At 44.7% G+C, this 71,469-nt stretch overlaps 1 protein-coding gene across 4 annotated transcripts; it reads left to right on the top strand.

Moving 5' to 3' along the window:
- Positions 1-1,754: 1,754 nt before the first annotated feature.
- EIF4E3 (eukaryotic translation initiation factor 4E family member 3) lies at positions 1,755-46,988 on the top strand. Of its 4 annotated transcripts, XM_007192444.3 has the most exons (8): positions 1,755-1,925; positions 2,375-2,522; positions 20,287-20,359; positions 28,800-28,894; positions 30,499-30,559; positions 33,185-33,251; positions 36,982-37,137; positions 41,905-43,912. In XM_007192444.3, exons 4-8 carry the CDS (start codon positions 28,869-28,871, stop codon positions 41,949-41,951), a joined length of 357 nt encoding a protein of 118 aa, XP_007192506.1. In that variant the 5' UTR covers positions 1,755-1,925; positions 2,375-2,522; positions 20,287-20,359; positions 28,800-28,868; the 3' UTR covers positions 41,952-43,912. The 4 variants fall into 4 exon arrangements, with proteins under 4 accessions (XP_007192506.1, XP_057411173.1, XP_057411172.1 ...); XM_057555190.1 differs by lacking the exon at positions 1,755-1,925 and having other exon boundaries at positions 2,372-2,522; XM_057555189.1 differs by lacking the exons at positions 1,755-1,925; positions 2,375-2,522; positions 41,905-43,912 and adding exons at positions 5,548-5,780; positions 46,574-46,988.
- Positions 46,989-71,469: the final 24,481 nt, after the last annotated feature.

Here is a 71,469-nt window from a genome sequence, read left to right on the forward strand (position 1 = left end):
GCCACCGGAAAGAGTCTGAGCTTTCTCCCAAGAGCTGTAAGAAGCCAGTGGAGCCCTTTAGACATGGGCAGATGGGTGTTTGGGGACAATTGCTCAGGCTGCTGTCCCACAGCGGGTTGGAGGGGGGCTGGTGCCGGAAGCAGGGAGACTAGTGTGCTTGGCTGGACCTCAGCAGGTGAGGCCCAGGAGCGGGTGCTACCCCTGGGAGTAAAGAGGAAGACCAGTGCACGGGCAGGAAGAACAGGGCAAGGACTCTGGGGCTGATGGGTGGACAGGGAGGTGGAAGGTGGGACAGCCAAACCTCAATGCCACAATTTCCAAGCCCAGTGACAGGGAGGACCGCCATCTCCTCATCACAAGGGCTTTAATAAGTGCTCTTTCCCTTACCCCTCTCTCTTCCACTTTCAACCCTGAACCAGACCTTCAGGGGTCTTTTAGATTCTGTAACATTGCTTGAGCTTTTTCGATGTGCAGCTTGCAAGGTGTCTTAGACATGTTTTCTCATGCATGCCTCAAAGCAGCAACAAGAGGGAGCTCTTGTTATTTTTGTTCCACAGGAGAAATCTGGAGCTCAGCAAGGTGAATAAAACTTCCCCGGGTCACACAGCTTACCTGGGGCAAGGTCTTGGTTAAGGCAGGATTCAGTCTCACTAAAGCAATCACTCTTACACCACACTACAGTCTCCCCTTACACCCCCAGTGTCCCAGAGGCATTTCTAGTCTCCCCCACCCCTCCTAGCCTTGCCCTGGGACGGACCAACTGCAGCCCTTGCCTTTGCTGGAAATGTCTGTCAGGGTCTGTGCCCCTGGCCCGTGCCTCCAGGCCCAGTATCTGGGGAGACAGGTCTGCCATCTAGTGGCCACTGCCTGCCTTTTTCCTCCGAGCTTTTAAAAGAAAGGAAAACGACGGGAGTTTCCACATACAAGACAGGCCTGCATATTTATAGCATCACACCCTGTAAACAGGAAACTTCTCAGTCTTAGAGAAGGAGCCCAGGAACATAAACATAGCATATTGCCAATGAGTTTCTCCACCCATTCAACAAACACTTAAATAGATATATGTATTGTGTGTGTGTGTGTGTGTATCAAATATTCATTCCACTGGAAAGTGTGCTTCCTGAAATAGGGATTTCTTTTGTCTGTATTGCTCGCTAATGAATCTCAAGAGCCTAGAACAGTGGCATTTACATAGCAGACATGCAACAAATATTTACTGAAAGTGCAATAAATGACTACTTAACATTTACTACATCCATCTTTACTGTATACCAGGCACTTGATGTGTACGTTTTCTCATTTAATCCTAATGACATCTCGAGAGGGAGGGACTATCAGGATGCCCATTTCTTAGATGTGGAGACAGAGGTGCAGAGGGATAAGAAGCTTTCCAGGTTTGGGGAGAAGTGGCTTTTGACTCAGGTGTTCTGACTTTAGAGACCCTGTGTTTCATAGTGTGCGGAGTGCCCCTTGTGCGCCAGGCCTCGTGTGCAGAATTGCCACCGTTTAGACAAGCGGTAGAAATACCTCCTGGGGACCACGTGCCATTCCCCTGCCACGTTTTGTCTTTACTGAGTGTAGCTTCCCTTTCCACAGTGCTGTGACAGCAATAAATGGAGTGAATTCAGGAAAGACTGGCTGACCAACGAGTCCCTGTCACTAGCTAGCTCTGTGTCTGTGTCACCTTGTACAGTGGGGCCCCGAACCTCAGTCAAAGGAGGAGACTGAGTTCGGATCCCTGCCTTCCCTTCCAGCTCCAACATTCTACTGTTCCTGTGACTCCCAGGGAGCCGGATGTGAGTGGAAGACAGAGGACCACTTGTTACTAGGCAACCAGTACCCACCTCACCCATGTTGCCATGGTGATGATGAAAGTCGGGCCGATGGGATTACCAGCTCCTGTTAATTGCATATGAAAGCTGAAGGTCTCTGTCTCTTTCTTGCTTGCTCTCTCCATCTTACTTTCTTGTTCTTCTAGGAACTGTGGAGAGATCTCCTCTCCTCCATCTACAGTGTCCCTGAGGCAGCCATAGTGCAATGGAAAGCAACTAGAAATGGAGACTGGCTGTGCCTCTGAGTAGCTGTGTGACCTTGGGCAGGTTACTCGGCTTCTCTGGGCCTCCATTTACCCACTTGGAAAATGAAGGTGTTGGAGTAGTGGTCCCTGTCTAAGGCTCTTCCCGGCTCTCAAATCCTTTTTGATGCCTAGGGAGCATGTCAGGGGAGCAGACCACACTGTTACTAGGCAACCAGCAGGCACCCTGCCCAAGTTGCCTTGGTGACTGGATGCTGGAAGGGAGGGGAGTAGCTGCTGCAGCTAATTGCTTAATTATTTATGAGTGCCTCAAGTCTTTTCTGTTGCTTTCATTGCTAGGGGCTGTGGGGTCACCTTCTCTTCCTCCCTCCTGCCGCCCCAAGCTGTCTGAGTTGCGTGTTATGCAGTGGGAGAGCACATTGGCCTGGATCTCAAGCTACCCACGTTCTAGTCCTGCCTGTGTTATTTCCTAGAGCTGTGGCCTCGGGTAAGTCACCTCACCTCTCTGGGCCTCAGTTTCTCCATTTGTAGTATGATGGGTGTGCGTAGGTAATCTCCAAGTTCCCTTTCTACCCTGAAATTATCGGAATTCCTGCTGCCCAGTTGCAAAGTGGGAAAGATGAGGGGAATTTTCCTCATTTATTACCGTCTAAGGATGATTCTGAAGAGTGATAACACGAGTGAAGTCTCTTACACGTTTCAAACGGGAAGGGAACGAAAATAATGCCCATTGTTCCCTCCTTGCTTCTCACCTTAGTCATGTTGCCTGACTTCTTTTATTAATCTTAAGGTAATTTAAATTTTATATTGTTTGTATATCACCTGCTTCCAAAATAGATTTGAGGGGTTCGCGGTATAAGATGCACACGTGCAATTGGATCATTAACATAAAAATAGAAATATATTAACATAAAAATAGTGATGCTTCTTCATTGGTTAATATTGATGTTGTGATTGAACAGCAGATGTAATTTCGAGCATCCTGGAAGCCAAAGCAAAAAGAGAGGGAGGTACATAATTGATATTCAATAAAGACAAATTGCCAGACTGTTCCTAGTTCTAAATTCTGAAAGTAATTTATCATGTGGTGCATACTCTCTTTTAGAAACTGCAGCTAAAACTTTTAAAATATCCCTTTCTTGCTGAGAGTATTGTCACAGAACATAAGGAAGAAGCTAAACTTGACAGTTTGACTAGTTCTAATCAATAGAAAGCAAAAACTCCCTTTCTACCAATGCCTTAGAATTTTATATAAAGATTAAAGATGTCACTAAGTAAATATAAAATTTCAGAATCAGCCATTATTTATAAATCAATTATATATAAATGTATGTAACCATTTGCATGGTAATTTAGCAATGTAATTTAGCAATTTTAGATAGACACAGGCAAAAATTCTTCTTCTCCAAACTTATTCTGAAATAAACTTGTGCAGATGAGGAAAGACATTAAATATAAAAATGCTTATGGTAGCATTATTTATCAAAGAAAATGACTGCAAACCAAATAAATCTTGAGGGTTATTGAATTAAATTACATTACTTCTTTAGAATGGATTACTTTGCAGTCCTTAAAATGAAGTAGATTTATATGTTTTGATATGAAAGTCTTCAAATATATAATGTCAGTTAAGATAAGGAGGTGCAGCAATGGTATAAAATGCTTCTATTTCCTTATAAAAGATACAGGTAGGTATACAATTTATATATGTAGATATATGCCTTTACAGGCATACTTGCATTTTTCCGGAAGGAAACTGTTAACAGTGTTTTCCTCTGGGCAAGAAGATTGATAGCCTTGGGAGGGAAGGAGACTTACTATTCATTCTCTTACTTATACTATGTGGACCTGTTAGTTTTCCAGTTAGAGAGGCAGTAGAGACTGGCAGTTAGAAGCCTAGACTCTGGAGCCTGAATACGTATGTTCAGATCCTGGCTCTCTCACTAACTGGGTGACCTTGGGGTTAATTTAACTTCTCCACTTCTCATCTATTAAATGTGCTAATAATAGTATCTTCCTCATTGGATTTTGTGAGGATTAAATGAGTTAATAAGGATAAAGTGCTCAGAATAGCTTGAACACTGCCATATATGCATTTTCTGGAAAAAATAAAAGGAGAAATTAACCAACCCCCAAAATGCATCTAACCGAAAAGAAAGCACCCCTTGTACCTCAGAGGTGGAAGGGCTTTTAAATATGTCACTGCTTCCAGCATCATACGTTGTATAAAAATTATGTTCGAAGCAGGGATAGCAAAGCAGCGGTTGTGTTTTCATTGTGGTCATTTTATCTGAACTTGAATACCTTTTAGGGAAGGCACCTACCCTGGGATTCATAACAGGTGTTTACCATGCCTGTGAAACCCCCGAACCCATCTAGTTTTGTAGCTCCTCTTCTAGTCCATCCCAGAGATGCTCAGGCTAAGAGCGGAATGTATGCTAGGCCACGGAGAAAATCTTTGAGGAGACAGAACTCTACATCCACAGCTGGTAAAGGCCAGAGAGGCACTATTCAGAAATTCAAGTTTAAGGAGGGTGTCCATGTCCATGCCATGTGTGTTCACATGCCCTCATGCGTCTCCTTTTCTTTTGAAAGAGAGAATGATGGACACTTGCCAAGGGGTGGTGCTAGGAGGCTCAGGAATCTTAATGGCCCTAGGGGCTTCCTCTGTATTCAAAGGTGCAGAAAGCGGAGGGCTGGGGTCCTGATGCCCAGTTTCCTCCTCCTTCCTTGTGGGTGCTTTGGGGCAAGTGTGGAGACCTTGGGCTGATTTTGGGCAGCCTCATTTAAAGTTGGTCATACTCTGGGCACCTGCTGGCTCCTTCAAATCAGCTGAGTTAGGAAACATGCAAAACTGACCTGTAACAACTTCATCCCCCGGTCAGTGGTCCTGGTTGTCTGTCTGACCCTTTCTTTCTGCACTCTTGGGCACTGCAGTCTCTATTCATTTGGCCAGCGGTTCCCCGGGCATCTGTCTCTCACATCCAACTGTGCTTCCATCTGCCCTTCCATCCCTCCACCCCTCCTCCAACCATCTGCCAGCTTTCCCACCCATCCATCAGACTGCTGGTATGTCTATCCACCCCTCCTCCCCTCCCACCATGTGGGTCTGAGACTCCATCCACTGGACCATCCATCCATCCATCCCTCCATCTTTCTGTAGCCACCCATACATCTTGCTCACCTCCTGTCTGGCTGCAGAACCCACCGCTTGACCCTTCTTCTGTTCCCCCCACCCTTGTACCCTGGAATCCGTCCCCGCCGCTGCTCTGCCCTCCCCCTGACCCGCGAGTCCGTCAGTTCCCGCACGCTGGGTCGGTGCCTGCGCCGAATCGGTCCCCCACTCGCGTGGGCCGTGCTTTTTGTTCGGCTGCCCCAGGCGGGCCGGGCCCGGGCGGCCCGGCGGCGCGGCTCCCAGGCCGGGCGGGCGAAGGGCCGGGCCGGGGCGGGGCGCGCGCGGGGCGGGGCGGGGCGGCCGCGGCGGGGCGGGCGGGGGCCTGGGTGACTCAGCCGCTCCTCGCCCCGCGGTCCGCGCGTCCGCCGGCCTCGCAGGCGGGGCGGAGAAAATGGCGTTGCCCCCGGCCGCCGCGCCCCCCGCCGGGGCCCGGGCACCGCCGGGGCCCCGCGCCGCCGCCGCTGCCGCCACCGCCACTGCGCCGCCGCTGGGCCTGCAGCAGCTCTCGGAGCTGCGGCCCGAGCCGGGCGGGGTCCCGCTGCACTCGCCCTGGACCTTCTGGCTCGACAGGTGAGGGGAGCGCGGGGCTCGCCGCCGCCACCGCCGCCGTGCGCCCGCCGGGCCTGCGCCGCCGCTTTGTCTCGGGGCCCGCCTCCCCCGCCCCGGGCCGGGTGCGCTTGGGCGGCCCGACCCCCAGCCCCGGGCCCCGGGCGCCGGCCCCGCCGCGCGAGCTCGCGCAGAGCCGGCTTGGAAGCCGAGGGTTTCGGGCCGGCGCGAGCGGCTGTCAGGCGGCCTCGCCTCACGGCCGGGAGAGAAAACACGCAGTCCCCAAAGTTTCGGCAGCACTTTTCCTCTTTCTTTCCTTCCGAAGAAGAAACGCCGGCGGGCGGGTATCCTGGCTGGGCAGTGGGAGATGCCGGGCCTGGCGGGGGTGATCGGTCCTCGCTGTAAAGTGGGGCGAGTGATGCTGTCCTGGTCACCCCCCCCACGGGGCTCTGGGGGAACTCGGGACACGACCCTCGCTGTGACAGCGCTCGGGAAAGTCGACCAATCCCCTGGGAAGTGTGCGGAGGTGGTATTACTGTGGCACAGCGGGCGCCTACCCCCGCCCACCGATGCTGCCTTTGAATTCTTTCTCATCCACTGGGCAGCTATTTCTTGAGCACTTACTGTGGACCCACACGCCTGCTAGGCGCTGGGGATTCAGTGGTGAGCCTTGCCTCACCTTGTTGGTCAAGTGGGCACAATTATAGCTTTCTCAGGGGACAGCTCAGGTACCTTCTCAGAAATGCTTACATGACTGCCGCGTCTAAATTAGCACCCCTCCTCCCTCCCATCACGCATGTCCTCCCTGTTTTTCTTCATAAAGTTTATAATGCTACCGAGTTGTGTTGTGTAGAAAACTGTTTATTTTTCCTTCTGTCTCAATCCCTCAACATTACCCCCTCTGTCACGGGCCAGTGAGCAGGAACTTTGTGCCTGGCACCTAGTAGGAGCGCAAGAAATTTTTGACAAATGAATAAATGGATGAATTGCAAAGTCCCTTCGTAGTATCTGTCACCCAGCCGGTGCCCAAGGATGACACTTCAAGGTTGTCCCAAGAGCTTATGGAAGTTTTGATGACACTGTATCTCTATGGTTAAGTGTTAGGGAGGCATGGATGTGTCAGTTTTCTGTGAAATTTACTCAGTAGACGCCAGTCTGGTTTTTAAAAGCCTTGCGTAAAATACCTGCAAGATTTTTAAAAAGTGATATTCATCTTTTCTTAGGGAGACAAGCTCATTCCTTTCTTCCTGTTGGAATTAGCACCCATCTACAAGAATTGACACTTGGAGTCATTGTCTTTTCCGGGGACACAGAGAAGTTGGGGGGTGGGGAAGATACAGTGAGTCTCGTTTTTTGTTTTTTGTTTTTTTAATATTTTCACTTTCGTTATGGGATGCTGAGAGAGCGTTTTACTGTCAAAACAAGAATGGTTTTGGCACATTGTAGCAGAATGAAATCACGTGTGTCTTTGTTTTCAAAGGTGTGTTGTAATTGCTGTTACCTGGTATCTGTTTTCAAGGCGTTAAATCTGGACCTCTGGACCATTGGCTACCGGTGGGCTGCTGGAAACAGTATCAAGGGAGTGTGTTTATAAACAGGTCAAAGATTAGTCTCCTTACAGGCACAACATTTTTAAGAATGGCCTAAGATACTAATACTATATAGCAACACAACTTTTAAAGAATATCTGGTATGGTTTTTTTTTGGAAGCATAGTTGATATACAATATTATGTAAGTTACACAGTGTACAATATAGTGATTCATAACTTTTAAAGGTTATACTCTATTTATAGTTACTATAAAATATTGACTCTATTCCCTGTGTTGTAAATATATCTTTGTAGCTTAACACAACTTTTAAAGAATATCTAATATCTTTTAAGTTAAGACCATGGTAACTCCAACGAAGACAGACTATAGCTTTTCTACTGTGTGTTTGCACATTTTTGTCCTCTGAAAGCCAGTAATCAAATGAAACATGTTACTGCCACCACGTCCAAATCTTCAACAGAAGTGGCTGTATTAATTTAGAGATAATATTTAGTTCCAGCATTGCACATACGAATTCATTTTGCCTGATCAGTCATCTCATCACTACTATTGAACTTGCTCCACTTCTCTGGAGATGCAGGGTGCCCCTCTTTCCCTCAGGGTTGTGAACACATTGTGTTCTAGAGGTTCCCTTGTATCTTTTTTTCCCCCAGACAAACAAGATTGTAGAGAGGGTGGTAAGGCTCTCAGGAGAGCCCTCCAAGGGCAGCCTTCACCTCAGGTAGCTGATGTCTGCCGCCGATGACATCAGTCTCGAGAACCACACCATCCAAAGGTCTCCTGCTACTTGAAAGTCTTTGGCACCTACCTCTTGGCCTGTCCTACCTTCCAGCCTACTCTCTGTGATGATGAACAAATGATCTAGCCTCACTAGGCCTCACTTGCATGGTTTGTGAAATGGGGATAAATAATCATAGGATATTCTGAGGGCTACATGAGTGCTATGAATGTAAAACACCAACGAGTGTCCTAGCATAGAATACGTGTACAGTAAATGCTAACTACTAAAATTATTATTCAGTGCTCCCTAATTACCACCCATTCGCCCATCAGTGGTTCCCCAGAGCAACTTGTCTGAATTTAGTGTTAGGAAGCCAGCATCCTAATTTATTCCCGTCATGGATGAATTTGAGAGTCCCCCCAGTAGAGTTATTTGCAGTTTCAGTAGTAAACTCCAGTAAGTCTTTTATTTGTTTTGTTTTGTTTTTTTAAATAAATTTATTTATTTATTTATTTATTTTTGGCTGTGTTGGGTCTTCGTTTCTGTGTGAGGGCTTTCTCTAGTTGCGGCAAGCGGGGGCCACTCTTCATCGCGGTGCGCGGGCCTCTCACTGTCGCGGCCTCTCTTGTTGTGGAGCACAGGCTCCAGACGCGCAGGCTCAGTAGTTGTGGCTCACGGGCCCAGTTGCTCCGCGGCACGTGGGATCTTCCCAGACCAGGGCTCGAACCCCTGTCCCCTGCACCGGCAGGCAGACTCTCAACCACTGCGCCACCAGGGAAGCCCCTGTTTTTTTGTTTTTTAATTAGACTTTATGGCTAAGGATTCAAACATTTGGGGGATAATTTTGGCTGGGGGTATAGGGTGAAGAGTTTTCCTCCGCTTTTCTGGGTATGTAAAACTCGGACCTGTCTTGATTCTTGGAGGCCACTCTTGGTTGTGTGCCTCTGACTGCTTTGTTATCATCGCATGGTGACCCCCCTCTCCTCTAGGTTTTATACATGGGCTCAGTGCTCAGGCCTCTTCTCTTGTTCCCATCCACACCAGTGATCTCATCCAGTCACAAGGCTTTCAGCTCCATCTGTGCACTGGTGATTCCCAAAACCTTACACTCATGCATCCAACTCCTCCCCTCCGTCTCCATGTGGATGTTTAATACACATCCTTACTCAACACGTGCCAAACCGCTTCCTCGGCTGCCCTCCCCATCTTGTCTCCTTCGTCTGTGTCATCTCAGACCAGAGCAGTTAACAGCAACCCCATCCTTCCAGTTGTTCGTCGCCCCCCTCTCCAAATCTTGGAGTCATCTGTGATTCTCCTTCTCTTCCTCTTTACCTCCCCCCCTTTTCTATCCCCTTCCCCACCCTTCTTCCTCCTGCTACATCCGTTAACAACAGGTGCTATTGATTCTACCCTCAAAATGCATCTAGAATCCAGTGTATTCTCACCACCCGCATCCCAGACCCTGGACCACACCACATCTGTCACCTGGATGAAGGCAAGAGCATCCTAACTGCTCTCCCTGCTTCTGCTCTTGCCCCATACAGTTCATTCCCATCACAGCAGCCAAAGCGGTCCCTTTAAATACCACAGTTAAAACATGTCACTTCTCTGCTCCCGGGTCCTCTCCGAGCAAAAGCCAGAGTGCTTATCATGGCCCTTGAGACTCTGCAGCATTTCCTGGCCCCGCCTGGTACACCTTTCTCCTGCTGTCTCTCTGTCATTCTCTCTACTGCACGTGCCCTTCTAGCTTGCTGGACCCCTGGCTGTTTCTCCATCATCCTAAACATGGGCCTTTGCCACTGGGGGTCCTTCCTCCTGGGATGCTCTTCCCTCGATCATCTGCTGGGTCTGCGCTTCCCTTACTTCCAGTCTCTGCTCGAATGTCATCTTCTCAGCGAGGCCTTCCCTGACCACTGGTACAAAATGACCCGCATCTCCTGACACACTCCCCGAGGCCCTGCTCCTGCTTTATTGTCTCTGTAGGGTTAGCACTGTTTGTGTGTCTGCTCTTCACCAGAATGGACACTTCCCAGGGTTCTTTTCCCCACCACTCTGTCCTCAGCTCCTAGATCAGAGCCTAGGACGGCTCAGCCCACACTGAATATTTAGGGGGCTGTTGAATTCTACCCACAGTGACTTTCCCTTCTCCTGTGGCGGCTGATTTTACTCTAATTATCAGTTGCAAATCTGCATCCTAGCCCTGACCTCTCTCCTGTGTTCTGGACACACACGGCCTACCCTGTTATGGTCAACACCACCACCGTCCTACCTGGAATCCCCTTCTCTCTCACATACCCTTCCCCGTCCAGTTCTGTACTTGACGTTGCTCCAAGGCTAAGCCGTCCCGTCCTCTCCGTGTCCCTCCCTCTGCACATCCTGGGCCCCTCCAGCCCCAGTCACACGCTATAGCCTCCTGCTCCCAAGCTTGTCCCTCCCCAAGCCTCCCTGACCTGGGCTCACAGGTTAGCCTTCTAAACTACGCCTGGTCTCGTCGTTCCAAAACTCCCCTGCCCCTCTCCTCTGCCACGGCAGTGGATTTTGACTCTGTGTCTCTCACCACCTAAGGGTGCCTCTGTTGTGGGGTTGTGTGCTCCAGCCAGGTGGAATTGTGGGTCTGCACCCCTACCTTTACCAGCAGCTCTGATTGACTTTTGTGGTGCACACTTCTGTATTGTTCTTTTTAATGTGAAACCCACCTCCTTTTCAGCTTCATCACCTGTGTCTCCCCAACTCCATTATACCGCTCAGTCTGCCCATTCTCTCTGGTAACAACAGCAAACGCCTGGCCCTTCTGCTGGATAAACCATGGACTTGCCAGCCTCTGAGATTTGTCTTGTGAAGTTCCTTCTGCTTGGGTTGCCCTCCTCCCCTTTGTCTACCACACATCCTTTGAGGCCTTCCTGAGTTGCCACCTCTATAATTGTCCTTAAAAGGACTTGGCCCAGGCATGATTAAGCCCACCTCCTTTGTGGTCCTACCGCATGTTTATAGCCTGTATTTGTATTAAGGATCATTACTTCCTCCTCCGTCCCTCCCTCTTGACCATGAGACACATAACTGCCTCGTGTCTGCTCCCGGAAGTGCACCTTAGAGTGTGCATAGTAGGTACCTAGTGAGTGTTTGTGTTCTTGTGGTTTGAATCGCAAAGGTGGGCCCTCACTACATCGCCCACCAACCCCACCCCATCAGGATTTAGCTCCACCCACAGTGTTAAAAGATACAGGCTCCCAACCCTGCCCCAGACCTGCTCCATCAGACCTCTGGGGTAGAATGTGCATTTGTAACAAATGCCTCAGGTGCCAAAACTTCACAGTTACTGCTCTGTTGATGAGATTAACTGAATATATTAGTCGCCAGTCACTGTTGTAGGTGCTGAGAATGCAAAGATGACAACATGGGCCTGGGCCTCCCAGGAGGTTACACACCATCTGCTTCAGTGCCATCAGTGAAGAGTTCAGCCAGGTACTGAACTCTAGAGGGACCCGTCTTCCAGCGTGGAGTACATTCAAGGGTGTTCCAATGGTGTCTCCATAAGAACACGTCTCATGGAGGCGGGGTGGGACCAGGCTTGACAGAGGATCCGCAAATTATCCTTGTTCATCCCAGAGCGGCCTGCTGGGTGTAGGTGAGGGCAGGGGGCTGCATGGAAGGCCGTAGGTGACAGGGAGAAAGTGGCTGGAGTGTCGACTTTTCCTGTCCTTTTTCCCCATTCTTGCCTTTCTGAACCCACAAGTTCTCTTAATGGCCAGGATTTTATTTTCTGTAAGAGGCACAGGGGTTCTGGGTACTTAAAGCAGGGAAAGGCCCTGACCTAGGGGATCCCAGCTTGTCCAACTGTGGGTCAGTAGCTGCTTCCTACAGACAGGCCTGAAGGCCCTAAACGTCCTCACTCAGAAAGCTTACTAGTCCTTACCTGGTACTAGCTTCTCGAAAATATATTTTCCTGTTTTCAGGATTACAGATGCCATTTCCTTATTTCCAAACCTAAGACAGCTGGCAGGACTTCAGTGACCTGGCCCTTCTTAGTTCCGTTGTCAGCTCTGTAACACTGTTACACTTCTCTTTCATCCAGCCTCAGTGTACTAAAGGATTAATTAGATATGGAGATGAAAAGAGTCCCAGTTGCTACTGGCAAGGAGCTCATAGACCAGGAGTGACAAGAGAAGGGGAAAAAATCAAAATCAAATAAACCTGCAAAAATAAAGCATTTAGATTATATAGATAGTTTCAATAGATGCACTATTAAATGTTATTAGTAGGCCCTGGCCCATTTTTGCAGGTGACTCTTTCTCAAACAGGAAGCTGGTGTAGCCACAAGCCACAGATCTATTGAAAAGTGATTACAATGAAATCATCTTTAATGGAGTGAATGATATACACGGGATCCCTTTCATCAAGTACCTGGGCTTGTGCAGATTGTCTCTCTGGCAGCTGAGCCTGATGTTAGTAAATTCAACAAGACGACGGGCTTTTAGGAGACATATCCCTGGCTTTGAAATTTTCCCCGTTTAGGTTATTCTCTTGGCTGAAATGAACTGATCTCTCATATAAGGTGAAGTCATCATTCGTTTTTTTCACCAAACGTTTATTGTGTGCATGTGCCCTGGGCATGTCTATCCATAACTTGGCTATCCTGTAACATATGTAAAGTTTTAAACATTTTTTTTTTCACTTTAACCTATTAATGTTCACAACTGTTTACTTCAGGGCACTGGGCACTAGACTGGAGCTGTACATAATTATCCACAGAATCCTCACAATACTGAAGTAGGCTGTACCAGCAACATTTTACACATGAGACAGCTGAGGTGCGGACAAGTAACTTGCCTGAGGTCACACAGCTAACGTAGAACAGAAGCAGGATTTGGGGTAAGGACTGTGTGACCCCAAGCACTGGCATCCCTCACCCCACTGAGCACTGCTTCCCTGTGCGTATGAACAGTGAATGGGACACAGTTCTCCCGTATTTCATATCCTCAGATATGGGAGCTGGGCAGGACTTGAGAGGTCATCTGGACCTGCCACTGAATTTCTCAAATAAGGAAACTAGGGGCCAGTGTCACAGGAGATAATTAAGCCAAGGACTCCCTGCTTTAAAATTGGCAGAGAACAAGAAGAGGGCCCCACCTAAAACCCATATTTAAGTGCCTTTATAGGATTGTCCTTCACATTTAATGATAACCCCGTCTTAATCATCTCTTTGGGTGATGAAGAAAATGCATCTGTGAAAAAAGATGATTTTTTTTTACATTTTTCCGATGATGCTGTCTGTATTCCATTAGCTTTTATTTCCCATTTATGGTGATTTGCTTTACATGATATAAGTCAACAAACCTCAAACTTTAATGTATAGACAGATCACCTGGGATTCAGCAGGTGTCAGGTGCGGCCTGGAGACTCTGCAGCTCTAACAAGCTCCCAGGTAATGCTGCTGGTTGATGGACTATATAAGTGGCATGGATGTGGGCAGGGTTTGGGGAAACCTTTTCAGCTTCTTTCCTTTGTAGGAAGCATCTCCAGAAATCCAGGTCCCTGGTAAGTGGTACTGTGGTCTGCTGAGAGCTAGCCAAGGAATGGTTAAGATAATTTCTGAGGCACTGACAAAGGCATCTGTCCCCATGAATTTTATTCCTGAGCTTAGCCTGCAGCAACCAGGTGGGGTTTAATGGAGAAGGCACGTTTGGACTGCTGGAAAGTCAGGGTTGAGGGTTGCAAGGTGCAGGAGAGTTGAGGATGTATTTGGTGCGGCGTTGTGTTCGCAGCACCAAGCAGAGTAGGGGGTCATGCTGGAAGTGATTAGTTTAGGCTCCTGACAAAGAGCCAGGTTGCCAGGGACCCTTGGTTCAAGTACCAACTCTCCTATTAGCCAACTGTGAGCCTTTGGGCAAGTCGCCACCCTCAGACTTAGTTTGCTTATCTGCAGAGTGGGGTTGCAACCGTTATTTACCTCATGGTGTTTAATTAATAATGCATGCATGTAGCATACAATGTGTGATCTTTTCACCTACTGGGAGCACAGTAAACATCTCTTGAATAAGAGGGAGTATAAAAATGCTTTGAAGCATCTCAGACTCAAATTGAGCTAAATGAGTTCTGTCTTGTGAAGATTCTCAGGAACCTGCTTTAATGAATTGATAAAGATGATTTGTAAATAACACATTGAATTATTGCACGTAAATGGTGGTTATGTGCCTGGAAACCATTTAAGTTGAATAGTTGGTCCAACTTATTGAACTTCCTGCCTTCTCCTAATTCCCCAAATGAAAAGTGATTTTAACCAGTTTTACATAGAGAATCTTAAGATGCATTTGCTCTAATTCCGTGATTAAGTTGAAGACACACAAGGGCAATATAAAGCTGGACTTGGGGATTTTGTAACATTAAGAGTTCCCCTGACATCTTACACTAATCGTCTACTTGGCAGACCTAGGAGGATCCCTTCCCACTCCTGCCTTAACCATAACAGCTTCTGGATTCGCCAGGTCCAAGTGGAAGCAGCTCCTCGAAGCTGTGGCCTTAAGCCCAGAGAGACCGGCACCGGATGGGCTTTCTTTCCTGAGGATGGACCCAGGAGTTTCTCAGCTCTGTGTCACTCTCACAGACTTCTTGGGATTTTTGCCCTCGGTCCCACAGATTAGAAAATGTGCTCGGTGTCTCTTAGTTGTGATGGGTTCCCCCTCTGTTCCTCTTCCGCTCTTGCTGCTGCTGCTGATGACGACAGCAACTGTTGCTTGTTAGATGCCAGTTGCTGTGTAAATACTTCATGCGCCTTAGCTCTTGCAGTCTAAGTAGCAGTCTAAGTAGGGGTAGAGACCATTCTCAGAAAGGGGAAGCGAGGGTCAGGAGAGTCAGGCTTGTCACACAGCGGGTGGCTGGCAGAGCTGGAACTCAGTTCTGTCGATTTCAAAGACCATCCTCTCAAGCCCTCTGCTTTCCTGCCTTCCTGCCACAGCCCAGCTTAGCTTTTGTTTGGTAAATTATCTTCCTCTCATGTCCAGCCTCCGAAAATGATGACCTGTAAATGCGTTCTTCCCGAATTGTGTTCCTTGTATCACGTTTTGGGGTATCGTTATTGCCAAGGGTTCTGGTGGCGTCTCTGCTTCTCCCCACTCCCCAGCCCCTACCCCCCAGCAGTGTGGCTAAATGGGTAGTGGTGGAGGAGGGAGTGAGTGGCAAGGGCAGTGGGTGGGCCCAAGGATGGAGGAGATAACGTAAGAAGGGCTGAGAGGGGGATTTGGCGGAAGATGTGCTGTCTGTGACCACCCATGCTGACGGTGACTGCTTGGTGTTTTAGTGAGAAGCGTCCTCTTCCAAGAGGAAGATCGTGGGCCTCAGAGCCAGAGAGACCAGGAAAAGAACCCGGATCTGCTCCTCAAAAACAGGCTCACTGAGTTTGTTTCCTAATCTGTAAATGGAGATAATGATACCAACCTGGCAAGCTTGCTGTAAGGATTGGAGATCTATATGCAAACCCCTCTCATATAGTACGTGCTCAGTAAAAGGAAGCCATTATTATATTACTGTCATTAAATTAAAGGGGAAACTCCTAGTGGAACAATTCAAACTCCTTAACCTGATCCATCCAGGAGGCATTTCTTGTTCCATTGCTGTGTTCTCAGCTCCAGCTGTATACTGTGAGAGGGTGACATAGTATTCAAAGAATGTGAAAGTAGGTCCTGATTCCTTGGTTCTGCGATTGTCCACATTCAACGTTATATTACTGGTATATTCCTCCCTCAACTTTTTCTCACACTTCCTGTCTCCCAGGCCAACAAAGAGGAACCTAAACATTGTTTCTTTGCCTTTAGCAATCAGGGAAATTCAGAGAGGCAGGGGTGCCAGTTCTAGAGCATACACTTCATGAGGACAAGGGCTTCATCTCGAATGAGCACTGCTGTGTCCTCGTCAGCTAAAAGAGGTGTGCAATGAATCTTTGGTGGTTAAATAAATTATAGGTCTTCTTAGGCTGTTTGTTGCACGTACACGGCAGGGTTTCTGAGCGTGGACTCTTGCCATTTTGGACCTGATCACCCTTTGTTGCGGGTGCTGTCCTGTCCAGCCCTGGCTTTGCCCACTCGATGCCAGCGGCACCCCTCCAGTGGTGATAACCGGAAATGTCTCTGGATATTGCCAGATGTCTTCTCCTCAGAGGCCCCATCACCTCTACCTAGATGAGCGCCCTTGGTCTGCAGAGAGAGGGTTTGGTTAGGGTTCTGTTGAGAGGTTTGGGTTTGTAACATGAAGGAAGTCAAAAGATTTTTTTAAAGATGTGAGAATGTACTGTATGTATGATACCAGTAAAAAAAAAAAAAAAAAGTTTCTTTCATTGAAATCCACTACACACACTTCCCTTCCAGTTGCCGCAACTTTCTGTTAGAGGAAAAGGGAAGAGAGGGTTGCCGGCTGCCTGCTGCCGGGGTTGCAGCTTTGCCAGCAGCTGCCCGCACTGCTACTTTAAGAAACAGTAACTGTAGATGGTACGGCTTCCAGTTCAACTTTGAATCAGCAAGTCCAGTACAGACTGACCTGTTTACAAGGCAGATCACTTACAAATCTCGGCTTGTTTTCCCTTTTAAAATTGATTTTGTGGATATGGGCCAGTTCTGTTTGCTAAAGATGGCTGAGGTTCAGGCACGAGGTATAGGCTTTTTAGTGTTTTCTAGTGACTGTCTGGATCAGATTTGGCTTGCAGGAGAATGGCTTTCCTCGCGCTGGCCAAGCCAGCCAACCATTCACTACTGTCAGAAGGTCCGACAGCATTTTTCTTATTTTGACACCTGGATATTCATAAAACTGTCCAGCATCTGGAAGGAACCTTGAAAATTAGAGAATCCAACCTCCTTCATTAAGAAATTAGGCAACTCATGGCACAGGGAGATCACCTCGGTGCTTTGCGACCACCTAGAGGGGTGGGATAAGGAGGGTGGGAGGGAGACGCAAGAGGGAGGAGATATGGGGATATATGTATATGTATAGCTGATTCATTTTGTTATACAGCAGAAACTAACACAACACTATAAAGCAATTATACTCCAATAAAGATGTTTAAAAAAAAAAAGACATTAGGCAAGTCATTTTCCATAGAAGCTGACACGTTTCCTTTCAAACACCAATACATCAGCATCCTAAGATGTTAAGCAGAATAGAGCTGTTGTTGAGCGTGATCCTGTTGGTTTTAGCGAGGACCTTCTCTACCTTGATCTGATGGAAAGACTATTCGAAGAACATAACATAGACACAATCTTGTATTAAAAGTAGGATTCAGCAAAACGGCAGCCTTGATGAGAACACACCAAGAGTCAATTATAAAACTCCGTTAAAAAATGTAAGTGTGTAGGGGCTTCCCTGGTGGCGCAGTGCTTAAGAATCCACCTGCCAACACAGGGGACACGGGTTCGAGTCCTGGTCCGGGAAGATCCCACATGCCGTGGAGTGACTAAGCCTGTGCGTCACAATTACTGAGCCTGCACTCTAGAGCCCGCGAGCCACAACTACTGAAGCCCGCGTGCCTAGAGCCTGTGCTCTGCAACAAGAGAAGCCACCGCAATGAGAAGCCCACACACTGCAACAAAGAGTAGACCCCCCACTCGCCGCAACTAGAGAAAGCCCGCACACAGCAACGAAGACCCTACGCAGCCAAAAATAAATGAATAAATAAATAAATTTATTTTTTAAAAAAAGTAAGTGTGTATATGGCTTGACTGGACAGTTTAGCAGTGAGGGGTAAAGAGCAGGAAGTCTCAGGTCACCTGTATGCAAATCAGGTTTCTGTGGCCTGAGGCACCTTATCAAACCTCTGTAGGCACCGGGCTGCTCAGCTGTAAAATGGTAAGAAATAATAATGACATCTGAATACGCAGGCTTGCGAGGATTCAGTGCTGTGATGAAGGTGACTTGCTGAGCACACAAGCAAGAATTCAGTCCATGCACGTCAGCCCCTGGCATTGTTGTCGTACGAAGCGCTGCCTCCTTGTTTCATGCTAGAGCCCTTCTTGGACTCTGGAGACTATAGAGGTTTCTTCAGAAACCTAGTGCAGTGAAACTGAACAGACCTAAATGACTTTGTATAATTGTCTCCTGCTAGAATATGAGTAAAAGACCAGAACGTGGAGACAGAGGCATTTAAAAAGAGGCATATAAAGCAAAGGTTTATCAGTGATTTTTTTTTCTGGGTGAAATGGTGGTATTCTCATGTTGTATTTGCTTAAGTTTGACATGTTGTATGAGGTGAACACTCAAATTATACTCATGCTAAACCATCATAAATTGAATGGTAGTTTTAAAAATTAATAAAAATTCAAAATACACAGTTTTAAAAATGAAAAAATGCAAAGGACATTCCCTACCTTTGGATCCTTATACCACCCCCTCCCCCAATCCCACTAGGGAAAGAACCCTGTATACATTCTGCTATATGCTTTGGGCAGCCAGGGGTATATCTTCCGGGCACATTTGGTGGAGAAGTCAGCTAAACTCTTCAAAGGAAGAAAAGTCAGTATTAGAATAAATGCCAGTAGATTTTCATAGAAAGGCAATAGATTGTTCATGTGAAAACCTACTCAGAAAAGGTTAAGGTTTTGGGGTTTTTTTTTTAGTTTTTTTCCCCAATCCTTTTGTAATTTAAACCCCAAACAGCATAAAACCTGTATCAAATAGCAAATTAGTATTTATCTAAGTCAATACAGTCGTACCCCGGGCAGTCCAGATAGAGCGACGGATGCATCGTGGGTCAGACGCCACCGTCGCAGGTGCTGATCCAGTGCCTTGCTCTTCATCACGTCCTGCAACGTAGCTATTTGAGGCTTCGGGTCTGGCGGCAGAATGCAGTCATGGTGGTTATCGTGGATTTGCGTTTGTCAAACAAACAACGTCCGGCACACTCATAATAACTAGAAAAGAGTTGTAAACCTGGTGCTTTGGGGAAGATTTATTTATCAGACTCCCCCGCTCAACAGGGTCCCTTGTTTGCCTCCACACTAGTCCGTAATTATGCTTCCTTGTGACCTCCAGGCTAGGGAGCTGTGTTCAGAAGTGCGTCTTTTATATCAGGTTCAACACGCAGGTCCATATGACTGGTCCATAGTTCCAGGACTGTAGTCTGCAGAGCTGTGCCCCTGGTGCCTGATGCTTGCCGCACACCTGGGCCTCGCCCTCTGCTCTGCCATCCCCTCCCCCTCTGAGCGGGCTCAGTTTTGTGCACGTGTCTTGCCAGGAAGTTCACCATCTTGAGGTCCCCTGGGAACTGTGTCTCGGAGGGTCAGTGGCTGGTAAGGAGCATTCCTTGTATAGATTCCAGATCCTGGTGGGTCAGCTGTGAGCTGGTGCTTGCTCCACACCACCAGCCTCTTAGTTCTTACAACCAGACATGGGGCTGTCAAGCATTACTTGAGGTTTTCAACCTTAGGCCTGATGTCACTGGACCCCAACATTCCTGAGCAAGACCTGCTAATTCAGTGTAGGGAGAAAGGAAAGGTAGCAAGGATAGAGAGGCTTCACTTCTGCAGATTGATGAGACCACGTCCTGTTACCCCCAAACCCAGGACATGGTGCTGGGTAAAGCTGGTCACAGTGGATGGTTCTTCTGGTGAATAAGCTGGTAGTATGTTGCCATCTAGTGGAACATATGGCAAACTAAAGATGAATGTTTTCTGACCGCAGAGTTCAGCAGAGCTAATTAAATCCGCCAGAGAAAATAACTGAAAGTATTTTCTAAGGCAGGTGTTTTGGAAACACGTGCAAATTCAAGTGAGGCGAAGGGTGACTTTTAGTAATCATGTTTTCTTAAAGTTGGCAAAAGGTCACCCAAGAGTTCATGAATATTTACCACCAAGGAACTAACAAATTTTTCAAACATATAACCAGGTCAGGACCCTGCACTGTCATTGTCATTGTCATCTATGCAACAGGCCCAGTTTCCTATCCAGAGTCCTAGGCCAAAAAGGCTTGGTTGCAACATGGTCATTTTTGTATTTTTTAAAATGTGATTTTAAGGTTTCCAATGTCTTTCTTACATTTCCAGTTTTCCTGTTAAACCTCCACAGGATAAATATGCTTATTTTTAGGAGACGCGGACACCTGACTTGACAAAGTAGGAGTTTCACATTTTAAATTCTAACCAGCATCCCAGAAGTGTCCGCGTCTGTGGTTTCAGACCTGATTTGTGGGAAGACCTGCAGATTTACATTACCCTGTGGAATGTTTCACGAACACTGAAACATTTTCCTTGTTTCTTTGCCCTTTTGCTTCTGTTTGCTTAGATCCCTCCCTGGTACCACGGCAGCTGAGTGCGCATCAAATCTGAAGAAAATCTACACGGTACAGACGGTACAGGTAAGGTCAAGAAACCTGCTGTACGTGGGACGGTTAATCACCCAACCTGAGACCTGTGCTGTGCTGGCAGCGCCCACCCGGGGCTGCGCCCTGACCTCAGCTCTCACGTCCACTCTGGCAGAGCAGCCCTCAGCCACGTCTACCCCAGAGGCCAGCTGAGCACGTGCCCGAGTGGCCTGCTCTTCTCTTGGTGACGTGTGGAACCTTATCGTCTCCCAGACCCTCGTGCCTCTGGTGTGGTTTTGACGATATCGCTCTGTGTCCTCAATTAAGCACCAGCTCAGCCGCTTCCTCTCTGGGCTCTATTTGCCATCAGGGAGAGGCCCTGGCACCCACCGGCAAGCTTACTGAAGGCCACAGGGCAGGATAGTGTTGAGCCTGAAAGTGGAAGGTCTCGGACCCGTGTCCTACTCCACGTTCCAATTACATCATCCTAAACTGGGCAGGGATCAGCCCTTTAATTTGTGTAAGACTGGTGTGATGGTAGCACCTGCCTCCATGGGTGGGTATGAGGACCGAACGAGATGATGTCTTTATCAGGCTTAGCAGGAGACCTGATACGTGGTAGGTTGTCAGCAAATGTAAGCTCTTAGATCTCTTAGTTCTTTCTCTACCCGACTCTTAGGATGAACGTTAAAAAAAACCAAAAAACAAAAAAACCACCTGGTTTATTTAGTTGATCACATTACTGTTTTCAAAGCAAATTCTATCAAGTTTCTCCCCCTCCTCTAGTTTAATACATTGTTGTACATAAGATAAGGCTTTTAAGGCTGCTTCATACTTGCATTGACTGTGTGTCCTGAATTTTCTAGAAGGGCCAGTTTTAAATTGTGTGTTCTGCCCTTAAATCTTTTAATGTCTTAGAAATTCCAATAGATCGGTGTCTCTTTGGCAGCCTCTCACTTGCACAGGAGTTGTGCAGAGATCTTTTTTCAGACACTTCTCCCAGTATCTGGTTCAGGAAATTTAGTACTCACGGTTATGCAGCCCCAGGAATCTGATTGTAAGGTGCCTCGTGTGGCCACAGAGGGCCCTAAGCCGGGTGTAAAGACGCGGTCCCTACCACAGGCTGTCTCTGAACTATTTGAGAAAATGACCTAAGCATGTGGAGAGCAGAATAACAGTGCTGTTGTAAATAAGCATTCAGTGCCAAGTACAAGCAGTGTCACAAGACAGCACGTGGGCCACCGTCCAGAGGGACAGATGCTCTCAGAGTCCTGGAAGGAGTCCCCTTCACTTCTCCCCGTGGTGACATTATGGACCTTGTTACCTCTTCCCAGCACCGCTGTGTAAACCTCAGAGCACTTGATTCTAAAGCCAGTCCTCATGTAGAAGTTCTTGGAGCCCACTGATTTTTTTTTTTTTTTGAGGTCCTCATTAGACTTTTCCCACGCTATTGTGACATTGGATCATCAGAACTGTGCCTGGGATTCCAGGAAGACATTGGTAAAGTTACACCGAGGGATTAGTTTGTTTCCCTGACCCTGTGTGATGACAACAGAGCATTGGTTGAGCCTTGGTATCTGGCAGCAAGCGACATAGGGTCATCAGGGACCAATTTAAAGTACCCAGGCCGGCACATACTAGGAAATACCTTCTTAAAAACTTGATTGGGATATAATTTATTCAGTAAATGCAGGTTTCTTAAGTGTAGAAGTTTGGTAAATTTTGACAAAGATGCGCAAACATGTAACTGTCACCCGGATCAAGATTAAAAAATTCCATCGTGTCGGGAAGTCTTTCTTCATGCCCTCTTCTTACCAGTCCTTCTTTTCCGGAAGCAACCACTATTCACATTTCTGTCACCGTGCATTGGTTTTGTCTTTTATTGAACCTCATATAAATGGAGTACTATATTGTGCCTGGTTCCTTTCACTCCATACATACTGAAGGATCCAATGAATGAATGAGAAATTAATAAATGAACCACTTTCCTGTCACAGCAGACTGCTCACATAACGATCTGTTAAGCTGTAACCACACATTCTCAATGGCGACAAAAATTGATGCTTGGTGTGGCCAAAAAAATCATGCTGTTTTTATGTAGAAAGCACAGATAGGCATACAGTACATAAAGAGATATATAGTGGTGGTATTAAAGTTTCACAAGAAAGTGATTAGGAAAAGGACTCCTTCAACATAGGGGGATGATAATGAAACACTGCCCCAAGGGGTCAGGAAGTTCTGTTGTGTCTCCGATGTGTCTGTCCTGCTCCGTTTCTCCATCTGTAAAACAGGTGGTAGCAGTTCCTCCTCCCTAGGGTTGAGCGAGGGTTAAATGAGATTGCGTAGTTCTTAGTAGCGCTTGGTACTTAGTAAGCCCTCAGCTGTTGGCAGCTTTTACAGAAGGTTGGATTCTACGCTTCAGCTTCATCGGTTAACCGGGGAGGTTGTGGGCCTGGGTGTAGGCTGGTCACACTGCCTGGGTTGGTGTCTCACATCTGCTACTTAGTAGCTCAGGCAAGTTGCTTAACTCCTCTGTATCTGTTTGCTCATCTCTAAGATGGGAATAATTGTGATACCAACTGCATCATGAGGTTGTGAGAATGAAATGGCACATGGACATAAAAATCACCTAGTAAGTGCTGGATAATAATAATGAATTCGTCTGCCATTATTGGCCTGCTTCTATTGGAACATCTTCTTGTACATTCCTCAATCATGTTTTAAATCACAAAACTGTGTACCACTACTTCTAGATGATTTATTTCAAGCAGTCATTCCCCAGATTATACCACTGCAAATACCTCTACTTATGAGAATGTATTTAACTTGTCGATGAGTTTGGGGATTTCAGCCTGTGTCCTTAATATCTGTGAATAGTATTTGAGAACTAGCCTGGGTGCTGATTTTAAAGTCATTTGAGGATATGCTTTTGCCCCACTGTCTTTTTATTTTGTGGTTAGATGTTGATTCCTGAACTCTTGCTCTGTCAGCACTAAAAAATTACATCCCTAATCATGCCTGTTTTTCCCTTATCTATGTTTAGATGCAGTGTAATTATCATGTGGTATTAATGATTGCTTTCCGTAAGGACATATTGAATAATATGTCTTTTTGTACTTTGAGGCCCTCAGCAAATCAGAGATGCTGATGGGGGTGGCAGAGGAATTGTTATCCCCCTTTGTTAGCTGGAGGGGCTGAGGCTGGGAGGCAAGTGGCCCGAAACGTGGTAGAAACAGCCAATCACGCTGTGCTCTGGGACTGGAACTCCCTCCTTTTCTAGGTCTGTCCTCTTGCTTTTGGTCCACCCTGACTGAGGAGTGAGGGAGGCCAGTGTCTCCAGCTGGCCCACTGACCCCTGCTGAGGGCTCTCTTCATCACAGCTGCCAGTAATGTCCTCTGCTTGGAGTTAAACTTATTCCCTCCTTACCTGCCTTTCTTGGAAAATCCCATGTTTCATCTAGATGTGTTTTCCAGGCACTTACTGATTTCTTTTACCCTTTTGTAAACATTTCCAAATTTTCCACATTTCTTCTGTGTTTTTATGTCCTAAATGCATGCAGTGCGGACTAGAACACAGCTTCTGAACAAGCCTGATTTTACCTGTGGGAGAAGGCAGTTACCGGCCAGATACGATTTGCAGGGGAGTGCCCCCTTGCTACCACAAGACCAAAATTCCAGCCCTGAAAACTCATTCCTGTGTAGCATTCTAACCCACCTCAGGTATCACCTTCAAGGTTTTGCCACACTGCGTCCTGTTGTTCTGTGTCCTACGCAGTGGTCCCATAAATTGACCGACTTTTTACTTAAATTTACGGAAAACAGAAGCTTCATATTTCTTCTGTAAATGGATATCCAGCATCATTTATCATAAACAGAAGGTCTTCAGAGAAATATAGATACAATCTCTTAAAATGAAGAGAATCTTCCTTCTATTACCTGTGTATGGCCGGTGATATCAAGGCATCATCCCTTATCAGAAGGTTGTGGAGCTGCTGTGCTCTCGCAGGTCATTAAGGTAGGACAGCAGATTGCTTTGCAAATCATTGGGAAAGGGGGGCTGTCCCTTTTGGGAGGAGAGGTTTTATAGGTCAGGACCGATAATGGAGAATGATAGAAAGATTGATTCAAAGTCCTCGCTGCCCTGGAACACAGCAGGGCAGCCCACGGTGGGTGGCATCCTGCAATAGAATGACATGCAGTGAACCATTGGGGCGAAGGGATAGGGTCGAGGGAAGAAAGAGAGAAATTCCCTCCTGAAAAAAGAGAGGGAAAGCCCTGCAGGCAGGTCTACTTCATAGTTCTGTTTAGTGAAGCTTAGTATTGAGAATAACAGGATTATGTAGCTGTCATTTAATTTATTCATGGGGTACGTGATGGGATCAACATTATAGTCACAACCCAGTTGTGCAGAAACAGAACTGAAGTCAAAGTACCTGGATCCTCTGTCTGCTGGCATGTTGGCAGTGGCAGCCGTTGTACAGGTGGGGTGGGGTGGGAGGTTAAATCTTGCAAAGTGAAAGTGATTCAGTCACTTCAGATGTAAAACTTGGTCTCTCAAGGGGGATCAGAATATGCCACCCCCAAAAATGTCACTTTAACTTAAGAATTACTTTGAACTGAAGGCAGCTGAAAAACAGCAGACCCAGGAGGAGCTCTCTGACCTCCTCTATCTGCCTGAAATCAGGGCATAAATTACCCTTTTAAAGGTGACATAAATTTACATTTGTAAAGGTATCCCTTTTTCTTACCACTTGAGTCTGCATAACAAACCTACTAAGCCAATGTATGTACCCTGTATTTCCTCAGCACAGTCACACCATATACCACCTCTAGGGACCCCAGACCCCCTTTCCTTTGTCTGGTCACTCTCCACAATTTATCATCCTTTGTTAAAATGGTGTATAAGCTTCTGAGTCCAATCACGTCTTTGGGTTTTCACCAAAGTGAAAGCCCTGTGCACTGAAAAATATTAACATCAATAAACATATACCTATGGGCCTTACCCAGGAAGCCGAATACACACTGCTCTGCTGTTTCCCCCAACTTTTCTCCTGTTCTCTCAATGTGTGAACCCCACTTAGCTCCCTAACTCGGACTTTGTTTTTCATTCATTGACTTAACCGCGTGGTGAGAAATTGCCCACTCCCCCATCAGTCCTCCAAACTTTGGTTCTCACTTGAAGTCAAGCCCTTTGGAATGCAAAGCAAAACCCATTTCTCTCTCCCAGGCTCTCCCAGGTCAGAAACACTTGGCTTTCAGCCTGTTGTGTCTGCTGTGAATTAAAAAACATCCATTAAGCTCTTCCTTGCTGTCCACACATGTTGACTGAATAAGTGATGCCTGACTTCCCTCCCTCTCCTCGGGTTGTCATTAAGGCTTTTGAAAAAAACACTTCATTATTAGTAATAAACATTGTGCTTAGTTTTACTGAAATCTACTGTTTGCAGACCACTTAGAATTAATTATAAGTCTAAGGGCTTTTGAAATCTGTTTGCAAGGTTCTATCTGTAGTAAAATTTAGATGCTTTAACAAACATAAAAGGATGTTACGGAGAATATGACCAGGAATTATCACGTTTCCAGTGAAACAACGCTTTCGCTTCCGCAGGGGAGGAAGGAGGTCTAAGGAGCTGTGTGATGCCGGGTTCCTTCCTTCAGCTCTTTTGCCATCCTACATGCTTGACGAGTATTCCACACACTGCGTGAGGTTTGCAATATGGAAACAGACTGACTTAGTGCCACGGACTTTCATGGGGCTCTTTTCAATGAGGTCACCGCATATTTCACTCTCATTTTGTGTTCATGCAGAAACATGCAAATATGCACTTGAATAAGTACGTTAAGGTCAGGGTGAAGTCTCTCACTGTATCTTCTTGGGCTGTAATCTCCTCCTCTCAGATTTGCCAAGACTAACAAAATCAGTTGTCTGTCTGTGTTTTCAAGAGAATCTTCTGAAGCTACACACTGTAGCACGATCCTTAGTGTGATTTTTCTCACCTTTGGAACGGGAGAAGCATTTTGTTGTGTTTTCCAAGGTGCTTCAAACACTGGGTGAAAAGTTAGGATTTGAGAACTTTGGCAAGGGTGTGAGGGCAGGTGCTCTGGCCTGGTATGCCTTTTAGGAGACTTGAAGTTTGCTGGCACCAACGTGCTCTTGGTGGAAGCAGGGATGTATATTCTAGCATAAGTGTGTCCATAAATTCTGCACAGGTCATTGCCACATCATTGCAGAAGTCCTAGGCTAGAGCTAAGGCAGTGGCATAGTCAGTGTGATGAAGGGCACGTGCTGGTGGGAAAACACCTTCAACAGGTGCCCCTCACTCTGTGACCTCGTCCATGACCTCGTGACCTGGTCCATGGCTTCTAGGACTGGAGAAAGATGTGCCTAAAATATGTAGTAATATCTGCAGAGGAAATAGCTTAGTGGTTAAGGCTGCAGGTTTTGGAATCCAACTGCCTGGCCTCAAATTCCAGCTCTGCCTATTCACGCCCACACCACAGGCTATTACTGAAATATTGGAGTAATCTTATTATTTGCACTGATAGCAAACCATTTATAAGGTGGGTATCTCCACAAAGACAGATGTCTGAGGTCTACTGTTACTACAGAGCTATTTTCAGTTACTTCCTACATTAGCACCGTTTTAGTATAAGGGACCCAAGGTATTCTTTTTGTTTGTTTATTTTTTGTTTTTTTCCTGACATTAAAAAATTTTTTTTTCTTGTCATATTCTTTTTTAAAATAACTTTTATTGGCGTATAGTTGATGTACAATGTGTTAGTTTCAGGTGTACAGCAAAGTGAATCAGTTATACATATATCCACTTTTTTTTTTTTTAAGATTCTTTTCCCGTATAGGCCATTACAGAGTATTGAGTAGAGTTCCCTGTGCTCTACGGCAGGTTCTTATAAGGTATTCTTAATAAATCTATTGTCAGGTGGTTTGTCTTTTTTTTTTTTTGCCTTCAGTTTTATCTTATCATTCCCTGGTGCTGGCCTTGCAGTTAATTTGGCTTCAGTTTTTATACAACGTGGGCTCAAACAACCCATAAGGATTATCATTCAACATCGATAAAATTTACTTCCACCTGTGCTGCTCCATTCATGATGCCCTTGGATTCATGTTTCTAATTGTTCTGTTGCTTGTTCTGGTCTCCTCAGATCCACTAGGAGACGCAGACAACCACCCCTGACTTACTTCACCACGCAGAGTGATGTTTTTCATTTGTATAGTAATTCTATGCGTAGAGTTCGTAGCGTAGAGATTCTTGGTGCCATTCCAAACAAACTGGGAAGGGTTTTCTTCTTTGTAAACTCACTTCTTGTCCTAATCCTGATGGTCATACCACACAGTGGTGCTTGGGAGGATGAGTCTGTGTGCCTCAGTTTCCTTATCTATAAAACAAGAATAATAATTGTACCTCCGAATTAGGTTGTCGTTAAGATAAATTGCATAAACATGTAAAAGCCATAGACTAAATCCTGGCCCTATTACTGTTGCTTCTGTTACTCTCATTGTCACTATTACTCTATTATTTTTATGTAATTTGTTTCTGACTACCAGCCACCCTGTGTCTTAGTTCCAGCTGTTATAGCAGAATACCATAGACTGGGTGCCTTCAACAACAAACATTGATGTCTCACAGTTCTGCAGGCTGGAAGTTCAAGGTCAGGGTGCCGGAATGGTCAAGTCCTGGTGAAGGCAGTCTTCCTGGGCTTATAGACAGATGGGCATCTTTTCATTATATCTGCACATGGTGGAGAGAGAGGGCTAACTCTCTTCCTTTTCTTATTGGGACAGTAATCCCATCATGGGGGGTGGGGGGCCGGTTCCATCCTTATGGCCTAATTATGCCCAAAGACCCCACCTCCTAATTCCATCCTGTTGGGGGCTTGGGTTTCACTCTATGAGTTTGGAGAACACACAATCATGGAATTCCTAACACCGTGTATCTTGGGCAACTTGTGGCTTTGGCAGCTGAGCTATTCCCTTTTCCTTCTGGGAGAGGAAAAGAAGGGGGACAGAGCACGTGAGGTGATCCCTCCTTGCTTCCTCTGTACCCCATCCCCCAATCCAAAGTGTAACACACTGTTTCTAGGCTTAGAAAGAAGACAGAGTCTGTGTCATAAGGAAATACGGTTCAGTACATATATTCAGCACTACAGGCTTTATTAGATGCCATATACCTGTCAGAAAAATCATTAGCAAGATCCTTACCCTGTTTTATGTGGAGACACATTGCATAGGGATGTTTGCTAAACCATAGCTTCCTGAAGCATACAACTTAGCCTGCCTTCAGAAAAGAACATTCTTTAGTGTTATGTTACATTTTCTAGCAGAAAATTACAAGGAATACTGAGAAAAATCTAGTTTGAATGGATAGGACTTAATGAGAATCTGATTTTTTTTTCTTTAATGCATTATTAATTTTATAAGCTAGAGGCACAGTAAGTCAATACTGGGTGTATTAAACAAAGTGTTTTTCTTTTAAAGATATTCTGGAGTGTGTACAATAATATTCCTCCTGTGACTAGCCTGCCTTTGAGATGTAGTTATCATTTAATGAGAGGAGAGAGACGACCACTTTGGTAAGTGTCTTCTGTATAGTTTGAGATTAAGGTGGGAGGGAAATGGTTGTGAATGTAATAAAGTAACTTCATGCCAAATTGGAATGCCAAAGTAATTTCCTCCTGGTGGTGTTGCAGAGTCATTTTAGCCATGATTTAATTTTGAAGTAGACCCCTTCCCTCTACCCCTTTCCCCTTGTGCTCCAGAGTGATGACCAGGTGTCTCAGCCTCCGCCCATGGAGGACCCCATTGCAGTCTCACAATGCATAGGTCCTCATTAGCTCGCTGCAGGTGCCATGCAGGTCTTTGTAGGGGGTGTGGCATCATTTGGGTTTCTTCTTTCACTTGTTCAATAATGACCTGGACAGTGGAGTGAAAAAGCTTATAGGCTGGAGGGGAGATGAGGGAACAGATGTGGTACCCACATCTATTACATGAACAAAGATCGTATAACCTCAGACATACCTCATGTGGACCACATAGAAAGTGTATGATACCGATCATGGCCCAGGGTCGAGGGGAAGGTGTCTTTTCTTCTTTAATAGCTGGAGTAGTGTTGAGGGTGGAGGACAGTAAGCCAGTTTGCCTAGGCTGGAGTCCCAGTTAGTAGTAAATCCTTGCATCATGTCCCTCAACTGATCTAAGCCATTTACTGATTAATAAAATGGGAATATATCTTAGCTCTTTGGTAGCAAATGGCAGAAACGTAAAGTGAGCCAAAAAGAAAAAAAGGAATCTTTTGGCCTCTGTAACTAAACAGTCTACCGGGAGGGCTGATTTCGGGCAGATCTGGGTGCTCAATTCTTATTAGGAATCTGACACTCTCCGTCAGACTTGCTTTGCTTTTCTCTGCCTTGTTTTAATTTTCAGGCAGGTTCTCCCGTTTGTGGTGACAAAATGGCTTTTATAAGCTCCAGTCTTAAGCCCTACAAGTTTGTCAATGTCAGCATTCACCAGCTCCAATAAAATGCCAGGGCAGGCTCTCATCGGCCCAGTGTGGGTTGCCTTTCCATCCCTGGCCAATCATAAAGACTAGGAAGCAAACCTGGGTCATAAGCCCACCTTTAAAGCTAGGATATGGAATCAGCCATATCAGAAAGGGTCTGGCATAAGAGTAGGGGACAAGTAGCTCCTTAAAGGGAAGTTGGGGTGCTCTTGCCAGAAGAGGGAGCAGTTACTACACAGGGAAACAGCAGATGTCCTCTACCGGGGCTGAGTCCCCCATTAGGCTTATGACACAAGATTGAAATGCGAATCAGATGACGCGATGTCAGGAGCATGACATTGAAATGTAAAGGCCTTCACACATGTGAAGCACTTGTATTAGTTTGTCCGCCCCGGGTGGTCTAGGGAACCTCTCATCACCACCTCCTTGCGGATGAGAACCTGGTGTCCCATCACCTTCCCTACCCTTTTGGCCCTTGAATCCCACTTTCTTCCCTCCCCACCTCCATCCCCTTCCTTTTTCTTTCATCTGCTTCTGTTTCCAGTAAAACGAACCGGGGAGAGTTTATTGCAGAATGCCCCATTGTTTTTTGTTTTTAATGTCATCCATTGTTAAACTAGATGTATGTAGTGCTACTTAATCCGTGATTGTAACTGTGAACATTGGTCTTTGATCCAGGGAAGAGGAGAGTAATGCAAAGGGTGGCGTATGGAAGATGAAAGTTCCCAAGGACAGCACGGTAGGTTTGTTCTCATCCTTTTCTAGAAGCTAAGTTCGGGGTTGTTGACTGCTTATGATGAACCTCTTGTGCGTTTTAGACAGTCCGCCTGGTAGACTCAGAACGGGACTGGGGGTGAGAAATTCTATTCTGACCTTGGTGGTTTTCTGCCTTACACTGTCACCTTGAAAATATATTGTGAGTCTCTGTAGAAATGCTGTAATAGTGTGACTGTATCTTATACTTCTGAACAGCTACATGCCTATAAACTTGACAGAAAAGCTGATTAGGGCTGTCGTGTCCTCCACAGCCGTAACCGACATGTGGAAGTGGGTTTACGTTGTGAGAAGCAGGATCCTTCCCAGCAAAGGCTCGTCGCTTCCCCACCGGGGCGACAAGCACTTCTGAGAATGACCGTGGCACAGAGAGTGGGGATGCGTGGGAGGCCTTGCATCTCACCGCTCTTTGGGGTTTCACGCGAGGCTGTGTCCAGTCTCCCTCTGGGGTTGATGAAACCCTGGTTGATGGCACGGCCTGCTCGGGCGCTGGTTGGCAGTGGTCAAGCCTCAGAAACCTGGGTTTCCCAGGAGTGGGCTGTAGTTGATTGTACTGACTGAAAAGAGCATTCAGATCTATTCTTAAGCCGCCTTTGAAGATGGATGAAAGGACGCATGCTGCCCAGTCTCACCTTTTCATGGTTTCTTGCATGTGGATGAGCTCAAAGGACTGAAACATCTCCAGGGACCCATAGGCTTGACCTTGCATCATTTCCTGATAAGCACAAACCTAAAGACATGACCCAGTTTGTTTGTTAAAGGTGCAAACTATCGTTAAGATGCGTAGCTACGAGATTTGGCTAGTATTTGGCATATATAATTTTTAAAACATCAGGGGAGCAAACAGAAAACCAAGCAAGGCCTGTGAAGCTCTTCCTGCCTCCCTAAAAGGAGAGAAAGTTGGTTTGAATTTCCATAAGAACACGTTTCCCTTGCCACGTTCTTTATTTACTTGCAGTAGACATTGACTTCTGGTAGAAACAATCATGATGTCAGCGTTGGCTGAAAGGTAGCTGAAAGACAAGTTTGTCCTCCCTCCTTGTCAGCTCACTTGACCACATTCAGTCGCAAATAATAACGCTTTCACATCTGCACAAGTGTCCTCATCCCAAGCGGCTCAGCCCTCTCTTTGTTGCTGGCCAGTGGGAATCCGGTGGGTCAACCTCCTCTGAATTCACAGCAGGAGAGGGAACGTCCCCTTCCCCTAACTTCCTCTCAACACTCATCTTTGTTCCTAATAGCGTAAGAGACTGCAGACGAGACAGATAAAAAACAGAAGGGATGGTTTCTAGGTGGGAGACAGGTAGACTAGAACGGAGGGTCTAGGAAAGAGAAAAAACCCTCCTTGAGAGTGAAAAGTCATGCTGGTTAACTGCTGTGGTCTTGGTTAAAAATTCAACGAGGCTGCTTTGAGCTCATTAGAACTTGATAATACATACTCTTATTATAGTTAATATATAGTGGGTGCCTGGTCCAGAGCAAACACGCAGCTGTTTATGGAATGGATCTTACATCTCCAGTGCTGTTGTTGCAATCACAGTACTGAGCCCGTCGAACGCAACATTTGTTGACTAATTTGATGGTCACAACAGCCCTGGGAGGTCGGTCCTATTATTATTCCCTGTTCGCTGAAGGAAACTGATGCTCAGAGAGGCTAATAGCCTGCCCAGGGTACAGCTCTACGCCGGCTGTCAGGATTCAAACCCGGTTCTGGTGGAGTTTAGGGCCTGTGAACCATGACAAGGAAGAGATACGGAACCAAGAACTTTTCGAGGAGGAGTAACTAGAAAGAACTTGGAGGCCTCCAGTTACCTGTGCGTGGATGCTGGCTGTTGATTGGACGGCATTAGGGGATCTTGGGTAGAAGAGGCTCAAGGTTTTCTCATAGGGAAGAGGTGGAGTAGTGCGTGCACTGATTCTTCCAGGGAAATGCACGCGCGCGCGTGCACGCGCACACACACACACACACACACACACACACACACACACCACAGTTCAGTCACTTAGCAGAAACAAAATACCTTCAAGTGAATGAAAATCTGCAAGTCTCTGGTAGTCAGTAAACCAGAAATTTCTTTAAGTGTTCTTCACTTGTGTAACCTTGGGAAGTACCTTATAAACTGCAGGAAAAGCAGGAAAGGGTTTTGAAGAGAAGGATGGTCCTAATGGCATTCACTTATAACCAGCTGATACATTTTGAATCAGTGAGAGGCAAAGAAATTGGAGAAGTGTAGGTCATTGGAATGCATTTTTCCCACGTTGTTCTCAACTTCATCAGAGGTGGCACTAGAGATTAGCTTTGTGGCTTCGGACCCCACAGTTTTGTGGACACAGAGTTTGTGACTTGGGATCCCTTGTATCTCTCTGTGCAAAGCGATGTGTAAAACAATACAAACATATGCCATCACGTGGGCGTTTACGCCTGTGATTCAGCGATGTCTGCGGGCTCCAGATACGGGCGTGGAAAGGGCGTGAGAGGTTAAAGAAAATGTGACTTGGGTAGCTCCTGAAGATAATTGTTTAAAAATGTGTATGTGTTCCTTTTCTTTGGTTTTCTTTTGTTTTGCTTTTTATTCTTTTCCCGCACCAGTCCACAGTTTGGAAAGAGTTGTTGTTAGCAACTATCGGGGAACAGTTCACAGACTGTGCCGTCGCAGGTAATGAGACCCTCAGCTCTGGCCGTCCCCGCTCGCGCGTGCTTGGCTTGTGCTTGTTCCTTGCTGAGCTTTGTTTCTGTGTGTTTGCCTTTTTTACATATTTTGGAGTTGCTTATTTTGTAACTATGAGGTTACTTAGCTTTTTCCCATGTGATCGTGGCATTTTCATGTTATATGTGTATGTGCATATGTATATTTACATAAGTGTATATTACGTGGATATACATATGTGTATATGCCTATATGTTTTTTTGCACTTATAGCTCATCTTCATAGTATCCATGACCATCTGTCTAAAATAAATAGGCAGAAAAGAAGGAAAACTTTTTTTTTTTAATTGAAGTATAATTGACATACAGCCTTATATTTGTTCCAGAAGAAAATGAAATTTGACATTGGGCTCCTAACACCACTGGTGGTGGGTTTCCTTCATCAGTTCCAATTCTTCCAGAAGAGCCCAGTGCCTTTGTTGTCACCTGAAGTTTGTAGTTAGGTCGGCACAGTCCTTTCTGCCCCTCTCAATTCCTTGCCCCTTCGTCCTGTCCCTCTCTTGGTCCCTTCTCCTCAAAGTGAGAGATAAAGGGGAGGTGGGGATGAATCACTATTAGTGCCTGTGATCCGACAATAGGGGCTAAAATGTTAAGTCTTCAGGACTTTCCTTTGAAGACTTTACTTGAAGACTCACTCTGTTCTCAAATACTGAGTGAGTTTCTGAGAGTCCTGTGAATACATTTTTATTTTGCTTTTTTTGTTTGTTTGTTCAATTGAAGTATAGCTGATGTACAAAACCCATAAGTTACAGGTGCACAACATAAAGAGTCACAACTTTCAAAGATTATACTCCATCTGTAGTCATTACAAAATATTGACTCTATTCCCCAAGCTGCACAACACATCCCCGTAGCTTATTTTATACCTAATAGTTTGTACCTGTTAATCCCTTACCCCATTTTTATGTTGCTTTGTTTTTGTCGTGAAACCACTGAAAGAGGAAAATTGAATTGCTAGTTTAAAGTTTTGTTTTCTTCTTGGGTAGTTCCTTCTGAATGCTTCTGAGGTAACATTTAGAATAACATTTTTCCTGTTCAGCTTTCAGCTACAATTTTTTTTTTTAACTATTTGGTATTGATTGATTTGCCCTCAGGCTTCTTAAATGGTTCTGTCTTTGGGAAACCTTATAGACCTAGCCAGTGCCAAGCAGGTTTCAGATTTACCTCACTAACAGTTTCAATCATTCTACTTTTGTTTTCCTTAATTCTTACACCTCTTTTTATTCACTGAAGACAGAACCTGGGTTAAGATGAAATTGTCTTAAAAGTACAGATTCCTTCTGTTTAAATAGGGGGTAGGTAGCAACTTTACAATATGAAGTCAAAAATGCATCTTTGGTATAATTATAAACAAATAAATCCCTGGGAGAGGAAGTTTTCTGTATGAATTATTCCTGTTTCCAGAACCAGGGAAAATAGTCTAAGTAATAATAAATAGGCAGGATTGAGCAAAGAAGACCTATTGTTCTGCGGTTGACTTTGGAACGAGAGCACCATTAAGTATTAACTGTTCGCTCTTAGTTAACCCAGCTCCACCACTGCAGCAGGTCAGCTCATCTCTCTGGTCCTCACGTCCCCCATCTTCAAACAGTGGCTCCTCCTAGCTCTGACGTCTTGTGCTGCCAGTACCCTAAAATAATCAGGGTTTTTGCTGGTTGATTCTGCTTATGAATATTACATGTTTGCCGGTGGATCTCCTTTTGCATACGGGCTGCAGCCTTTTTACCACGCCCTTTCTGAAAGTGCTGTGCTAGGAGGTTACACGTAGGTACCAAAAGCCAGGCCAGACTGAAATATTGACAGTTCAGCGTTTTCAGCACCCGTAAAGCTACAGTACCCTCTGACCAATAGTGTAGAAATGGGCAAAACAAAAAGACTGGAAAAGGCTGCTCTTTTCCTGAAAGGCTGAGCTAGTGTCTTCATGACTATTCTTGAAAGTGGTAAATGCCAAAGCTTCCCTCTTCACTTGATGATTTTTTTGTTCACATAGAATTTAACATTGAGCTGTAGCAAATATACTTTGAAGATAAACGAGAAAACAAGAAACATGTACATAAGACACATTTCTTGATGGGATAATCAGTGTCTGTGGATAGCCATGATCAGGTACTGTTTACTCTTTTGGAAATTTTTGTTTAAATGTGACATGTATACAGAGAAGGACACAAACTATTATGTGTATACCTTGATACCTATTCTCAAAGTAAACAGATCCCTGTAAGTGGCACCCAGATCAAGGAACAGAATGTTACTGGCTTCCAGAATCTCTCTCCACACCCTCCCTTCCCCCAGAGGTGGCCACAAGCCCAACTTCTGACACCTTCGACTGATTTTGTCTGCTTTCAAACACTTCTATATATGGAATTATTCAGCGTCACGTCATACACATTTAGCCAGAGTCAAATTTATTTACAAAGGAAAGAAGGGAGAGAGGGAAAAAGGGAATGAAGGAGAGAAGGGAAGGACGGAGGAAAGAGAGGAATTATTTTACCGAAGATGAAAACTCCTTTAGTAATTGGACAGGTCCTCATTTAAATTATATCTAAATGCTGGAACATTTTAACTTCCAGAAGACACACGGAAAAACTGATAGCAGAAATACTGAGATGTACAGATTTATAGTAAATAAGGAAAATTAGGCAAAACATATTAACTAAAGCAGAATTTCCTAACTTTGCTAATGCTCATCTTTCACATTTCACTCATTGATGCTGAGTGTGCAAGGGCAGAGGGGTGACCCTAGTTCAGTAAGATGCCGCAAACATGCATACCAGGAGTCAGGTCTTTACTCCTGTCATTTTGCTGCAAATTACTATACACAAAATGGCTCCAGAGGACAGTACACAATCCTACTTACGCAGCCACCATTCTCGAATACCTACAGGGCAGCCCCAAATCCAGAATTTAGTTAAAAAAAACAACCTACATTAATCAAAGTAGATAAATGCTTTCCTGCCCATTTGCCGAAGTGCCCTAATGACACGGCCACACTTAGAAGATACTTACTTTATACACAGGGCCAACAGATGGTCATTGATTCTCTAGCCCACAGTTAAAATGCCCAAACCAGAAGGGGAATGGCTAGGGAGAATCAGGCAAGAGCAGGGATGATTAATAGGAAAGGAGCAGACAAGCAAAACCACAGAAAGCAGAATGAGCAACTCGGAACACACAGTCTGGGTCCAGTTAGTGTTGGGGCCTAGAGCACTAACCACCCGAGATCTCTGAATGGTTGGCAGGAAGTCGGGAGAAATACTTGCTGTTCTTAACAAAGACAGCCAAGCATCGAGGAAAAGTTCATGTGAGTTCAGTTGGCTTTCAGAGGGCCGATCATTATGCAACTTGAAAAAGTCTCATCAAAACAGAGTGAGAAATAGTCCAAAGCTTCGGTAACATGTTAAGAAGGGTAAGTTACTTGTCTGGAAAATTTGTTCGGCCGGGACACTCTGTTTATCTAAGTCGCCGGATAAATGTGATGTGACTGCTACAGCTTTTGCCCACTAACTTGCTTTTGTCCAACGACTCCCCTGAGAAACAGTATTTATCACGGGTTCTCTCGTGCCACCTTGTCTTGATCATCTTCTCTGCACCTTACAGATAAAATGATAAGTGCTAAACAACCGACTCCAGCGGACTTGAAATTATCACTCATTTCTTTCTTCCCCCTTCCTTCCACTCAGATGACGAAGTAATAGGAGTTAGTGTCAGTGTCCGGGACCGCGAAGACGTCGTCCAAGTCTGGAATGTAAATGCCGCTGTAGTGGGGGAAGCCACCGTTTTAGAAAAGATCTATGAACTCCTGCCCCACATATCTTTTAAAGCCGTATTTTATAAACGTAAGTGCTTCATTTCCAGTTACTACTTTCTAGCTTATTCTATCATACTTTTAAAGCCAGAAACCGTGTTGCCAATGAGGTGCAGGGAGAATCGCTTGAAATTCTATAATCCAACAAATAATTCAATAAAATACATTTTAAGGGCGTTTAAAAAAAAAACTTTAGCCTCAGAAATTAAAGTGAGATTTCAGTTGTCGCCTAAACACACGGATCAGAAAAGGAGATACTTACTGTTTTTGTTATTTCAAAAATTCAAACCTGATCTCAAACTTGTCACTCTCAGAAAAAATTACCTTCAATTTGAAGCAACAATAACAAAAAAAGTTGTTATATGAGCTGGCAGGTAGATTTTCAATCATCCCTTCATAAACAGGGATTTATAATGTATAACATCTGTATTTGTGGAGGAACTCGTTCTGCGCACAGGCATGATTGAATGTTCTACTGAAATGCTAATACGTCCTCATTACGGATGACTGTGACACAGAAGAGAATGCACGCATAGTGGTGAAATGTTAACAGTATGAGCAGGTGTGTGGACCCATTGTTTCCATCATGATTCATGTTCATTGCTTTTGTGTGCTCTTTTGAAAAAGTCATCTTTTTCATAATGAAAACCGCTTAGTGCTATTAAACCAATGTTTGGTAGATCAAACTGCGGGTTACAGTTTTACCAGTGAGTTAGAGAGAAGGATTGACAGCCCTACACGTATATGATGAATTTCCTATTCCCCAAACTATTCCAAGAGTCAGTAACCCAATTTTTTTAAACCATGGTATTTCATTGAATCTGAGATGCCCCTTGATGATAAGTATTATTTTAGTATGACTAAGAAAGAAAAGTACAAGGCTCCTAATTAAACTATGACACATTCTTGATTCTGGGGGTCTTCATATGTGCAGTGGGGAGGCAGGGTGGGGAGTGCATCTTAGTATTAGGGAAACGTACTCTATTAGCGTTTCACTTTTCCCAACCCCTTGTCAAAAAGGAGAAGAAAAAAGTCAAATTTTGCTTTGTGATTGTCTTACTATGATATGAAGAGTAAGGCCTCCCTCTAAGCAATCGTATAATCACAGGCCCAGTGATGTAGATTTTAAGCAGTGGGACAGACCTGCTGCTGCAGATATTCAGGAGATGCTTAGCATCTGAATTTTAAATGAAAGTTTAAATAAAAGAGACAGAGGATGGCACTGCAGAAGTCGCTTATTGTTTGTGCCGTGTGGAAGTCGCACATTTGTAGATGCCATCTTGACTCCATAGGGAACATTAATTGTATTTTCAGCCCAGACATTAATTGAAAGTTCACCGAGGGTCTGTTTTTTGTACTCCATGAGACTAACTCCAGCAGAAACTCCAAAAGGAAGTATGTTTCGCCGCCGTTTATGAACGGGGCGAACACGTTCTTTACCTCCTTAGAACCTTCTCCACATTTGACTCCAAAGAGGAGAAAAGCAATTTGGAGTGGTAAAGTCAGGCACTGTGGATTTTTGTCCCACTTCAACACTGTGACCTCGAGCAAGTCACGGTTTCTTCTCCTTTCACTTTCCCATCTTAACTATTGAGAAGGTTGGTCTTAAATGATCTCCAAGGTCCCTTCTGCTTGAAAATTCTAACACGCAGGGTAGCAGCAGGCTCAACACATGATAGGAGTGTTTAGGCCACAGAGGCAATCGGGCCACTGAGCGGTTAGGCTAGTTTTTAGGGCAGTGGCAATAATGAGGTAAACCTAAGCAAGGATGAGTCATCACTTCATTGTTGTGATGGCTGGGGTTGGGGGAGGGCGGGGGGAGAAAAAAGCCAGACAAAGGAGGGGACGTTGCAGCTCCCCAGATCAGGAGCCCTTTGGGGCGTCAACATTTATGTAGAGGCCATAGTGACGTTCATGAGTTAGGCAGAACTGGCTGCGGGTCTTAGTAGAAATGCATATTTTAAGGGCATAAATTGACATTTAAAAATTCAACGATTATTCAAATAAAAATTGGAATTGGAAAAAACAAGCAATTGTCTTTATTTTATATAAAGCAGGCAGTCCTTTACTCAGTAGGGTTATACACCACATGCTGCAGAATTGATTTGGAAAAATGAGGTTTTGGGCAGAATTGCTATTCACAGCTTGATAAAGAACAGGTAGGGTGGTAGGTAGGTAGGTAAGGAACAGGTAGGGTGGTAGGTAGGTAGGTAAGGAACAGGTAGGGTGGTAGGTAGGTAGGTAAGGAACAGGTAGGGTGGTAGGTAGGTAGGTAAGGAACAGGTAGGGTGGTAGGTAGGTAGGTAAAGAACAGGTAGGGTGGTAGGTAGGTAGGTAAAGAACAGGTAGGGTGGTAGGTAGGTAGGTAAAGAACAGGTAGGGTGGTAGGTAGGTAGGTAAAGAACAGGTAGGGTGGTAGGTAGGTAGGTAAGGAACAGGTAGGGTGGTAGGTAGGTAGGTAAGGAACAGGTAGGGTGGTAGGTAGGTAGGTAAGGAACAGGTAGGGTGGTAGGTAGGTAGGTAAGGAACAGGTAGGGTGGTAGGTAGGTAGGTAAGGAACAGGTAGGGTGGTAGGTAGGTAGGTAAGGAACAGGTAGGGTGGTAGGGTGAACTAGGTCAGAAATGGCCAACTCCACGCTCTTCCTCAGTCTTGTTACAGGAGCCACGTGACAGGGGAGATTTTCCCGCGTAGAAAGAGCCCTAATGAATTTGGGCAGGGCCTCCAGTCGGGTGGCTGAGGGTCAGGCTGTTGATAAGTTATCTGTGTGTTAGATACAGTTCGGTTACTTGACTGGGAAACTTAAATGAATGGAGACCCCCTCCCCCCGTCAAATTCTGTTAGGTTCTTCGGAGCAGCTGAATGACAAATGTCTTCTGATGTGAGAATTGTTTAGAGCAGAGTTTGGCAAACTACACTGTCAAGCCAAATCTGCCCCCTTCCCACCTGTTTTTGTATGGGCTGCAGCTAAGAATTCCTTTCACATTTTTCAGTGGTTAGAAAAAATCGAAAGAAGAACTATGTTTTGTAACATATGAACATTGTATGAAATCCAAATTTCAGTATTTATATATAAAGCGTATTGGTACCTAGCAATGCCTGTTGGGGTATATATCATCTGTGGCTGCTTTAATGTTACAAGGGTAGAGTTAATAGTTGAGACAGAGACCCTGTGACCCACAGAGCCTAAGATGTTTATCCTCTGCCCCTTTCCAGAAAAAAGTTTGCTGACTCCTGGCTTTGACCTTTTCTATATTCCCTTTCAACCAAGGCTAACCTAAGGCCCACAGAACTTTTCCCTGTTCCCCAAACTCTCCCGATTATGAATGTTCTGTTCCCATCTCCGTGACCCATCAGGATTGCACTGTCTTAACTATGACTGCCCCAAACTGTCCCTCACACTGAGAAGTAATAAAAATCTGTGGACAGTTCCTATCTCTTGATTTATCATTTGGGGTCCAGCATCGCTAAGAAGTCTGTGGGGCCCCCCCCCAACACTTGACCCAGTAGCAATGATATACTTCATAGAAGAGCAGGCCACATTTTGTTCGATGTCCTAAAAATCTTTCTTAAAAAGAAAAAAAAAAACATAAAAAGTGAAATATTTATAAAGTTCTACATGTGAGAAATGTTCAATTAAGTCAGCTTGGATTCCTGGCCACCCTTGGGAATTGGGCCAACCTGAGGTAACCCTGGGAGCTGTAAAGTGTGCTTGTCTCAGTGTTTTATCCAAGTAAAGATCAGGTTTGGGTGAATAACCGTGATGATCCTAAAGGGCACATGGTCCTGTTCCCCGCCTCACCCCTACCACACACTAGTCTGAAGAATTTAGTCCATCTTAAAAATACAGACTTAGGAGGGGCTTAGGAGGTGAGATGGGCCAGCCCATGTCTGCCTTCCTAGGACATCCTTCCTAGGATGGGGTGGGGGGAGACAAAGCATGGGGGATCTTGAGTGGCCTTTGGCTTTTTCAGCCCCAAGTCAGTAACTTTTCCATTTGAGAGAAGAGGATCTGCCCTTGCTTCATGATGATGGATTTAACCAAGTCCAGGAAGTGGATTTTCAAACTTGGCCTTTTGCCTTGGAGGAAATATTTTATATTTCACAGGTCTCCCAATTCCCACCTCCACTTTATAAAAATTTAAGTCTTTGGAAAATATTTTTCATAGCATCATTTTTTATTCTGAAGTTCCTAATTTTAATTAGTCATTTTGCAAGCCAGACAGTAGGGCTGGAAAAAAAGAAGAAAGAAAGAAAAAAAAAAAAAAACGTGATTGGGAAAAATAAAAAACCCATCCATTTAATGAAACTTCATTGCCCACAGAGGGTGTTTAAAGGTAGGGGAGGACCTAAGAGAATGGCTACCCTCCTTGTGTTGTTCTCAGCTTGGTTTTACTTTTGTTTTGTTTTATTTTTAAAGATAAGCTTGTGAATGGCCCTGTCTTGGTTCTGTGAGGCCCCTCCCCAGCACTGCGTTCCACGCGGGGCCCGTTTCCCTACAGAATTTGCTGGCAGCCCAGCGTATCCTCTTCATCAGCTTGTTGGGATTACTCATCCTCTCCGGCACTGCAAGAAGGAACAGGCAGCATGCCCATTGCTTGTTTATTCCTTGTTTTAATTTTCATTATTACGTTTCTCAGGAAATGCACGCCTTAGCTAACAGTTACTGGCACACAAAAGTATTTGAGTTCTTGCCAACATTTGGGGAAACTGAATGAGATGCCTTAGAGGAGGGTTGCCCCATCCTTTGCTTAAAGTTTTCTTTCCTTTTTTTCTTTTTTGTTTTTTTCTGTCCTTTAGCCCATGAAGAGCATCATGCTTTTGAAGGTGGACGTGGAAAACACTAATTGCACTCTGTAAAGAATTCTTTGTCCTTTGCTGATTGGTTTTGGAAACGGTCTTAACAGGAGGGAGAGTGAAGAGAAGACTTGCCGAAGCCCGATGCTGGTCCATTTAGAGTGGGTTTCTGCCCCTGCAGATTGAGCAATTAGGATTCAAAGTGGCAGGTGGGGTGGAGGGAGATTGTGTGGGTTTTTACCGTCACATTACTTGCTTTTTTTTTTCTTTTTTTTTTGCTTTCTGAATTCTCTATTCTTTTCACTCCAATTTTTTTTTTTTTTGCCCTTTTAAACTCCTCATTCAGTCTAATTATTGTTTTCTATACTCCCCTTTCATTGAGGCACAAGAAATTGGTTTCCCTTTAAGTAGCTCTGCTGTACCTAGTTAATGAGAATATGCATAATCGTGACAATACTGCTTTTGAAAACCACACTGTCCTCGGAGGAATACTAGCTCGGGTGAAACCTGTCTTTTGATTATTTGTTGTGACACATTCCTACATACTGTGCACTGGGCATTGTTTTTTCTGTCCCAGGGAAAAGAAAAACCTTACTTAATCTGATTTTTCACTGAGAGCACACACATCTTTTATTTTTCCTTTTTAAGAATTTTTTTTTTTTTCCGAGATGAAAGGAAAATAATAGTTGGGTTGCCAAACATGAAAACTATAATCGCAGTTGAGTATCAGGATATAAGTCAAACTGTAGGTCTTTGGACCCTCTGTGGAAATATTTTCCAACCAGAATTTCAATTTGGCCTTTTCAAAGGGAGGCGCTTAGAGTGGTAGCAAGGGGTTTGTCTCAATAGGAAACCTTATAATTTCTGATCTGAAGAGAAGGTGATATTTTAATTGTTTGAATTAAGCTGCTTCTAAATTTTGGGTGTGTGTACCCACTTAGGGCTTTCCAAATCAATTCAGACACATTTTGTTAAATGATCCCCTTTTACTCTTCGTATTGTGTGTCGTTTCCAATAACCAATCATTCTCCGGTCTGGGCAGCTTTCCCCTGCCTTTTTCATTTAGGAGCAGAAGTTAAATCTCATTTCCAGGATGAATGTGAACATTCACAAAGTTGAACTCTGAATGCAATTCTGTTCACATTAATTTTTAGAATTGTTGAGATACATCGTATTATGTTACCAAATAAATACCGGTTTTAGTAGAAGGAAATGACCACCCTCTGGAACACTCAGAATGTTCTGATTTCCCTCCCTCGACTCTGCCAAGCCTCTTGCTGCGTCTACCTGAAAAAGGCAGGGCCATTTGGAGCCGCTTCCTCCTGCTGGCTTTTCTCTGGACTCAGGGGAGCTAGGGCATGCTTATACATTTCACAGAAGGGCGGTGCATCCAAACTTCATTGCACCCCGGAGTTTTAATTCCTCTTGCAGTATTGACCAGCAGAGAGAGGTGGGGCCACTTCCAGCCCACAACCTGTGTTTGTAAATAAAATCCTCCATGCAAACATTTTAAAGGATTTGAAACAATATCTTTTTACAAAAGTCCTGCCCTTCACTTGCATCAGTAACTACATCAACCATAATAACAATGATCATGGCCTTTCTTTTTTTTTTTAATGCTTTGTTTCTAAACTTGAGTTTCTCCAGTGATTTCAAAATGAGGTATAAGGATATCAGACCCATTTTTCAAAAGCCTGGAACTTTTATTTTTTTAAACATTGTACTAACATCCAACTTGTTTTAAAATTATTGATCAAGGATTTAAAAAAATATTCTGGGCATGAATTTAAATTCTTTTTTATAATATAAGTATTTTTCTGATAGAGTAGAAAAAAGGATATAATTGACTTATCTTCATTATAATTGTCATATATATTTCCATAAGTAAATGGATGTTGAAGTATTTTTATTTTTGAACTTTATTTAAAGCATTGTGATGACGTGTTCAAGTTTTGCATGTATGTAGCTTTTGAAGTAAAAAAATAAAAGGAATAGGAATGTTAGGCTGCCATTAATGTTTTCTAGTTTCTGTTGTTTATGATCACGAAACATGGCTTAACACACAAAGTAGGTTTTTTTGTCCCAGAGAACTTGTGCCACTCTTTCTGACCCTGTGGAAAATACCAACTGTGAGAAGGGTTTAATTTGCCCAAATTAAAAACCTATCATCTAAATTACCCTAAGAGAGGATTTTGTCAGATTTTGCTTTGGAAATTGTTTTAATTGAATATTTAGTTAAGAGACAGTGTATGAACTAAGCTGATGTAATCAGTTTAAAAACCTCTCATTACCTTTTTGGATTAAAGAAGCTAATACTCTCTGTAGATACAAGGAAATGTTTTGTGGGGCACGTGACTTTAGTGTTAGGGTGGTGTCCCCCGCTCGGCCATTGCTGGGGAAAGGGGGCACTTGCAGTAGAATCCGGGTGTCTTTCAGCCAAGCCAAGCCTTTGCAGGTGTAGCCTGGACTCTGCATAGAGCCATCCAGAAGCCAGAGAGCTTGCTCTCTGGTCTTTGTCATTCCTATTAAATAAGGACAGATGGTACTCATTGAAAGTAACTTGTCTGTATTTCGGTTCTCTTTTGTAAGCGCTTTCTGAATGCCGACTCACTCCCTTTTAATGTTCCTCCCACCCACAATGTTTCTGCATTTCTGAAGTGAGGGTGTAGTTTACAGAGGACACGTCCATTTAATATAACGTGCCTATTAAATTCAGGGATACAGTTGATGGAGAAAAAACATGGAAAGGAAAACACAATTCTGGTGAACTTTGAGCTTAACTTGACTCTGACCTTCTCCACTTTCTTGAATTTAGCCGATGTCTACATCATATATATAGTCACAAGACTGTACTTGAAAGAAATTTTGAACATAATTGGGCCCACTAGACATAGTGTATAATCTACCAACAGAGAGATTGTCCTTTGTGAAAGGACGGGGACTAGCCAGCGTGATAGAACTGGGCATTGAAGTCTGCAGGCTACACCGCAGTCCTGGCTTCCTTAAACAGGGAACACTCAAAGTCTGTCCCCCTAACTCCAAAACATGTCACCCCGATCACGCACTAAATATCTGATCCAATCTGGCCATTGATACACTGATACATAATCAGATGCCCTTGTTATAAGCAGCTCTCATTCTCTGCCTGTCACACTCAGTGACTGAAGCAGTGTCACACTGTGGTGTTAGAACCTTATTATTCCAGGAGGTGGGCATTTTGCTACACAATGCCCAACTCTGAGAGGATCCCAACTTTTGTATTTACACAAAGCTGACAACGTTTGGAGCGATCACATGGTGGCGCTGCTTTCCCGCCAGCGGTTCTGCCTCAGCAGCATAATGTATCCAGCTCTGTCTGTTTGTATAATCATTTTAAGATTCCACTGCCTGTTGCTCTTGTGGTTTTATAAAAATTTGATGAGGTACTACCAGTAGAAGTTTAGCTCTCCTACACCTAATAAAAATGTGTCAAAGATAGAGCACTCCGGATGTGCTTTAAAAAAAAAAATCTCAAATCTTAGGCTCTCATTGAGCCTATAAGCAGTTAGGAAGAGAAGGAATGAAATAAACTAACATATAGGAAATACCAGAAATATTTCATCAAAGTGGGCAAATCTTGTGCCCAAAGGGAGAAAAGTAAAGTTAGAGTTTGATTCTTTTTTCTTTTCTTTTTTCTTTCTAAATATGAAACTCCCCTTTAAAAATGTAAGTCTGCTGTTCACCTTTCCTAGATTGATGTTTCTGTCACGTTTCGCTCGTTACCAATGAAAGTAGAGGACTGCCTGTAGACAGTTTATTTCTTTAAAGAGGATATTCAGACCGATGACAAGTTACTTAAGAGTTTGGTGACTCAGGATGGTCAATGCCTGGAGAGCTAACTGCTGCAACAGCAGAGAGGGGTCAGAAGGTGAGGAGGAAAAGGATAGGAATGGAAGTGCAGTGAAAGCCCCCTTGGGGTCTCTTCTCTTATGCAGCAGTTAGAGTGGGGCTCTTCCTCTCCATCTCCCGTGAGGAAAAAAGTCCAAATAGATGCCTCACACATCTGATGATACAGTTCTGTTTTTGTTTTCTGCTTTAACATTTGCATCGAAATCTAACAGCACTTCTCATTTAGGTTAACCCATTCAGGCTCAGAGTCACTCTCTTAGAGATCTGGCTGATGCAACTCTACTCCTAAAACTCACAGACTCTTAGAATTTTAGAGTGGAAGGGACCTTTGAGATCATCTACCAGGGCTTCTCATCCCTTAGCATGCAGAAGAATTTACTGGGGTGCTTCCTTTCTCGACCCCGAACCTAGAGTTTCTGATTCAGATACCTGCCTTTTTAGCAAGCGCCCCAGGGGTTCTAATGTGGATGGTCCTCAGACCCCCCACTTTGCAAACCCCTGATTATATCCAACCCCCTGATGTTTCAAATGGGGAGAGCCTCACCGCCACCGCCCCCCCCCCGCCCCCTCCCCCCCACAAGCTCTCTCAGGTGACCTGATTTGGGTGTATGATACCAACAACCTTCTGAAGGCTGGAGAAAGCCATTATTACCTAGACTTGAGAAAATGATGTTCATAAATAAGAACTTTATGGCTAGGACCCCAAGCAGTAATAGGTAGCCCACCTCTGGAAGTCCATAATATAAAACCTTTAATACACAATGGTGTTTTTTCTCTTTTCTAGATACCATTTCAGCCTGTTAAGAGAAAAGAAATTAATGTTCAGAAAACGTAGGTACCCCATATGTGCAATAACTCCTTTTCCATAATGTCTTACGGCATCTGGGGTTCAGCATCATTGAACGAGATTAAATGAACGTTATAGAGCTATAAAATTGCATGTAAAATAACGCAAAACTGTTCAAATGACTATCAAAGTAGTCTGGGAGTGAATTTCCATTCAAATTAATTGTTACTCCTAGATGTGGCTTAGCAAAGCTGTTACTAAATTGGAAGGATACTTTGATACATGGAAGTATCCAAAAAAATCAGAGTATTCCCTAAACCATGTGAATGATAAGCAAAAGTCATTGTGAAGTCAGTATTATTTTGTTCATCGTTGCTACTGAAATTGAGAGTCCCATTGTATATGTGTGTGTTGAATGTACCTTACTAGAATATCCAATACAACAGCCTTTTGGATATTCTATGCTCTTGTGTCCTTCAGAAATCACAAGGTTGAAGAATCTGTCTTAAATGTTTTTGTTTTGGTTCCTGCCTGAGAAAAGTGATCAACTCATTTAACGAAATGCACAATCTCTTTATGACAGTTTCAACTTCTCAGGTTGAAGTCAGAGAATTTTTCTGAAACTTCTATTTTGGAACAAGTGTTTGAGATTTATTAACCTGGCAACTTTGCATGAGAGAAACAAACGAAGTGAATATCAGCATTTCTGAGTTCTCTATAGAACTTTTTTTTTTTTTTTTACATACAAAGAAGCGACTTTTAATGAAGGTTTAGGAGGTGAAAATTTTAATTTTAGCAGTTTACATAAATGATGAATGGGGAATATTAAAGGACTTCGAGCATTTAAATTAAGTTACAGGGTTTCTATTTTCGAATAGAGCGATTAGCTTTGTGAGTATACATTAAATCCCAACCCCCCCAAAAAAAATTTCTGAGCCCTTAATCAGGTAAGATGGCTGACAGCCGTTGTATGGTTTTTCAAAAAGTTTTTAACTATCTTCTCAGTAATTGAGTAATAACAAGTCACCATCCCTTTGCATGTCCCCTCACCGAGATTTCAGTTTCATTGAGATTGTTACACAAAAGGATTTCTGAGCTTAAACTAGTGGGCACACTTTACCTTGGCACCTCCAGTACCCTTTGTCCCAAATTTAAAATCTTACCAGTTGCATTCAAAATTATTCATTCTTTTGAACTGTGTTACCTGTGTAACTTGAAGCAGGTTTATTTGCCTGATGTTTTGGATCTGCCTGTGCCCCCTCCTCCCCGTGGTATACCATCTGTGCCCTGTGCATTTGGGGCCCTTTCACATATGGCTACAAGCTGGTGTAATGCCCTTCCTTTTGATCTGGCTTCATCTAGTGATTTGCTCAGTATTTTTAAGGTCAGACTGAAAAGTTTTCTGTTCCAGTTATTTTTGATTTTATATTGTGTGTTGTGTTTGATGTTCAGATACATGTGAAAGTTGCTTCTCTAAGTCAGTAATTTTTATTCCAGCCTTTGGCAGCCATCAGGTAAGACTAGACTGTACTTTTCTTACTTGAAAAAACATAGTGATTTATGTGTTTCGTGCACATGTTTGGACTTTTCATGCAGAAGTTCTTGCCGTTTTCTAATTTGGGACTATATTGCTGTGAATTGGTGCTCCTTCCTTTTTTGAAGTTAGAACTTCGTGGGGTTTGTTTAAGTGTTCATTAATCTGCAGAGCTTTATGTTGAGATCTTTCCTAATCTGTTGCCGTGGATTCTCACGCTGTAATTGGGTTCTATAGTATAGAAATGTCGTTCTACTCCCTCAGGTTTGGAATTTCATGCAATGTTATAAACCACACTGCTTCATCTTGATAAGGTTCCAGGTATAGGTGTGGTGATTGTCAAACCCTGTTTATTCCGGCACCTACTGAAACTTTCTGTCCACCTGTTTGGATGCGTGTGAAGCTCCTAGCATGCTGTCTGACACCTAGTAGGTTGCCATGTGTCCTCTGGCAGGAAGCAGCTATTCCTGTTTTCTTCTCCTCCCTCCTTGAATGTATTTGGTGATAGGGCTCATGTTGGTGTCTTAGGAAACACATTTTATTTATTTTCATTCTTTTTCTTTACCCTTTACTAAGAACGGTTTCATTTTAGAATAAGCCAATCATGCTTGTTTCTCTTTTGTCCCCCAATTTGCCCGTAAGATTCAGTTGCCCCTTATTTAGCCACGTAAAGTCGATTTACTCTTGCTTTCTAGCTGACATATCCCTTTAAAAACAAGCAAAATACCAGCACTCTTATTTCTCCCATTCATCTGCAGACTCTTCCTAACTCTCCCTGTAAAAGCAAGCAGTTCAAGATTGTGTGTATGATGCTCAATTAATTTTAACACAGTGAATTAAATGAAATTAATTAATTAAATGAGGAGCAGGGCATAACACTGTGAAGGCTTTAAGATTTCCTAATATCTCCTCCACCCATTTGAGTCTGATTACTGCAGCCATGTATTCAGTGTGTACTTTATCACCTACAGGTTATCCATGCACTTTTGGAATGTGTTCTTGGTTGTTTTATAAGCAGAGGCTCTGCCTTCCCACCTAAAATTCAGTTTTTTCGAGGCCAACTAGTGACTCTTTTAGTGTAGTAACCGCTGTTACAGAATTTTTAACTGCTTTCACTAATGAATGTATTTTTTAAAACTCTCTGGAATTCTACAGGAAGTTAGGTCTTTTGTTATAAAAAGAAAACAGTAGCATTTACAAGGCTCAGCAAGCCTTAAAATGTGTATCATTGAAATATGTATCTATTTCCCATCATCTGGCTCAGCCATGGTGCTGACTAGCGTATTTCTTGCCAGAGAAAATAAGTTTAAATCATAAGCATATTTAACTAGCAAGCATAAATCATAAGCCTTTCCAGTCATAAGCACGCTGAACTCTGGTACCGTTTGTACAGATGGTATGGTTAAATGTGTGTGCTCCTCCCAGCCTCAAAGATGTGGACAAGTTTTTACTCCCCAATTTCCTCTTTCACTGGGGGAACTTAAATCATTTGTTTTTTGTGCACATAGAATTCTAGAAAGCACAGACCTAGAGGAGGTTTCAGGTCCTAGGAAAGTTTTGGGTTTTGTGACTTACTGGAGAATGAAGGAAATGAGGGTTCAACACTAAAGCAATAATGCCCCCTTTTAAGGCAAACGTAATTGGTGTTTCGTGAAGATAGTCAAGTTCTGAAAGACAAGACTTTGATTTTCAGAGTGTATCTTTAAAAAAAAAAATCACGGACTCAGAAATAAAATTTTAACAGAAGTCCCTTGGCTTTCAAAGAGTGTTCCCCAGGTGGCTGGTTCTACAGAAATACTTGTAGATACTGCAAACAAAGCTCCTATTGTAAAATATATTTTTAAAAGTCTAGTAAAACAATAGCACATCCATACTGACGTGCATTGCGTGGCAAAACGTTAACATTTTGGAAGCCAGTAAGCATAATTTATGTGCTCATTGATTTTGTTTTATGAAACATCACTTTTAAGACCTTTTTATTATAAAATAAAACAAAGATATAGAAAAACCACCCAAAACAAACATGTAACTTAGTGAATTGTTATAAGGGGAAGATTCTTAGATCAGCACCCAGGTCGAGGACTGGTGCCCACTACCCCAGGAGCCCCGTTCATGAGTACCCTCCTGGTCACAGCCCCACCTTCCCCATTAAAATAACCTTTATCCTAACTTAACAGTAAGCACTTCCTTGCATTTCCTTCTGGTTTTATCACTCGAGTTATAGACCCTCGCTTTTATCTTTTTATGTAGAAGCTCCTCTACTAATGAAAGTTGAGGTCAGAAAAATTATTTATAAGCCCTTTCAATGATACGTACAGAATGACCCTCTATAAACAATTGCTATCCCCCCAAGTCAACAATTGGACAGACTCTGATGTGCTTCTGCTGAGGTTTGCTGCTCTGGTCATAGCTATATTAACAGTAACAGCTAATGTGTATGGAGTTCCATGCCCTCTAAGCACATGGAATAATCAATGTACTTCTCTCCAAAACTCTAGGAGGGAGATCCTCTCATTGTTGTCCCCATTTTCTGTGTGTGGAAACTGAGGTTCAGAGAGGTGAAATAACGTGTCCGAGGTCACACAGTCAGTCTGTCTCAGAGCCAAGTTATATCCAAGGTAATGGCTCCGGCCTGTTCTCCCAATGCTGTGCTGCCTTGATGGAAGTTGAAGATTCCGACGCATAAGAATTTTGAGATTCCATATAAGAGTTTACCTCTAAAGGAAAGGATCTACAGCTTTAAGAAAAAGATGGAAAAATTGCTGTCCTAGATCACCTTTTTTCCTTTTACAGATGAAAAAATGACCCAGAGAATATAAAGAATTTGTCTAAAGTCACACAAACAGTTGGTGGCAAAATTACAGACAGATCCCCAAACCTTCCAGCTGTTAAAATCAATGATCTTTCCTTCATTCCCTACCTTATGTGGAAAAAAAGACATTTTCTAATCTGCTTTTTTGCATCATTTCCACAGAGCAGAGTTGACTTGAAACCAGTTTATAACTAGGCCGCACCACCCACTTGCTTATTTTCTCAAGGTTTTAACTGGGAATTAAAAAATTTGTATGTGAAGTTTGCTTCCCCGCCGCACTTACTGAGTGCCCGATCTGTGGATGCACGTGCCTCACTCTCTTCTCCAAAGAATGTACAAGAATAACACATTTGACTGTTGTGGATGGCAGGTGAAAAAGAATTACTGGTATAGTGTAGGCCCTTCAGCATGTTCACGGCCAATTCTGGATTATCCCAGCACAGATGGATTGTGCAAAATCCCTCTTCTGCTTCTTACTGGTGACCTTTAACTATTTGTGTTTGCAAATGCCTCTACCAGGATTGCAAAGGAGAAGAGCAGAGAAGATGGAATCTGATTCCTTGAGCAGAAGGTTAGGCATCCTGGTAAAAGGTTTGGAGGTTTTGGTGGCAGACTGTGGGATCCTCTCTGGGATGCCCGACGTAGCCTTGGGTGTAAACCTTCAGAAGAGAGGCAAACTGGGCATAATGCACAGAGCTTAGTTTGAAATCTGTGTTACTGGGTTGAAATCCCGTTAGCTTGTGCCTTGAGCAAATCACTCATCTTCTCTGAGCCCCGGTTTCCTCATCTTTAGAAGGGAAGAAGGTGGAGCTTCTTCAAGGCAAACGGCATACTTAGGCAGCCAGCTCAGTACTTTGCTCATGCAAAGCGTTTGTAAATGGTACTTCCACTGGTTGACTGTATCCATGAAGTAGGTCCGGTAAACAGAATGAGCCGAGCCAGTGAAACTTGGGCACTTCCCTCTTGAGGGACTGGCCCAGCTTCAGCTGTTTGAAGTCCTGCAAGTTGCTGCTGGCAACACTGGCCAAACCCGCTAGTCTCCTAACTGCTTGTTTACTGGTCTTTCCACCTCATCACACCATATTGGGGAAAACATCTACCTGCTTCACTTGTGCTCTGTGTACCTGGCTTCTGAGTCCATTTGCCGTGAACCAGTTTAAAACCTGAATGAACCTTCCAGTTAATTATTTTTTTAAGGACATGACTGCCATCATTACTCAGGAATATGTATTAAGAAGGAAGTTTGGTTGATGAAAATATTTCCAGGCCGAGCAAATTAGTGTTGAAGCATGAGTCCCGTGTTGTCCAACGTGGATTGCAGGCACGTAAACGTGACACTGGACGAAGATTGTAGCAGGCTCCCAAGAATTCCCTGAGTTACAGGCATAGTCTTTGAATCCTGGATACCTTAAAGGAACGTTGATAGGCATTAATATAGCTGAGATAAGGATTATATGGGATACTGACTCATTCAGCAAGTATGTATTGAATCTTAGTTAAAGTAAGTATTGTATCCTAGTTAAGATGTACCGGGCACTGGGGATACAAATATAAACAAGACATCATCCCTTCCTCGTGTAGCTTACAATTCAGGGGATTGGTAAATATCATAGAACTTCTGAACTACTCCATCGTAAGAAAGACAGGAAGTAGATCTTAAACATCTCTGCATTCCAAATGCCTACACATACTGCAGACTCACTGCAGGTTTGAATGAAGGAATGTTTGCATGTTACCCTAAGCAGAGGTGGTTGTTTTTTTTTTTTTAATCAAAATATCCTTAGATTTCTAAAGCCGAGTGTTTTCACTAATCTCAGTATTGTTTTAAAATTCTCTGGTAATAGTTTTGACAATGAATTCAGTAACCACAAAGGCTGTTTATAATTTGTTGGTGCTTTTCAAACATCTTTCAAAGCCAAGCGAGCCCCTGACTTTTGCTCAGTAATTCACTGTGTCTTTCTGTCTCTACCTGAGGGGTAACCATCATAAAACGGCCTGTGCACCAACATGTTAAATATGGGCATTCTTAAACACTGTGGAATGTCTAAAGATTGCTTACTCTGTCATTTTTAAAAGCCCTGTAATTCCTTATAAAGCATATATAGCATCTGAACAAGAAATATGACACTAAGTCTAGGATTAAATAATATCTTGGGGCTGCTACCTTATGCATTTTCAGCAGTTTGGGAACTCCACTAAGTGCAGGTTAACAAGACCAGAGCATCATAAATGAGCATCTGTCCCATGACCCAGCTGGAGACCCCTCCGATTATTCATTGCAGAAGCACGTGCTGACACCGAGTTCAGCCCTCTCGGCTCTCCCACTCTTAGTGGTCTTTTAAGATTGGCAGGAGGTCAAATCCTTCCAGCCCCACGCTTTGTGGCATGGCTAAATGTTCTCTGGGTCTTGCTTTGTAGCCCTGATAACTCAATTTTCAAAATTAAAGTAAACAAAAGGAGACCCTGGCCAGGGAGCAATCCAACCCTGAACGTTTACGTGGAAAAGGCTGTGTGTGTGTGTGTGTGTGTGTGTGTGTGTGTCTGTGTGTGTGTGTGTATGTGTGTTTTAAGTGTTTTAAATGAGAACAGGCAGCTCTGCGGAGAAGAACGTGTTCGATTGGGCACCACTGCTGTTTTGCCCGCTGACCCGGGCTTTCGCAAGCCCAAGTTCATCCTTCCACTTCAAAGGCCTGGCTCTGAGCGGATCACACATTTTCCTTGATGACAAATTAATCAAACTTGATTTCTCGTTCGAGATGGATACAAAAGAACTACAACTCCCCGAGGCCCGAAAGTCAATATAGCCCTTCTGGCTCTGATTAGAGTAACAAAAGGATATCTGAAAGGCATCTTCCTCCTGCTCGAGGCTGTGGGACGGAGCTGAAAGCAAGCCCGGCTTGTAAAGGAGAAAGGCCTTATTAAAACACATTTCAGCTGCGACTGAGTGCATGGCGAGCCCTCCTGACAGAGAAAATGACTTCTTAGTAGATGCTCACCTTTACTCAAGAGCAAAGTTTCCGCTTAGAAGGACTGAGAGGAAGTAGTATATTATGAATCTGAAATGTTTATAGATCTCTCCTTTTATGTTTCTGCTGTGAAGATGAGGTTAGAAAAAAAGAAAGAAATGGCTCTGTGATATCTGGCAAGCGTTAGAGATAGCCCTGAGTTTGGATAAGGAAATTGACTTCTACCTGGCTAAAAAGGGAATTCCCCGAGTGCAGGGGATTTATGTACCTGTGAAGGCAGGCCTAGGACAAGGTGAAGGAATGGGCTTCAAAATGCAATTGCTGTGGGTCTGCGCCGACGCGCACTCATAGGAGAGAGTGAGAGAAGCCTTCTGCTAAATCGGGGAGCACAGGATTGCAACGCAAAACCCTCTTAGCAGCTTTGTCATCTGCCGCTTCTGTGGGGCATCCAAGGACAGTTTGCATCCTTCTTGTGATTGCTCTGCCTTCTAAATTTAGAAGAATTGCTGTTGCACGGAATATGGTCCCCTAACTGTCCTGGGCGAGCTTTACGCTTTTCCCAAAACGCCTTCACAAAAGGGAACGGTTCATACCTTGAGATCACAATTTTGGAAAGAAGTCCCGGAAGGTTTTTTTCTTCCCCTTTAATAATGTAGGCAAAACACGCACAACTACACACGGCGGGGTCCCCTCCTGTGAGTTTGTAGGGTCCGCTTGCCCAGAGCCCCTCCCGCCGCTCGACGACTGATGGCTGTTAAACGTGGGTGGAGGGAAGTGGGGTCACAGGGGTCCACCTCTCACGGCTGACACTCGGTTTGAAGATCCCTCCTCCAAGTATCTTTCTGATCCTGACAGGTAGGTTTCAGAATGTCCGTGGCATTCCAGGACCCTTAATAATTTAAAGCTGTCGTTTAGATTCCAGCAACGGGCAAACTATACTGAGGGTTCTGCCGCCCCCGCCCCGTGAGCTGGAGCCGCCCTCACCCCTGCTCTCTGACATGCAGGCTCCGAGCTGCAAAACCCTCCGCCCCCATCCCTCCCTGCTCACCCCTTTCCGGGGCTCTGGGGGCGAGCCCAGGCCCCCTCCCCCATCGAGCCTGTTCTGAGCTTTCCAGCTTGAGCGGAGGAGCCCTCCTCTCTCGGGATCTAGGAGACACTTGAGTCTCTTCTACTCCGCACACCCCACCACCGCCCGCCCCCCGTGGCCCTTGGCTCGTCCTGGTGTGCGTGTTCATTTGCCAGGCGTCCCCAGGCCTTGTCACACTCCACGTCACCCAGAGCGCTTCACGCGGGGGCTCTACAGTTGGCTGAGCCGAGAAGCCACCTTGCCACCAGCCCGTCAGAGATGCTGTCTTAAGAAACCCATGCGCCATTCCTGGGGGACTGCTTTTGTGGCTGGAAAGAGCACTGCCTTTCGAGCACCCTACACCCCCACCTGCTCGTTTTGCAATTTCGAGTGAGCTGCCTGACTTCTGAGCCTCCATTTGCTCATCTGGGTAACAGGAAGGATGAACGCCTCCATCGCTGGGTGGGAAGAGCAAATGAGAAAATTACGCGTGAAGGCCCATTACCAACTGTTAAGCGTTGTTCTTGTGTAGGTTTCGATGTTAATGCCTCATGGGACTGCGGTGTTTTGGCCAAGGTAGGCCTGGGTTTTTTGTTTTATTTTGTTTTGGTTTTTAGGTATTTGGCTAATTGTTTTAAAATCACATTCTAAAGTAGAGTCCAGAAACCCTTTATTTTTATGAAAATTCGTTTTTTTAGGATAGAAGTAGTACCTGCTCATTTAAACAATAATAATAGTAGCTGGCCGCCTCCCCATCACCTTTTTTATTCCTAAATCATTAGTAGGAAGTAACAGTGTTTATGAATATCTGAAGATATGCAAGAAAATTGGGCTGCTTCAGGCCAGGGTTGGGGCGAGGGGAGAAGGCAGAGATGTAAAGAAAGTAAGGGATACTGAGTAGGAAAAAGGAGGGACCAAAGGAATGCGGTGAGCCTGGCGAAGAGGCGCTGCCTTACCTCAGGTGGTACAAGAAAGTAATTTATTAATAACACCTGTCTCTTCCCCGTGTTTAAGAACGTCTTTAAAGGAAGCATAGCTCCACCTCTTAACTCTGCTTCCGGAGGGGAGGTTTGACGGCAGAGAGAACCTGCGAGAGCCCCCTTGCACTTTCAAGGGTTTAGAACGCCCCCCAAATTAGAAATTAAGTCGTCACTCACGCTGATCGACAAATACACATCATCTTGCCACCAAGAGGCAGAAATTTTTGGCCCTGCAGAAACTTCAGTGGAGGTTTGTGGCCTTTCATTCTTTTTCTTGTCAATGTTGTATCTCGTCTTTAAGAATGGCTTACGCCTCTTGTGTTTATGTTGCTGAATTCTAGTCCCCATGACATGAGTTGTGTGCTGTAAATGGTTTCTGCTGGACGGTTGGCTAGAGTTGGAGAATGTGTCGGATTCTAAGAGGATGAAAATGGGAGTTACTTTGGTCTTCTCCTTGTTTGGTTTTCCTCAGCGGGTTGTTACATCTCTTTGCCCACGTGAAGCCCCCAGACAGAGCAGCCCTGGAATGTCATTCAAATGAGATGGCAGAGGCTGCAGTGGTGTGAGAACTTTGCCAGGACTGCGTGTGTGTGTTTATCTTTGTGCCATGGGAGCTGAGGAGGTGCCTTCTGCCTGTGGAAAGGCATCAGTGACTCCTGGTTATAACATACCCTTGTTCTAACAAAGCTCAGTTGCCATTTCACATATCCATTTCATTTTGTATATTTCATTTTTTACAAAATTTTAAATCTTGTCTTGCAGACAGAAACACCTAGTGAGTTCCTAGATTGAGCTGTTGGAGGACAAAATGTGTTTACCTGGGACAGAACACAGGTTTTGAAAGCAATTTGCATTCAGAGTCTGTTACAGTGACTGGCTTCTTTATCTCCAGTTCTTAGAGATACTTTCTTCATTGAATGAAGTTCAGAATAGATCAAAAGTATCTATTTTTAAAAGCTGTAGAAATTCTAAGGTTAATTTTTAGCAGAATAGGTAAACAAAGCACTCAGCTCATCAGATGGTTTCAAATTCACTACCCATGTGTAAGCCGGCAGCGTCAACCTTGATAAACTACCCAGTGTGGTTTTCTTGACACCCTTGCGGGCCTCCTCCCAGTTAACTAGATGGAGTCATCAAGAGACAACCAAGACCAGCTGTGCCTTGGAAACTCGTGGTGAGGGTTCGTTCTAGAGAGATTCCACGGTGGTGGAAGGCGAGCCCAGGAAAGTCCTCTCTCTCCGTTCGTTAGGTGGTAAGGTGTGGTCTCCTGAGCCCAGTAGGACTCAGGCAGGTTGGAGACCCTCTCCCAGCATTGCCATTGCAGATTTCCTAGATCCAATACAAGTTAGGTCCTCCGGGGTTGTCAGTTACACAATCCCACCTCTGTGAGCGCAAGCGCAGTGATGAACCTTTCTCAGCTGCACCTGCCAGACACAGGTGTGGACCTTGTTAGAAGGAAGATAAACTGCCATTTACCTTTGGATATGAATGGGTTTCCTAAATCCATGCTGGTCATCCTTTGATGATTCAAGAGCAGTCACTGACCTGAATCAGGGTCCCATCTAGTGACACTCCCTTATTTCAGCTGAGGGTGCTGAAACTTAGAGCGGAAAGGTCCCTTGTCCAAGGTCACAGAGCTAGTGAGCCTCACAGCAGGATCTGTACCTCACTCCCCATATTCCATATCCAGTTTCCTTTTCTCTAGGCTACTGTAATTTTGTAGTTGTTTAAATCACACATCCCTGTCCTCTATTCTGCCTTTATTTTCTGAATTCTGTCTATTCCGAAGTTTTCACTGAAGAAAAAAACATGTTTTAAAAGTAAGAATTAAGCAAAACACCAAATTAACTTCAGTAGTTTAAAACATTAGGAGTACAATGAGAGAGGGTCACCATAAGCACCATTGCATTAGGGCTACTGAATTCCAAGTGACAGAAAAACCAACTGAGACTGTCTTAAAGAAAAAAAAAAAAATTATGAATGACATAACTGAAAAGTTGTGGAGGAATGGCTTTAGGCAGAGTCTGATCCGGAGACCTGTTGTCTTGGTTCTTATTTTTCTGTTGTCTTCATTTTCCAGGTCTAAACCTATATCCTCCCAGTTTTAAGTGCAAAAATACAGACTTTTTCTCTCCTTCTCTCTCCGGAGTCCTAGTAAATCCCAAGGTTGTGTACCATTGACTCTAACTGGTTCTCATTCTTATTCCTGAGCCAGTTACTGTGGAAGGGGCACAGCCATGCGGTGACAGGGCAGGCTTACGTCGCATACCCATCCCTAATGCAGGAGTGAGGTCATGGCGGTGGTCCCCAGACAAGGGGGTATTGATACTGGGTGACAGAACCCCAAAAGCTCCGCCACAGCCTCCAGTCCCAGTAGCTGCATGACCTAAGGCGTGTTTCCTAACTGCACAGCCTCCCTTTTTTCAGCTGCAGAATGGGGTTGATAACAGCACTGCCCTTATTTTGTGTAGTAGTCTAAGCTGCGTCAGGCTCGGTAAATTTTAGCAATTAGCATAAACTGAGAAGCCAGGGGGCTGGGGCTGGGCGATGCAGTGGCTCCCAGTTGCCATGGGGATAAAGTCCTGACTCCTTGATCAGCCCACGGGGAGCTAAGTCTCCAGCCCTTCCTGGAGCCACTCCCCTTATCTCTCCCCACCTCCACTGCCCCTCCCTGGAGGTGGGTGACTCTCCCCTCCTCGTCGTCTCTTTAGAGCAGCACACCTCTCCCCACAGAGCTCATAGCTACCCAATGGAGATGGCCTCCTTGTCTGTCCCGCCCACTAGACTTGGTGAGGATGGAGACCATGACTGTCACTCAGGAGGCCACTGGCTCCTAGCAGGTGTTCAAAGGATCTTTGGAATGTAAAACAACCAGGGGTGAACACTAGGCCAGGTGAAGGCCTGGTTGGTCCTGAGGGTTTGCTGCCCGGTGGGTGAGGGGGCTTGGTGCTGACCTGTAGCTGCAGTCACCACCCTAGATCTAGGCCGCTTGCCTGGCATGGGCTCCTATAGATGCCCAAGGAGAGTGAGCTGGACATGGAATGAGTGCCCTCACCCCCGTACCATCCCACCGTTGGAACAAACCCCGGGGCCCTGCCTGCACAGACTCTTAACAGTCCATGTCTAGGTCTATGGGCCACAGGTTATTTTGTAATAAATTCTTGTTTTCAAAGGAGGAGCTGCTGCCTGATGCAAAAAGCAGATTTTAATCCACAAAAGAACTTCCCTGAAAGTCAGGATTTACTTTCTGTGTTAAAGCGTTAGAGCTGCTCAAAGTAAAAATGTCTCTGACTCTATGTTAAAGGAAGTTGGCTTTGGTAGGAGAATCAAAAATGTCAAAGGAACAGAAATTTGGAAATAACACGATGGTTGGTGGGACCCGCCCTCTGCCGGCTGCCCCCTCCCCCTTGTCAAGTACAAGAGCCTACTGTCATCGTCCCATGCGGCTGGCACTTTTCAGGGAGGGTCTTGCCAAAGATGAAGTAGGGAATATAATTCTTCCTAGTCAGGTTGCGTTTTGACTATTCACAGGCTAGAAATCCTTCCTTGCTGTAAATGCTGGAGGTGAGCTAAAGGATTAGACCCCAGCTGCAAATGCATGCCGTATGTCTTAGAAATGAATCTGGGCAACTGTGCTCGTCAGCTCGGCTTGCACGCCTGCTTCCCTCTCTTTCTGCCGCCAAATTTCCTCTCGTGGAGTTGGTCTCTCTCTTACTGGAGTATTTCCCATGTGTTTGCTAAAGGGAAATCACCACCAAGACATCTGCAAAGTCTCCAGGCTTTGAAGTACCCACAGGAAACTCGGCAAAGAGAAACCCAGAGTTACGTTGAGTCTCCCGGGTGGGTGGACATACTGTTTGTTTGGTTTGGGTTTGGTTTGAGAGCAGCTGGGGGTGAAGCCCAAATCCAGGGCACTGGCACCACCGGAAATTAAAGTGTCTTCATTCTTCTCCTACCTGAGACAGGAGCTTTAAAGAAAACTTGTTGTTGTTTTTTTTATTCAAAGTAATGAAAAATAAAAGCACGCATAGAAAAGTGTTTAGTTTCCCCTTGTTCAAATGACAGTTCAGGCCCGCGTGTGCTTTGAAAGTACGTGTTTTGAACGCATAACCGTTGAAGTGTATGTAGCATGTAAGAGTTGACAAAGGGCATTTGTGTACATTAGCTCAGGTCCCCTTTGTAACAAATCAAGGTGGTTAGCATATTAGCATTATTTTGGTGATGAGTTGACTGAGAGGAGGATGGACAGACTTGCCTAGCATCACTTTGCCAGTGAGTGGCAGCCCGCGGTCCCTCTGATTCCAGAGGGAGCGCTGTCCTGCTGAGAGACTCTTACTCCGATTACTGGGGGAAAGTGGCCTGACCCTGAGCTGTTTTCCCCTCCACATCGCCCTCAAATTGTGGAGTCATCTCTTTCTTTGGGGGTGGAGGCCAGTCTTCATGGCTCCCCAGATAAAATTAAAGAAATTAAACAATAATCACAGTATGATTAATAACATTTGTCGAGCTCTGTGCCCAAATCTGTTGTAAATTACATCTGTGAAGTTGGTTGAGCCTCACAGGAACCTTCTGTATACGGTGAGGTCAGGTGATCTGCCTGCCTGAGGTCAGTTGGCTCGAGGTGGTGAGCCAGGATTCAAATGCAGGCGGTCCCCCAGCAGGCTCTTCCTCTTAACCCCTGTCTCTGTATAACCCGTACTGAGCACCTACTAATGCCAGGCCCTTTGCACTATCTCATTGACTCATCACCATCCCCATTTTATAGACGACGAAACAGAGGTTCAGTGCGATTAAGTGACCTGCCCAGGTCCTGAGACTTAGGAAGAATTGGAGTCAAGAGCTGAGCCAGGCTGTTTATCTCCAAAACCCGATCTCAGAGCCTCTGCTCCATTCCATGCCAAAAAAAAAAAAAAAACAAAAAAACAACCATCGACACTGCAACGCGTAAAACGTCAGAAGAGCCCACTGCGGGGGTAGGCGCCAGAGGCTGTGCTACCCAGTACAGCAAGAGGGTCGCAGCTTAGGGCCCTGCCCCAAGCAGACGGTGTGTCATCAAGGCACCAGACAGAGGGATGCTGAGGCCCAGGGAGGCTCATTCACTTGCACAAAGACACTTCCACGTGTCTCACTGCGGGCTGGCACTGGGATCTGAGTACAAGCTGTGTGCTGAGGGCCCTGGTCTAGGCAGTAGTGACCTTGACAACATTGAACTTGAGAGCACTGTCCGGAAGAATGGGGTTCGGGAGCCTGGTTTCCATTTCTGCCCCGTCCCCCTTACCCCTGCCCCTTCAACCTCCCTCCATGTCTCCCCTCTCCTCCAGAAATGTAGAGAAACTACCACCCACCTTCTTCCCAGGAATTTTGCGAAGATTAACTGGATGGTTTCAGAATAGTTCTTTGAGCGGCATGTAGGAAAGTTGCCATCCAGAAGAAGAAACTAAAATAACAATAATAATTATTCTATTTAAATGTATTTAGGGAAATCTCTGTGGGGGCAGTGAAGAGGAGACCGGCTTATACTTGTGGAAAATTCACAAGTTGGTGAAATGCCCGTGTCCCTGAGAGGCCACTGGGTCGCTGGTGGAGTGACAGGGTCGTGGCACTGGATCTAAAGTACCAGCACCAAGGGGTGAAAGCTTCTGAGCCAGAACCACCAGGCTTCTGTACAAAAATAACTTGCCTGCCCATCTCAAAGGCCCGCAGGGACGGCGCTTTGCGTGACCCCAGACTGGTTAGTGCCAAGTGCCCACCCAGCTTTTTTCAAAAACTACATTCCCTTGTCATCCGCAAAAGAGAACTTACTTTTGGGGGCTTCAGCGTCTGTCCTCTAATTAATTCCTGCCCGTTTACCACACGGATTGCTGGGACTTCTCCCCACCTGCTGGTAGAACCTATGTTTGTCTTTAGCGGTAAAGCCTGGCAGATAATGAGGTTTTGATGCCACTGAGCTGTTGTGGCGAGTTTATTCTGGGCTCTCCGGAGCCCTTGGCTGCTAACATCTGGTCTGTTCGGATGTCGCCCTCTCTCCACTCGGAGGGCCTGGGTTTGGTGGGCAAGATGTTCTCTTTACAGTCGACGTGGCTTTGATCTTGGAGACTGGCTTTCCCACTCAAACACCTGGTGGTGCTTAGGCTGCGCGCAGGTCCCCGCTCCTGCACAGCGTTCCTCTTCTCTTGATACACAGATGGCCACCATGCTGTGTGCAGCCGCGGCAACGGCCTGCTCCGCGTCCCACAGCAGAGGTTTCTCCCCTCCAGCTGATGCAGACAAGATAACCTCATAGGCAAACACTTGGGTGCTTTCCCATCTCTTACAACTCCATTTCCTGCTCCACGCCGCCCCTGCACCCACTCCTCTCCACCCAGTGTGAGCAGAGACTGGACCCCCTAGAGCAGGGCTTCTCGAAGTGTCTGGGCATCTGATCAGGATAGCGATTCTGATCCGTGAACCGGGGGTGGGCCTCAGATTCTGACGGGCTCCCAGGTGATGTCCACACTGTTGGTCCATGAGTCACACGTTGAGCGGCAGAGTGTTCCATTACTTCTGGAATAATCTCCGCTCTGGCCTCCCCCCATCCCCAGTAATGTTCCTATCTCTCCTCCTTTCTCTTAATAAAACTTCACTGCCTTAAGTTCTACTCCTGTAGAAGCACCCTCTGGTCCCCAGGTGACTGTTTCATACTCAAGCGATAACAGCTGATAGATGAGCAGGATGTAGACTCAGAAGCCTGTATCTTCGAGAGCAGGGTATAGATTTACGCTGTGATGACTCTATGCGAATCACATGTGCAGTTGGTGAGCCGTTAACTGTTTTTAATGTATCCTGACAGTATTCTATCTCAATAAGAATTTTTTTTAAAATCACTTCATTGACAGTATAAAATTAGGTATTTTAATCTTTTAAATGCATTTTCTCCCTCCATCCTCAAAAACGCAGAGAAGCACAGAAGAACAACTCAGCAGTCACTCAGAGTACCCAAACACAAGGGTAGCATCACGTCACTTGTGGTTGAAAAGGCCAGCTGTGTGCTTGTTACACTCCGTTCCCCAGCTGAGATCAGTCTGTTCCATTCAGGCTGGAGAAAAGCAATTTCCATGGAAGAAGTCTGATAATATAATTAAAACATTGTCATTACAACTGGATTCAGGCTTCCCTTTTATCAAATCCTCGAGGATGACATTCAAACTTAGCATGGACATTTGAAATGTAGCTGAAGCAATGGCTCTCTCTAGGAGGGAAGCTCTTTTATACCATCTTTAAAGGGGCTCTTAGGATTCTTCAGTTGATACGTTGTGGTCAACAGATGTGGAGCTCAGAGTTCAAGCCACCTAGATTCGTATCCTGGTTCCCTGGTTTTCCCCATGTTACTGAACCTTGTTTAGCCTAGCTTTCCGCATCTGTATAATAGGCACAGCTATTGTTATCGATGATGGGTGGCTTGTCATGTGTTCTCTAGACTCCACCCCTGTCCCTAGGACAGCCCTGGAAAGCTATCTAATGACTGATGGGCACGGATACCCACCAATGAGAGCAAACCAGCCTGTATCACTGGAGAGGCCCTAGTGGCTCTGTTGTGCCCGCATGTCTCTTTAGTTCCTGGATTGCAGGGTGGCCCACAGTGTATGGGGAGATTCCCTGTGGGGGGCCGGTGCAGCCAGGACGGTGGGAGGGTTTGGGCTCTGGGGATTGAAGGCGCTCCTCTGGATGGTCTGGTATGAAAGGATGTCAGTATCTAACTGGTCCGTCCCCACTTTGCCAATGAGAATCCTGAGGATTAGATGAGGCAAATTGCCCAAGACAACACATCCAGTGAGTGGTGGCCCAGGGGAGTGTCACTCTGGCTCCCATGGCCTTACCCACTGAGCAGCCCTCCTCGACAGGACATGAAATAAGGCCTGTGAAAGTGTCTGCTACAGTCTCTGGCATGTGGTTGGTGGGTACTCAGTAAATCTTAGTGTCCCTTGCCCTTTGTCTGCACTTGATTCCCGCCTGGTTCTCCATGGAATCCAGTGCCGTCCTCCTGTTTGGGGCTGGCTGGGGTCGGTAGATGGGGCTTCCACCTTTGACCTCTTCGTTACCCAGCAGGGCCTGGTCGGTGCTGTGACTCACGGTTTCCAGCTCTCCCGGGTGCACCACTGTGCACGGGAGTTTTCTCGCTACAGGTTGGTGAAGTATTCCAGGGCAGGATGTTTACATCCCCTGGAGGAATGGGCACAGAATCAAGCCAGCCCTTGCTTGGCAACCCCTGGCTGTTCTTTCCAGCCTAAGGCGCCCTGCCAAACCAACTCAGGAGAGGCAAACATAACAAGTGCTGATGTGCTTCCATTTTATAGAGAACATAATAAAAGTTTTCAGGATGATTTATTGTCCTAAACAAGAAAATACAATGGACGCATCCATTATTCAACATGCTAATGATAACCTTTACTCTCTTGTCGAGGATGATCTAAGGTAGCGTTTGGTGGAAGTACAAAGAATACACAGGGAACGCACACACACACACAGTCCCACGACATTCCATGCTGTGACAGTTGGAAAATTAATTGTGGAGCGAAGGGATTTAAAACCAAGTGGAAAGGTAGGTTTCCACGTTTGCAACTTTCCGAGCATCATTAAAATAAAATTAAAGGGGTTTCTTTAATTTTAGGTGCTTGACTTGGAAATGTCCCCCACGCAAAGTGAGTTTTGAGAACTCATTGAAAGCTTTCTTGTGATGTTGTTTTTTGCTTTCTTGTAATCTTTATGAAGTATATTTCTTCCAACTGACATTATTCAAGCCACGTGGAGAAGAGGGCCCAGAATTAGATCATTGCTCAAGATCCTCATTCATGGACCAGTTAACACTTAGGCGCTGGGGGTCGGGGAGGTGACCTGGCGTACTGTTGTTCCCTTTTCAGGGGAGAAACTGACTGCTTTTTTCCCTGAGAATGACAGTTGACTGGAAAATAGAAAAGTTTGTTTTGGTTCCAGGCGAGTTTGATAGAGTGGCAGAATCTTCCATTTCTGATGCAGGAGGACTTTTTCCCAGGTCAAGAGGAAATGGTAATCAAAGTTATTTCCCCCGTGTTTAGTGATGCTCTGTATGTTTCAATGGCTATCAGTAAAAGGTAAATCAGTACAGACAGGTGATTTAGATGCACACCATGACTCAAGTATTGATATCATCAGAGAGAAGTTCATTTCTAAATTTCTCTACTTGAAGCTTTTTCACTAGTTTGTGGACCAAAATAGTCTTCTAATGGAGAGGAGAGCCTGGAGAGAGTTGAGAGCTGAGCCTAGGCTGCCTGTTTCTGTCTTTCAGGAGACTATTTATTAAAGACATTTTAAAAAATGAACAAAAGCAAAAGCTTTTGCTGATTCCCTTAAATGGTTTTTTGGCTATGAAAATGGAAGCATCCCTAAAAAATCTTAATGTCCTCAGCAATTCTCCAAAAATGTCCTCCATCGTGATTTTCAGATGCATTTCTCAATTCTGAATCAGAGCAGAGCAGGCTGTGTTTGGGAGCAGTCAGGACTTGGGCTCCAGAGTAGGTTGGCTGGGTGACCTAGACAGGCTGGTTAACCTCAGCCAGGTTTTAATTCCACTGTAAGATCCGAAAGATTGTTGGTCATTATAAGGTTGAAATAAAGCAATGTAGCTAAAGTTTTTTGTTTTTTTTTAAATTAATTATTTTATTTTTGGCTGCATTGGGTCTCCGTTTCTGTGCGAGGACCTTCTCCAGTTGTGGCGAGCGGGGGCCACTCTTCATCGCGGTGCGTGGGCCTCTCACTGCCGCGGCCTCTCCTGTTGCGGAGCACAGGCTCCAGACGCGCAGGCTCAGTAATTGTGGCTCACGGGCCCAGCCGCTCCGCAGCATGTGGGATCCTCCCAGACCAGGGCTCGAACCCGTGTCCCCTGCACTGGCAGGCAGACTCCCAACCACTGCGCCACCAGGGAAGCCCCAGCTAAAGTATTTAGTATGGTACCTAACACAAAGGAATCCTTCAAGAAATATTGCCCTTCCACTTCCCTCCCCCAAAAGGAAAGAAAAATTGCTTAAATATATGTCAAAGTTAAAAAATAAAATTGAGAATTTAAGGAAACTTCCCCAAATAAGACATAGTCGTATACTTAGTATTAATAAAAGAGAGTCTGTTTTTATTCTTTTATCCCTTTAGTAAATGTTGATTGAGTGCCTGTCATGTGTAGGTGCTAGGAACAATTTCCTTCTACTCAGAAGCTGGTGAAACCCAGCTACGCAAGCAGTCAAGTCAAATTTTAAAGGTTTTTCCAGGAGGTAAAAGGGACTAGGGGCAATGCTGCTAAAACCAACTTGATATAAAGTTGAACCACTGGGTCTCATTCTAGAGTCTTCCAAAAGATAGCTCTAAAACTATGTTCTTCTTCATTAAGGGGCTTCTAAAAGTCTTTAGGCTTCTCTCCACCACTGCCTACTTGCAATATCATGTTTAGGATTATTCTGAAGGATTCTGAGACTTTCCACAACTATGTCTATTTCAAGTCTTTTCTCAGAAGATGGAACTCCACAGAAGGCAGTTCACATGATTTTTAGTCCGAATCTATAAATAATTGGTGTATCCATTTTAGCCCCCCAAACTCCCATCTGGTTCTCTGTTCACATGAGACACTAGGCCAACAACTTGGAAGGGTAATAATATCTCACAATGCCTGGACGTCGTAGGATAATTGCAATGGTAGTAGATGCTCCTCGCTTCTGATTTTTTGAGGACTGGAACTTGGGCTTTCCCAAGGTAATTAGCACAAGATCAGCAGGCTGGATGGGGGGAAAAAAATCACTCGGAGGAAGGCATTTATTTCATCTTCCCTGTTCACTTGTCCTGCGTGCTTGCAGTCATCGAGACTCCTGGTTCAGGATCAGAAGGCCTGACCTGGTGCATGCTCCTATGCAGACTTTTTCTAATTCCTGCATGTGAGACAGGCAGAAGAACACAGCTTGTTTGGGGGATCCCAGATGGAGTTTGCAGGATGGACATAAGAAAATGCATCTCTTTTGACTGGTAAACTGAGACATTTGAATTGGAACAGCAATGAAAAAACCATACATGTTGTGGGGTGGGGTTGGGGTGAGGCAACCCATGATGTTGCTTTTGCATCAGTAAAGAGTCATTTTGTAGAGTGATCTGCACTTTACGAATTCCTAATGGGTACAGGCAGTTTAGACTGAGCTCAGCGTGTTGGAGTCTCTGATCATGTTCTTCTGATTGAGGGGTGGCGGGGGGGGCGGGAAGGGGAAACAATAACAGACACACAAACACACGCTCAACAAAAGATGGGGAAAATGTGAGCACCAGGCATGTCCCTGCTGATTTGGGGATGACAGTTGAAGAGAGAAGAACATTTCAAGTGCAGGGAGTGAAGCAAGAATAGCCCCCCCACCCCCCGACCAGGAGAGGGCAGAAGGGTCAGCAAAGGTAAGTTTATGAGCCAAAGAGAGTTGGGGAGGGGAGGGGGTGCAAGGGGGGATGGGGTTAGAGAATCAGGGGAGCAGAAACCCAGCACACGAAACCCACCATGATATATTGGAGATGTTTGATTTGAAATTGTGATCCCTACAATTACTGAAAATGGAGCAGTTAAAAAGGAAAGCAGTTCCACTGTGGCAGGGCAGGAAGAACCCGAGACACATTGGACATTTGAATGCCTTTAAAAAGAAAAAAAAAAAAAAAAAAATTGCCTTTTTGACAAAGTTCTCCTTTTAGATCTGGTGAAATGCGTATTAATTTTGCCTCCTTCCTCATGAATCACTGTGTGCTCTGTATCTTCTTTATGGAGAGAAAAGAAGCATGCAGAGGTGGAAAACTGCCTGGCACCAGCAACTCAGACTTTTCCTCTGGATCCTAGAGGAATGATGAGAAAATAAGTGAGGCAGTCTGGGAGGGAGATGGGATGTGAGCAAAGAATTGTGGAATGTGAGAGTTGGAGGTGGATCACTGTTAGGCCTTAGACTTTTCGTCATTAAAGAGGATAGGACATTACGTTAGTAAAACCCTCCCTACCACCCCAGATCTCCCCTATCCCCATCCCATTCCGTGAACCCACCTGGAATGGGAGAGCCCCCTCTCCTCCCACCAAACCAACCTGGAATTGAAACCGTCTTTTCCCTTGTACCCTCCTGAGAGTGACTGCCAGTGGAAGCCACAGAACTGCCAAGTTTCGATGAAGGCGTTCAGTTCAGGTCCATTCACGATGTACATTCACTTTGTGGGTGGAAAGAAACCTGGAGAAGAGAGAGGAAACACGGCTTAAAGCCTCCAGAAACTGGCAGGCAGACTTCCAGAAGGAGGCTCCTCCAAGGAATCTTCTCCTCGAATTAAACCTGGGTCTGAAACACATTTGCAAATGATCAGGCTTAAACGTGGGATTGGGTTTCCTTGTGTCTCGCTGATAGGGGCCCAGAGACTTTTGTGGGTTTTTTTTTTTTTTAAGACGAGAGCGAAGTAATAAGGCACCATGAGAACGCAGAGCTGAAAATTCTGGGCAGCAAATCACTAACTTAGACCAGCCTCTTCCTCTGACATGCTTCCCAAATACATCATGGCCTTCACGGAGAATACTGCTTCCTAATGTCAGATTATGCAGTAATAGTCGCTGAATGAGAACATAAATGCCTTTAAAAAAAATTCATTAGTTGGCTCTAAGGTTTGTATGGCTGCTCACTTATTCTCTGCAGTGTTCAGCCATTAGCAGACCGCAATGAAACAGCTTTTTATTTACAGACCTCCGTTCATGATACATTTACCTGGTGTGATTAATTAAAGATGATTTTTAACCCCATATCTTTCTTTAAAACGCTGAAGAGGCAGTCCAGAGTTTTTCCATCCATAAATGGTGGTCATAAACTACCATAAGATGGCACTGTAACATAAATTATGGGAAGAGTCAGCTATATGGTGTAAGGACTGAAAGAATGAAAAGTCGAGCGCCAGATTTGCAGGTGAGCAGACGGGAATTATTCCCAAAGAGCTGCATTAACTAGGAAACGTGCTAAAAGCATGTTATACTCACACTGGATTTTAATCAGGGGTCTAGACGCTGTCCAGGAATTCAATGCAGACAAGCCCTTTTACATTTTCAGAGAAAATGAATTCCAATACACCCTGAAAGAAAAGATTTCAAAAATACTAAGAGAAATCAGGCTGCAATTGCGGGTACAAAAAAATGGGAAGGTGTTTTCCACTCTGGGTTCTGTCTCAGGAATAGAATAACAGGTCAGAACGAAAAGATGGTTGAACCATTTTCCCATTCTTCTGACTTCTGTGTCATCCCGGGAGGGGGAGAGAGGCAATCTTAGAAAAATGGCCAACCCCACAGGTCCTGGCTGTGGTGTCTGAATGTCAGTGCCAGCACATTTATCCCCTCGGTTTTGTTGTTGTTTTGGGGTTTTTTTTGTTTTGTTTTTGTAACAAAGCAAGCATTGCCTTTTACAGATGGGTATTGGGGAATAAAAAGTATTTTGGGATATTGATGCAGTAGGCATCGTTGGTTGCTTTTTTTTTTTTTTGCTATGCTCTGTTTGAGAGGGGCTCAGTCAGTGCTGCCTCTGCCAAAGTGGCCCTGGTTTAGTGGCAGTCGCTTAGAGATTATAGAGGAAAGGGGCAGAAACGTTGTCCAGATTTCTTTGTAGGGGCTTCATAGCTTCAGGTGCAGTGGAAAACAGCAATCTCGCCAGTGTGTTCTCTGGCTTCATAGAAAAGCTCTTAAAAAAAAAAAAAAATCAATTTCTTGGAGATCTTAAGCTATTGTGATACCAAGTGGGTACTCTCTTTGGCTTGGCATAAAAGCAGGTACGTGCTCTTCTCTGCTTAGCAAGCAGGTATCCAGGCCCTGTTCAATACCGTACACTCTGGAGAGGTACCGAATGCTGCGGGAGCCATGAGATGGCTTTTGGAAGCACTTAGCATCCCTGCAAACAGCGGACTACGCTTGGCTAAGAGAAGGTCATTGGGGAGCCTGGCTTTATGTAGAACATCAAGCTCCTTTTCTTAATGATTTTTAACCCCCATCACTCCAGTAGAGAAAATAGGGGGAATATCAGGCAACTGACAATACTGGTCAAAGACCAATCAGAGATGCATCACGGGGGATGTTGTAGTCTAGAAAGCCCACGCCTGGTAACGTGGTCTCGGAAGCCCACAGAGCCCAACTTCTAGCTGATGCAAAAACCGATGGGTTTTCTCTCTGGTGGGTTAAGCCTCCATTTGGGGGAAGACAGTCTTGGCTGGTCTCTGGCAAGTAAGCCCCATGCCAGAGAGTCTCTGGCACACACATGGAGTCATGACCAATCTCACTCTAGTGAGTAGACTTGACCATCGCAACCTCTCAGCTCCCCTTGTAAAATCACTGTGGTATTAAGATGTCTGTTTCTCAGAGAACATTAAGTGGAGGTTTGTCTGGGGATGGAGCAAAGGGAAAAGACTTGCTTCTTAATACGCCGGTGTCCTCTGTTTCTGTTGGCAAAAATCTGTTGTGAAATCTCATACCTGCTTTGTTCCTCTGATTACCTGCTTACTTAAGAACACTGAATTACCCCTCCCAACTCTTGCTAATTGTCTTCATAAATGTTATTTTGAAAATACTGTTTTAGACACCCCCCGAGACGTTTTTTTCTCAAATGGACAAAGTTGTATCTTTGTTCATAGGTGTGTGAAAGTTGATACTTAAGGATCCCAATCCCTTTCCTGAAATTCTTGGTGCCAGAATATAGAATCGGAGGGATTTTATAAAGGTATGATGGTGCATGGACCATACATCATGTACCCTGTAACTGGTACTTTAAGATTTCTGCAGTGAAATGTGTGAATGTTCGGGTTAATGGTCTAAGTTACGTCTATAAAGATCCAGTATCAGGTCAGGTCTTGCCAACATTGAGTTAATTAGAAAAATAAACAAAACTTTGAATTTCTGAATTATGAATAAGGGAATGTGGATCTGTTTTTGTACTGTATAAGTGTGTTTATATTTTAGAAGAAATACGGTGTTGAAGTTACATTCAAAATCTGTGGATTATGTAAAAAGGTAGACTTTGAGGTCTGGCTCTGAAGTTGCCTCTAATCATAATATCTTACATATCCATCACTTTCTACTTTTTATTTCTTACTGACTAATTAGAACCTCCAGCCACGAGGTTGCAAACTCGTGTGTTTAAGGAGACCAGAAAGATACTGTGAACTGGGTGGTAGACAACAGGGAATGGTGAGGACCAGGGCAAAGGAGAGCCCCGCAGTGTCCAGAGGAGGCGCCCACAACCAGGCAGCTCCTGATGTCTGCTGCCACGTGGAAGAATATCCCAGGTCATGCCCTCATCAAGATAAATCAGAAAAAAAAATTATTTGAAATACTCTCAACTTTTAAATCTTAGTAAATAATTCAATTTTTTAAACATTGCATGCAAAACATATCACCTGTGATGTTTTCGTTAGCACTCAAAACCATTTATATACCAAAAAAAGAAAAAAACACCAAAAACCCCCATACACACACACACACACACACAGACACACACACGCACAGACA

The sequence above is a fragment of the Balaenoptera acutorostrata genome, chromosome 10, assembly GCF_949987535.1.
Source record: "Balaenoptera acutorostrata chromosome 10, mBalAcu1.1, whole genome shotgun sequence".
Taxonomy (NCBI): domain Eukaryota; kingdom Metazoa; phylum Chordata; class Mammalia; order Artiodactyla; family Balaenopteridae; genus Balaenoptera; species Balaenoptera acutorostrata.

Bases quoted from the DNA above. Each gene is read 5' to 3' on its own strand.
- EIF4E3 (XM_057555188.1), top strand. From the start codon at position 5,602: ATGGCGTTGCCCCCGGCCGCCGCGCCCCCCGCCGGGGCCCGGGCACCG. The intron at 5,781-20,286 runs GTGAGGGGAGCG...CTGTTTGCTTAG, and splicing joins TGGACCTTCTGGCTCGACAG to ATCCCTCCCTGGTACCACGG. The intron at 37,138-41,904 runs GTAAGTGCTTCA...TCTGTCCTTTAG, and splicing joins TAAAGCCGTATTTTATAAAC to CCCATGAAGAGCATCATGCT.